General features: G+C 36.5%; 1 protein-coding gene across 1 annotated transcript; it reads left to right on the top strand.

Moving 5' to 3' along the window:
• The first annotated feature begins 30,491 nt into the window (after nucleotides 1-30,491).
• On the top strand, nucleotides 30,492-66,482 carry dusp10 (dual specificity phosphatase 10). Its single transcript, XM_056481591.1, has 4 exons — nucleotides 30,492-30,648; nucleotides 36,073-36,872; nucleotides 57,059-57,427; nucleotides 61,076-66,482. The coding sequence occupies exons 2-4, from the start codon at nucleotides 36,128-36,130 to the stop codon at nucleotides 61,339-61,341; spliced, it is 1,380 nt and encodes a 459-aa protein (XP_056337566.1). The 5' UTR covers nucleotides 30,492-30,648; nucleotides 36,073-36,127; the 3' UTR covers nucleotides 61,342-66,482.
• Nucleotides 66,483-72,089: the final 5,607 nt, after the last annotated feature.

Below are 72,089 nucleotides of genomic sequence, written 5' to 3'. Positions count from 1 at the left end.
TTGATTTGAATCAGTAAATCGTTTACTGGAGACTCACTCTGATAGTTAATTTGAATAACTAAATCATTTACTGTGGACTTACTCTAAACAGTTGATTTGAATCAGTGAATCATTTACTGTAGACTCACTCTAAACAGTTGATTTGAATCAGTGAATCGTTTACTGGAGACTCACTCTGAACAGATCATTTGAATCAGTAAATCATTTACTGTAGACTCACTCTAAACAGTTGATTTGAATCAGTGAATCGTTTACTGGAGACTCACTCTGATAGTTAATTTGAATAACCAAATCATTTACTGTAGACTCACTCTAAACAGTTGATTTGAATCAGTGAATCGTTTACTGGAGACTCACTCTGAACAGATTATTTGAATCAAGTTTTGGAATGTAGTGAAACAAAAGCTAAAGTTTCCTAACATAAAATACTTCAAATATATACTTAATAACATTAGGGACTTAAAAACCCTGTAGTTATTGTATAACCTTGTATTGTATAACCCTTAAATCACCACTGGATTTTACTCTGCAATTTTTTAATCACCAATAATACGTCAAAATTCCCATCAGTCAGTGGCTAAAACGCTCCCAAGTGCCCCTGCCTGGAGCTCAATAAATTCATAAACTCTTTATTCGCCAAGAATTCAGGCCCTTTGTTTGGCCGAAAATAATCATAAGCAGTTCACCGTTCCAGCAGTCCATCAAAAGCGCCGGAAGTGATTACTGTTTATTAAAAAACAGCCGAATGACGTGCGCTAGCGAGTCGCAGCAGAAATGACGCCCCAGAGAGGTAAACAAAGGCAGGAAGATCAAATAATGCATTCATCACATTCCCCAGGGCCGAGGGCCAAGTTCATGTCAAATCCATAATAAGGAAAGTATCCTCCGTTTCCCCGCACGCACGTCACTCTCTGCTGGAAATCTGCGCAGAGGATGTATTGATATTCCTGGTGCTTCCTTTCTCACAAGCTCAAATACGGGCTCGTCACATCGCATCCCTCCATTAAACACACAATTATAAACCATTAGGCTGCCAAAACAGGGTCTTTGTTTTGTGTTTGGCTTGTTTTTTTTTGTTGTTTTGTTCTTCTGGGAGTGCATAACAGGCCGGTAGTTTGTCTTGGCTGGAAAATAACAAGATTTAGGAGGTAATGAGAGTGTGGGACAACAGCACGCAGCTGCCAGCCGGCGGACTGCGGATTCAATCAGCGCTTTAAATCCTGATGGTCTATCATGTCTGCTGATGACGGACAAATAAATATAAACGCTGGATTTTCTCAGACTCTGCTCTGTTTTGGTGGAGGGGTGATTATCGGGAGGGTTATTATCATGTTTGGAAGTGTTATAAGAGTTTTGTGTGGCTCACTAAGGATTTTTTTATTGTAAGATATTAAAAATTGATGTTTTTTGTGAATATATTTACATATTTTTAAATGAATATATGTTAGAATTGGGGCATTGCAGTGGCGCAGTGGATAGCACAATCGCCTCACAGCAAGAAGGTCACTGGTTCGAGCCTCGGCTGGGTTAGTTGGCGTTTCTGTGTTGAGTTTGCATGTTCTCCCCATGTTGGCGTAGGTTTCCTCTGGGACTTTCCACAGTCCAAACACATGCGCTATAGGGGAATTGGGAAAGCTAAATTGTCCGTAGTGTATGTGTGTGAATGAGTGTGCATGGATGTTTCCCAGAGGTGGGTTGCAGCTGGAAAGGCATCTGCTCCATAAAACGTATGCTGGATAAGTTGGCGGTTCATTCCGCTGTGGTGACCACAGATTAATAAAGAGACAAAGCCGAAAAGAAAATGAATGATAATGATATAATGATATGTAAATGTAGGTTATATATGTAAAAGTGTGTGTAAGTGTGTGTATGAAATTGAGAAATTGTTCTAAAGTACATATAAAAATTGTGTAACTATATTTTTCAGACTGAATCTGAAATATTATTATACATATACACTACCTGACAAAAGTCTTGTCGTTGATCCCAGTTGTAAGAGCAACACATAATAACTCGACTTCTAGTTGATCATTTATAAAAGTGTCAGAAGGTGGATTTTCTGCTGAATCATCTGTTGATCTGCATCCCAATCATGATAAATACTGCAGAAGACCTACTGGAACCCACATGGAGCCAAGATTCTCAGAGAAAACAGTCAAGTTTTGTGAAGGAGAAATCATGGTTTGGGGTTACATTCAGTATGAGGATGTGCGAGAGATCAACATCAACAGCCTGAGGTATCAAGACATTTGTGTTGCCCGTTACATTTCAAAGCACAGGAGAGGGCAAATTCTTCAGCAGGACAGCGCTCCTTCTCATACTTCAGCCTCCATATCAAAGCTCCTGAAAGCAAAGAAAGTCAAGCTGCTCCAGGATTGGCCAGCCCAGTCACCAGACATGAACATTATTGAGTATGTCTGGGGTCAGAACTAATAGTTCATCCCCAATAGATAATGTTGCATGTGGAAAGTCACTAAAATGCTCACGTTTGTGCAACAATAGACCATTTTTTTTAAATAGTCTGTGGAGCACTTTAAGGGTGCAAAAGTGTGTAGAATTCGCGCCATTTATGGTAGCCTATTGCACGTTTTCTAACGCTTCAGTTCGAATGCACATCTGAATCATTTCTGTTCCTGTTAATAAGATTTAGTAGCTACAACAACCGCGACAAGCTCTTTATAAGAACCACTCACAAAGTGAAATTTTGAATGACTTTGGATTGTTACATGCAAGGGTGGAATTCTGGTCTGAGAGGTGGGGGGGACCAAATCTGAGTGATGGTGATACTGTACTGTGGAATGTTGGTGATAGTTGTAGAAATGTGCAGCAATGTTGAGTAATTGTGTGCAGAAAAGCCTACATTTCAATTTTATTTGACATTTTATCATAGCATATACAGTGTATTTTTAAAATGAGAACAAATGAAAGAATATAATTTTTGGGAAATAACGTGAAGAGTTTATTTAATTGTTTTTAAGAGTAAAAGAACACATTTGTATATTAGATATTGGAGTGTGCGGCTTTTTTCAAGAAAACAGCTGCTTTAGAACTTCAAATGTTCAACAACCCTAACAGTATTACATGTCTTAACAATTAAACTGAAGAAGTTATAAGATTTACTCTGGTGAGGTTCGAACACAGGTCGGCGGAGTCGTAATGCAACGTGCTGACCACTGGACCACATGTAGCGCTGTTACATAAGAACAAAAATCTTATGCTCAAATAAAGTTATGTCAGATTTATCGGTGCAGGGAATCATCTGATTTTCATTGAGCAGGTGTAATATTCATTAATATTAATTATTCAAATTCTTATTTTCACTAAGGTGCCGCTGTTTGGGGTCGAATTATGGTACATCATCATTAACCTGCAGGCTGCATTCTGCTCACAGGGCTGCGAGAAAATAAATAATAAGAGCGAATCTGCGGCAAAATAAAGAGTGAGGCTGTGGTCAAATAATAAATAAATGAAAAAAGTGCGACTGCTGAGAGTGCGAGCAGTTAGGGACACCGGCCCTCGCGGCCAAAAAAAACGGACCGGCCCACCGGGAATTCTCCCGGTCCTCCCGATTAGCCAATCCGGGCCTGTGCTAACTTTATATCTAAAAAAAATTGAGGGGGACATGTCCCCCCTGTCCCCCCCCCCGGGAATTGCGCCACTGGTTACATGATAAGACTGAAAGAAAAATAGATGAAAAACCCAAAATAGCAAAATAGGACACATTGAAGCTTTTTTTAACACTTCATATAGTCTAATTGCTTTGGAAAATTGCTCTTTTGTAACTAAAATAAAGATACAAGTTATACCAATGGAATTAATGTATTTTTGATGGTCAGTTATCTACAAAATGAACAAAAAGAACTAATAAATTTTAGGTGAAGTGATGTGCAAATAATACTTTTTGACCTTAAGAGAATTCTGAATTACATTCAAGTTGGCCTATTATAACATAAAATATAGTATTTCTGACAATTTTCTTTATAATTTGAGTTATGAATAACAGTATCGCAATACTACTTGGTATCGTGATACTTCAGCTAGTATACTATCGTAAGATTGATTAAGGGTATCGCAACAACCCTAGTGTGTGTCTATACTGTGTGTATAATAATAGGTCAAATTCAACCTACAAATAGCAAAAATCTGCAAAATATATTGTAACCATTATATTTATAATATTATTTTATAATTTAATATATTAATTCAATAATAATAATAATAATTATTATTATTATTATTATTATTATTATTATTATTAATATAATAAATAATCGATTGTAACCACTGTAACCATATATCTCTAAACGCATTTCCCCCCTAATAAAAATAACATTTCAATATAAATATACACGTGTGTGTGTGTATATATATATATATATATATATATATATATATATATATATATATATATATATATAATTACTATATAATCTTACCTGTATATTTGATAGGGCCTGATAAGGTCATACAGTATGTCTTCCCGCAGAAGGGAGGTTTCAGAGCAGTGTAATGGCTTTGCAGTAGAATCCTGTGCTGTCTGTTTGACTGGCTGTAAATGAACTACTGGTTCCCCTGTGGGCCTGTACGGTGATTTCTGTCAGAGGGTGAGAAAAGCTGCTCTTAGTGTTCAAGCAAACACACTACAGCTGTTAAATACACTAGAAGGGCTGCGGTCTAATAAACACAGAGTTCATCGTATTCTTTAATTATATTAACCCGCATCACTTGCTGAATTGACATGGTGAAACACTTTATGCAAGTATTTAAACATCATGAAGCTTAAATCTGAGTATTTTTAACATGTTCATTTCAGTTCGAAAATAATTCAACAATTAAAATTTAAATTGAAATAAAAAAAAATCTTAAAATTAAAATAAAATTTAAATACAAAATGTAGAAAAATGTATACAAGCATCTTTAAGATATAAGGCTTAATTAAATAGACACATATACGGATACGGATGGCACAGTGGCGCAGTAGGTAGTGTTGTCGACTCACAGCAAGAAGGTCGCTGGTTTGAGCCTCGGCTGGGTCAGTTGGCGTTTCTGTGTGGAGTTTGCATGTTCTCTCTGCGTTCGTGTGGGTTTCCTCCGGGTGCTTCGGTTTCCCCCACAGTCCAAACACATGCGGTACAGGTGAATTGGGTAGGCTAAATTGTCCTTAGTGAATGGATGTGTGTATGGAGGGCATCCGCTGCGTAAAACGTGCTGAAAAAGTTGGTGGTTCATTCCGCTGTGGAGACCCCGGATTAATAAAGGGACTAAGCCGAAAAGAAAATGAATGAATAAGCCTATAGGACACTATGTGGTTGTTCATACAGTTTTTTTTTTTTTTCATTTTAATTAAACTGCTGAATTAAAGTTATCCATGTTAAAACCATGTTACATTTGAAATAACATTATGTTACTTATTTATTGTGCATAAAATATGTGCTTTAAAAATATATTTACTGGTCGTTTATATAATCTGCAATTAAATACTTCATATTTATTACTTTCATTTGCCAAGACAATAAATTAAATGATAAATATATGTCTCTAAATAAGGGCTGCACATTATATTGTTTCAGCATTGATATCGCAATGCAATAGTCACACTGCAGGATATGCGATATTATAGTTTATTATAGTATCAGTACAACAACTGAGAATACATGAGATTGGTGGAGTCATTGCCAAGTACTGTATAGCCATAATAGAATAAAACTATATTATTTGCATGTGTTTTGAAGGCATTGCAAGAGAGTTTAAAGCATTCAGGCACAAAATTGTACATTTGTAACTTTAATGAAGAATTATTTTTCTGAATTATTAATACAACCAAGACTACACAGTGTTATTTTACATTTCATTATTTAATTTCTGTACCTGAATACTGTTTGAGTCTCCGTGAAACTATAAAGCGCTGTTTATATCATGCAGCCCTCCTATAAATAACTTAAAGTTTATGTAAAATTATTCCTTTCTTAATTTGTGTAGTTTTATAAGTTACACTGAACTTTTATTAACATTTACAGTTAGCCTTTAACAGTAAAAACATACAGTCATATTAAATATGCAAAGAGTGTCTCCCAGCACTAAAACAAAAGCATGTTTTCATTGTTATTTTCATACATGCACTGTAAAAAATATCTGTTGATAAAGTTTTGTGGTTATAAATTGCATTATGGGATGTTGATCTCTGCTCTGTTGACTTTTGATGTTGAAAATTCGACTCTACAGTTTAACAAAGTAACTTTCAGTGACATTTCAGTGTTTTTTTAAATAATATAATGTATAAGAAATAATATCTAGAGAAATAAGTGTGTAAAATAACAGAAAATGTACTGCAGTTTATTACAAGGTGTTTTTAGTGTAATATACAACACCAACCCAGACAATATAGCACTGCAAACTATTACAAATGACAATAAAAGTCGCTTTTAGCACCTTTTCAAAGTTAAAAGTTTGAAGAAAGCTTAAGATCCCATAATGCAATTCAAAAGCAGAAATAAATACAAAAATGACTCACAAAATAGAGAAAACGGCTAATTTACGGATCTTTTTAACAGTGTAGATTATTGTGCCGTGCTACAGAAGTGAATAAGAGTTTATGCACGCACCCAACGCTCTTGTTTTCATGAAACACATCGAGAGCAGAAATGATGAGGGTCACTTTTCCAGAAAGAAAAGGCATCAGGTTTCGGGTCCAGCGTGGAAATAGCGGTGTGCGGTGGCCAAAGTCTCCATGATGTTCACAGCACTCGCAGACAAGCAGGAGACGCTTCACCTTAATGACAATCACAGCTCAGCCCTGAAACGAACAGACAGCAGAGATTTACAGAGTGAGGAAAACTGCAAATATTCAAGCAACGGTTTCTCCTCAAGCCTCCTGATGCCTTTCAGCAGAGCGTTAAACTACTGACGCCCAGAGATTTAACTTTCTAGAAGAGAAATAACACACATTATCACAAACCTGTGAAGAACATACAAATTTTACATGCTAGAAAATATTATAGGTGGCACAGTGGCTCAGTGGTTGGCACTGTCGCCTCACAGCAAGGTCACTGGTTCAAGTCCCGGATGGGTCAGTTAGCATTTCTGTGTAGAGATGTTCTCCCCATGTTGGCGCAAGTTTCCTCCGGGTGCTCCGGTTTCCCCCACAGTCCAAACACATGCGCTATAGGGGAATTGGATGAATTAAATTGGCCGTAGTGTATCAGTGTGTGTGTATGGGTGTTTCCCAGTACTGGGTTGTGGCTGGAAGGGCATCCGCTGCTTAAAACATATACTGGAATAGTTCATTTTGCTGTGGTGACCCATGATAAATCAGACTAAGCCGAAGGAAAATGAATGAATAAATGGATGAATAATATAATATAATATAATATAATATAATATAATATAATATAATATAATATAATATAATATAATATAATATAATATAATATAATATAATATAATATAATATAATATATTCTGGAATAGTTGGTGGTTCATTCTGCTGTGGCAACCTCTGAAATACATACTAAGCTGAAGGAAAAATAAATGAATAAATGAAAAAAAATATCATAAATGCAGGCAAGGTTATTTAAATAGGAAAATATGCAATGAAATTGAATATGCTTTGCAAACATGATATTGATAACAGTCATATAATGTGCATGATAGATAAAAATAATTAAAGGAAACATCATTTGCAAGCAATAAAGGTGCAGAAGGTGACTGTCTTCAGAAACATGTTTTGTTGTGCTGATTAAAAGTCTCTTCACATTCCTATTAGCAATGATTAAAGTAAATGATCTGAATGTCTTTATAGACCATTTTGAGGGATGTAAACAAAAACAGGGGTCCCAACGTATTTCCTGTTTTACATTTGTCATTTCTTTAGCTTCAGAGAAAGCAAAAAGAGCCAAATATTGATAAATAATGTTATGATAGCTGTTTTAACAGTAAGTTATGATTAGGGCCAGACGGAATCTGTGGACATTTTTTGCGATTTCTGCTGAGAATTTTGCTAAAAATCAGTGGATTTCTGCTGAATTATTTTGGGAGTTTCATAACTAAAACCTTAATATCTGAAATTTAAAATAATATGTTTTTAACTTTTATTTAATGTTTAAAATGCAAATCCAATTAGATTCACTTTATTTGATAAACAAGGCAAGTCTCTCATATAATATCTCTACTAAAAGACAGAAAATATTACTGTACAAACTGCATTGTACATAAATCAGAGGAACATTTTCACATTAGTCAATAATATTACTGAAATTAATTTAAAAACTGAATAAATATAGATTTACACACATTTACTCAAGTAAATAAACAGAATTAATGAAGGGCTAAAAATCTGTGGAAAATCTGCATCCATCTGGGCCTAGTTAGGATGAATTGCCTCTTGATACAAGTATGTAATAGTTTAATAACAAACAGGAAATATTCATGGGCCAATAACATCACTACATTGATATGCTCTATAAATCCTGAATCAATATTGGAGTTAGTTTTGCACTTTGGAGGAGGGACGACACCATGGCTGAGGTATTTCTGTTAGACAGGTAATGTTCTGTTTTAAAACTCTTTTAGTCACACAGAGCTGATGTAGACTATGTTGTTATGAATGGGTTATATGCACAGAAGTGTTGTTCAGCCACTCAAATCTCCCGGTGAAAGATTGATGTGAATATTTTCAGTTTCATAAGAACCTTTTACAGCATCGATAATGTTGATTTTTATTTAGTTTAACAACAAAACATCAGATGTTTTGTTAAAACTACATGCTTTTATATTGACATTGGGTCATTTTTGACGCGGGCCCTATATTGTTCACTGCTACTCTGAATATCCGGTCTGAAATAGCATGTAAGTATGGTTTAGTAATGAGTGTATTTCCTGCACCACGCCGGCCAACCACTAACTACATTTCTAACTGGCGAATGACTTGAACTAGTGGGTTGTCTGCTGTCATGTCTCGGTGTGCGTTCGTGATTTCAGGAGACGTGGCTTTGGACGGCAGGGGTGGGACTGTGTTTCAAAAGATATTATGCTAACCGGTTGGCATTTTGGCAGATCACCTACTGCACTATTAACTTCATTAAGATATTTATTCACCGAGAATAAAACACTTTCTTCAAAAATGCTGCAATGCGAAAAATAAATAAATAGGAGGAATTAATATTTTGTTAAGAATTAACTACATTAAACTTTTTTATAAATAAATAAATAAAATAATAATAATAATTAACTATTATTTAATAATTAATTAAATAAATAAACATTTAAAGCACAATATAACTAGGACATTTGATGAAGATTAAGATTAAACAGGCCTTTTGTAATTGTAATTAAAATAATATGGAAAAACATTCATAATCATCATCATCATCGTCATCATTATTATTATTGACATATAAAGCATTATTATAATTATTCATAATAATTATTATTGATAATAATAATTTTTATCTTATGTGCACTACCTGACAAAAAAGTCTTGTCGCCTATCCAAGTTTTAGGAACAACAAATAATAACTGGTCTTCTAGTTGATCATTTGGTATCAGAAGTGGCTTATATGAAAGGTAAAGGCCTAGATGACGCTTATTTGACCCCAATAAAATATGATCATGCCTTAATATTTAATGATTTCATTAGGACAGTAAGGTCTGACTCTTCTTAGACAAAAGTCTGGTCACTGAACAGAAATAATGTCCAGTATAGAATATGTGGTCATGCTGCAGTGGAAACAGAATGAATATTGTGTCTGACTCCATCATGAGCTTGGAGGACTGCATCCATACATCTCTGCAATGACTCAAATCACTGATTAATAAAGTCATCTGGAATGGCAAAGAAAGCCTTCTTGCAGGACTCCCAGAGTTCATCAAGAGTCTTTGTGTTCGTCTTCAACGCCTCCTCCATCTTACCCCAGACATGCTCAATAATGTTCATATGTCTGGGGACTGGGCTGGCCAATCCTGGAGCACCTTCTGTGCTTTCAGGAGCTTTGATGTGGAGGCTGAAGAATGAGGAGCGCTATCCTGCTGAAGAAATCTGCCCTCTCCTGTGGTTTGTATTGTAATGGGCAGCACAAATGTCTTGATACCTCAGGCTGTTGATGCTGATCATCCACTCTGCAGATCTCTCACATGCCCCCATACTGAATGTAACCCCAAACCATGATTTCTCCTTCACCAAACTTGACTGATTTTATGTGAGAATCTTGGCTCCATGTGGGTTCCAGTAGGTCTTCTGCAGTAGAACCGAATCATCTGAATTATTTGATTCCTTCGGCCACTATTCAACTTTCAACTAGAACTCAAATTATTTGTTGCTCTTACAACTGAGATCAAAGACAAGGCTTTTGTCAGATAGTGTATGTCTTTGTGTATCTGTATGTGTGCATATGTGTATCTCTATAACTGTATCTGTCTATGCATGAGAGTCTATGTACATGTGTGTCTGTGTATGCGTCTATATGTCTGTATGTTTATGTATGTACATGTGCGCGTGTGTGTGTGTGTGTGTACTATATAAGCCAGTCTGCTCTCTGCTATTGGCAGTGTGGTAGTGAGTTATTCACAGTTTTAATGAGCTGTAATAAAAGGCCGGAGTGTGCAGAGTCCAGGGTGTCGTGTTTCAGACGCCCCTGATCCACCACAGTCACGCTGAGAGGGAAATTCCCCACAACACACACACACACACACACACACACACAGAGAGAGAGAGTTCTTTGATGACTTAATTCATTAACTGGTTGACCAGCACATTCAGGGTGAGCAATTAACAACGGCAGCACATCCAGGTCAGCAGATACCTCTTTCAAACCAGCAAAGCATTAACAGCCACAGCCAGGTTAAAACTAGAAAAGAATGCAAGAGAACAAACACTGGTATGGCCCTTTGACATCCGGAGTGTTGGGCAGTAGCGTCGCTACAAGTAGTGACGCTACTAGCTTAACTACATTTCTCAGTAGCATGGCAGTAGCATCGCTACTTTCTAAGTCAAACAGCTTTTCAGCAGCGAAGCTATTTTTTTAGTCAAGTAGCGCAGTAGAGTCCACACAAGCTACATTTACAGATCGCAGATCAATAAGTGACAGCACCGACATTCACGGAGCTGTGAGGCCGGTGTCTAGCTGATGAAAGTAAATCCACATGATGGCGAGAATGACAATTTTTCTTCTTCCTGTTTTACGGTGGTCGACAACAAAGTTTTTGGTGCGTTACTGCCACCTCTGGTTGGCGACGTCACCAACCGAAACTTGCTTGATGGAAAGATGACTGAGGGAGGAGTTAATATATATATATATATATATATATATATATATATATATATATATATATATATATATATATATATATGTGTGTGTGTGTGTGTGTGTGTGTGTGTGTGTGTGTGTGTGTGTGTATGTATATATTTATGTGTATATATATTTCCCAAATTATGTTAAAGAGATTCAGGAATTTTTCACAGTATTTCCAATAATATTTTTTCTTCTGAAGAGTCTTATTTGTTTTAGTTCAGCTAGAATAAAAGCAGTTTTTAATTGTTTTAAACCCATTTTTTTATGATTCAATTTTTTTTCTTCAATAATTTAACAGTACTATCAGTTTATAAATTTTCACCTACTTTTAACACCCCCTTTAACCTCCCCTCCCCAACAATGACTGTAATTAGACGTTGCTATCATAAATCCAGTAAATACTGATAAATAATATAAACTCAAATAAAAAAAGCAGACAGAACATAATAATAGTGAAGAAATAAAATAAAACTAATAAATAAAAAAAATACATAAATACAATACCAATACAATATTAATAATAATAATAATCATAATAATAATACATAAATAAATCAAATAAGATAATTACACTTTTACTGTGTGTCTCACAACAGTGACCTTATTCATTCTCCAAAATTGCCAAATAATCTCCCATCTTCTTTGATAAACATCAATTTATCTAGTAATCTATGTGTCATTTTTTCATATGCTGTCACCTTCCACAGTTCTGTGACCCACTCTTGAAATAATGGTGGACCTGCTGACCACCATCCCCCATAATGATTTGTCTTCCAATTATAATACCACTCAGACATCTTCACACCAGATCCCAACACGAACGGGTCTCCCAGTACATATATGTTAATGCATAAAGTATCCTCCTTCGCTTTCACATCTCCAGCATTCAGCAGAGTCTTGCAACCCAAGCATGAAAAGCCGACTTGGAGTCCAATAAAAACGATTCAAAATCTTAAATTGTATCAAGTGTAACGGAGGCCAGCTAGTAAGTGCTGTGCAGGTAAACCTCACTCCTCTGACCTCTAAAGGTGCTCTAGCGACAGACGCTAGAGGCCATGGTCTTTAGCCTCCTTGTTAGAGCAACCGACTCCCAAGCGGAAGGTCGCCAGTTTGATCCCAACCCAGGCGGGGTTACATAAGCATACTCCTAAATTCCTTGACATCGCTTTACAGTTTTGGCAATTTTTTTTCCAATGTTCATCGCTAAATGTACAATTTAGCTCTTTACTCCAAACTGTTTTAGGAGCAGAATAGAAACTACACCCCATCTTCTCCACTAAACATTTATAATACACTGAAACGTCGTGCCCTCTGCCATATGCTCTAAGAATTACTGATGAATTGCAATCCTCCTCTGGAGCTCTACCGGTCTTAAAAGTACTATTTAATAGATGCCTAATCTGTAAATATCTCCAAAATTGATTTTTGTTGAGGTCAGAATGTTGGGTTAACCGGTTAAAAGATTTTAAGTGAGGTTTATTAATAAACTAATTTCGAGAGGATCACGTGCTTATGATTTATCACAGCCGGTCTCGTATTAAGCTAATCAGTATCATCCAATCATATGAGCCATAAGCTACTATAAATAACCACAGTTTTCAGTCCACTTTATCTTCGTTTGGAAGAAACCCCCCTTCCTCCCCATTCTCCTCCTTCACTATAGATCGGGTGGCACGGAGGCCCAGTGGTTAGCACTGTTAGCTCCACAGCAAGAACACTGCCAACCCTGGTCCTGCCAGGTCGGTAGGTGTTTCTGTGAGGAGTTTGTATGTTCTCCCCGTGTCGGCGTGGGTTTTCCCCGGGTTCTCCGGTTTCCTCCCACCATTCAAAAAATATACATCATGCATAACAATGAAACATTTGTCTAGCCCCCTTTTTTCCTCACATGTTCCCTTAGCTACTGCAGACGGGGAGTTCTGAGATCCACCGAGCTCAGGCTCCCCTCTCGCTCTGCAAACGGGAGGAAGCCCCGGGCTCGAGGATCCCTTGAGCTCGGGGCTCTCTCCCGGGACAGCATGCCAAACAAGCTTTTGATGAATCATCAGCTAAGTGTGAACTCTTGAAATGGTCATTTTCAAAGAGATCTTTAACTTAAAAGCGTAAAAAATAACTTAATACTGAAATGAACTTAAAAATACCATTCTCCATCTATTCTGTCCAAAGAAAATTAGATTTTCCGATACACAGTTTGGGATTCAGCCAAATACTTGGGATTGTCCTCAGAAATGGGTTAAACTTTAATATTTTCGCTATTCTTTTCCATACTGATTGAAAATGTGATTTTAAAGCCATTTTAAGGTCAATATTATTAGCCCCCCCCCCCCAAGCACACCACTGTTTATACAATGACTTGCCTATTTACCCTGACTTTACCCTAATTAGCCCAGTTAAGCCTTTAAATGTCACTATAAGCTGAATACTGGTGTCTTGAAGAATATCTAGTCTAATATTATGTGCTGTCATCATGGCAAAGATAAAAGAAATCAGTTATAAGAAATAAATTATTAAAACTATTATGATTAGAAATGTTTATTATGTTTAAAAATCTGCTGTCTGCTAAACAAAAATTGGGGGGAAAATATATACGGGGGGCTAATAATTCTGACCTCAACTGTATATAATGGCTCCAGATTTCCATTAAGAACAAATGAATTAAACTAACTCATTATCTCCTTGTTCACTTCTATCCATTCACTTTACTCAGCATTAATGTTGGGTCTTTTTCCCCTAGACATCTTATTTCATCGTAACACAATCCATGAGCGAAGAATTGAATATAGTGGCGGTAACAAACCTCAGTCCTCAGGTTTCCTCAAATCTGCACCATTACACCGAACATGTTATTATTCAAAGCAGCTGGACGTGCATATTTCAGGTCTAAGACTCAAACGCCAGCATTTGAATGTGTTTGTGATTAATAGCTCGTGACAATTTAATGGAGAAACATATAGCCTGGCACCCAGCAGTCACTTTCATAAGTAAATAAGCCCCATTAACACCATATGGTAGCGATGCCACACAAGGCGATTGGCTCCACTTGAACTTAATCACGGCATTATAAGTCAAAGCGGGAAACATCCTCAAGGTAGCAATTTCAGAGTCACATGAACGCCGTATTTCACTATGGCTTTAAAAGAGAAACCACGCTCAGTTAAACTCCTGCCAGCTGCTCAAAGAGGCTTTTATACTGGAGAAGAAATGACGGGGAACACAGAAATAACTGTTCACTTGATTACCGAGTGACGTCTGTAGTTTCTTGTCATTGCATGTCAATCATGGATAATCACCATGTTTTTATGATCACGTTGACAGCATTAAACTGAAGGAATGATGTGAGAAATGTCAACAAAGTAGTTCTAAAATGTCTGTATTTAGTACATGAAAATCAAGAGTGATTGGCTTTATTACAACTACTTAACATATACATATAAATGTATATAAATAAATACTTTATTGCAAAAATGGTCTACGTATGTGTAAGTGTATTTTTTTTGTATATGTATACATTTTTTGCACATACACATTATCATATATATATATATATATATATATATATATATATATATATATATATATATATATATATATATATATATATATATATATATATATATATATAAATTATTACATTACATGTTGACAGTAAATAATATTAGACTAGATATTCTTCAAGACACTTCTATACAGCTTAGGCATGTGCCGGTATCACATTTTCATGCTGCGATTAATTGACTGAGCTTTTATCACGGTATACGGTATTATCACGATATTGTAATTTTACTAGAGAAACAGGTAAAAAAACACAAAAAACTTCAATAACAAAACTTTAATAACTTTTTAATTAACTAAAAGTACTTCAAACATTTAAATACAAATAAATATAAATAAAACAATACACAATATAAAAGTAAACTTGAGCAATTATATCAAAGTGAATGTGCAAAAGGGAAACCGTCTTCGTAATCCCTCTGCATTTTTTTTGGAACCCAAAATATTTCCAAACTTCTGACTTTAACCTTTTTGAAGGGGGATAAATTGTCGGCAGCGTTCCTCCTTACGCCATGCTTCTTCTTCGTGTGAGCAGGGCTGGACTGGGGCAAAAAAATCGGCCCTGGCATTTTGGGCCAGAGCGGCCCACTAAATTCAATCAAAATGCTATCTATCTATGCATGTCCAATATTTTTATCAACTCATATTCTATAAAACACAAAAGCCATATATATGAAATAAATAAATAAATACAAACTTTAATCTCAATTTAATTTCTGTATACTGTCCATAAAGATATTTGTTGAGTTCTAAAAAAATACACTATTCATTCATTTATTTTTCTTCGCATAAGTCCCTTATTTATCAGGGGTTGCCACAGTGGAATGAACTGCCAACTATTCCAGCATGTTTTATGCAGCAGATGCCTTTCCAGCCACAACCCAATATTGGAAACCACCCATACACACTCATTCACACACACTCATACACTACAGTCAATTTAGCTTATTCAATACACTATTCACTCAGCCTATATTCAATAAGAAACATAACAAAAACTGGCTGCTAATGCATGGGTAAATCTTCAAAGGGAACAGTGTTACATTTTAACCTTTCACCTCATCCTGCTTGCTGTTTCACTATCTAAACAATGAAAACATAATATAAGTCAAATTTGTTTCATTTTGATATTATGATTAACAGACACCAAACAGCCTCGTGTAGCTGCATATTTTTATGAGCATCATCTTCACACTGCATATTTATAACAAAACAAGGCTTAAATATAACTGTCTCCTTTCATTTCCATTGAAAAGAATGAACTTTACCCTGTCTCTTTTGCAGAATATCAGTTTTAATAACCAATAATGGCCATTATAACAGTATAACGTACATTAAATTTAAACGATAAAGGTTAGCAATCAGTCAATGTGCAGAATCAGTGTATGTGGTTACATAAATTAATATATTAGCTTTGCACTCAGCCAAAACAGTTAACTGAGAACAAGTGATTCAAAAGACATAAGAATTGTTAGATAGAGACAACAAGATGAATTCAATATCACGTTTAACTATAGTGAGATGAGATCATCCAGCAGATGAACTGTCTGACATGCACTATCCTCTCACCTGGGGTTTATGCTTACCCGCTGAACTAGTGGCTGCAGCTCTGGGCAGAGAGTGTGTGGTCACGTGATTTGCGTTTTTAGCCGTGTACTAGAATGAACAGAGAACTTTTCAGAATCGCTAAATGAAACGCCGGTGTATTTCCCGCGATTTCTCTGCGCCTCCCTTGCGTTTCTTCTCTCTGACTCTCGACTATTTTGACAAATACACACAGACGACGCACGCTCACGCGGAGTCCAAAATAGGAGTTTGTGATTGGGCCAGCCCAATGTCAATACCGAAAAGAGCCAATGGGCTGCAGGGTGTCACATGGGCCGGCCCGGTCTGTCTGTCCGGGAAAAAAAGCATCTACTTTCAGAGAGTCACAGATCACAGCAGCGTCGATCAATAAGGCAGAAAAAAACGATAGGCTGCTAAGCCTTTTATGGGCCGATCAGATCATAAGACGATGATCAGCCCGCCCCAAAAAGTACGTCGGCCCACCGGGAAAGTGCCCAGTCTGCCAGATGGCCTGCGTGTGAGGATTATAGTGCGGTGGCGCGCACACAGGGCTTCTACATGCGGGGATTGTTTACATCAGAGTGCGCATCAGTTCTGCGCAGCATATACGCAGTGTTTCTTCAAGCGGTTGATGGAAAATAAGCTAAGGCGCGTTCTAAGAATATAAATTCGCATCTATTATTTTTCACGGTATTTTGAAGTGCCCGCGATAACAATATCGTGCATATTCATTACCGTGATTTATCGCATTACCGAATACCGGCACAAGCCTAATACAGCTTAAAGTGACATTTTAAGGCTTAACTAGGTTAATTAGGTTAACTAGGCAGGTTAGGATAATTAGTAGGCCCACATGAAATCTGCGCGCGCAGAATTCCGCAGATTTTCGCAAATTTTCAGCCCATCGTTAATTTTGTTTATTTACTTGTGTAAATCTATATTTATTAATTTTTTTTAAATAATTACAGTAATATTATTGACTAATGTGAAAATGTTCATTTGATTTATGTACAATGCAGTTTGTACAGTAATATTTTCTGTCTTTTAGTAGAGATATTATATGAGAGACTTGCTTTGTTTACCAAATAAAGTGAATCTAATTGGATTTGCATTTTAAACATTAAACACAAGTTAAAAACATATTACTTTTTATTTCACATATTAAGGTTTTAGTTATCATATAAATCCACAGATTTTTACCAAAATTCTCTGCAGAAACAGCAAAAAACGTTCGCAGATTCCGTCTGGCCCTAGTAATTAGCCAAGTTTTTGTATAACGATGGTTTGTTCTGTAGACTATCGGGGAAAAAATGAAAAACTGCTTTTATTCTAGCCAAAATAAAACAGATAAGACTTTCTCCAGAAGAAAAAATATTATCAGACATAATGTAAAAATTTCCTTGCTTTGTTAAACATAATTTGGGAAATATTTAAAAAAGAAAAAAATAAATAAATAAATAAATAAATAAATAAATAAATCAAAGGGGGGCTAATAATTTTGACTTCAACTTTTTTTTACTTTTAGTTTTTCGGACAACAAAAGACATCCAAAAATGCCGTTTTAAATTGTAAAGAAATCTGGGTTTTTGAAACAAATAAAGACGGCAGAAGTCAATGATTTATTTGAATAATTTAGTCATGTTTACGGTTCCAAAATATTAGAAATGTTTCTCAAAATAAAATATATCGTGTTTAAAGGGAATTTTTTTTTTGTTTTTTTACCCAGACATTTAAAAAGAATGTATTTCAGAGCAGTGATCACAATACTGTCAAACCATAAAAAACGTGATATGTTTATTGAAGGATATCATACCGTTACAATCTTATACCGGCTCATGCCTAATATATACATATAACTTTTGTACCAGTGTGTATATGAATTTATTTTTGTTATATAATTATATTACACTTTTAAAGTTTTGTTATACAGCACACACTTGTACTCTCTCCATGTATTCTTGATTATATAAAATTGTTCATAATACTTAAAAAAAGAACAATTATAATAAAATATTTATTATTAGGATGATAATTATTATTATTATCATGATTATGATTATTATTATTTTTATTATTATATAAATTAGTATTTAACAACAGGGGTCCTACAGCGGAATGAACCGCCAACTCATCCACCATATGTTTTACAAAGCAGATGCCATATCAGCAGCAACCCAATACTGGGAAACACACATACACACTCATTTTCACACACACACACACACATTCATACACTATGGCCAGTTTAGTTCATCAGTTCCCCTATAGCGCATGTGTTTGGACCGTGGGGGAAACCGGAGCAACCGGAGGAAGCCCACGCCAACACGGGGAGAACATGTGAACTCCACACAGATATGCCAACTGACCCAGCTGGGATTAAAAACTCTGCATTTTCCATTGCAAAGAAAGATTGTGGCTAATATTAGTCCATAAAAGCATGCGCATATGCAAGCAGTATTCTAAAAAACATTATTATATGTACTGTACTGTTGTTGTTTTAAGCCTACACCCAAAATACAGCTGCAAAAATGAGCACTGCATGATGATCTTGCTTTAACACCCGAGTTTCTCCTGGATCTGATTTGTCAAATGTGAAATGTTAATGGTAAAATGCACTTTTTTTGGTTAGTTCAGAACCTCCCTGTGCTGCCAGCGATGAATCAAAATCCAGCTGCCGTGGAAAAAAAAAAAAAAAGTGGAAACTGAATCATCACTTTTAGCAGAGCGCGACAAAAAAAAAGTCACAGTCACGTAAAACTCATTGCACAGATTTGATATGCAGCAGTAAATTGGAGAAAATTATTCATTTGAGATGAGGGCCTGCTAAATCTATCAGAGTGTTATTGTAAGAGGCACTAAATAATGAAATAAATGTTCACGGCCTTCAGAAAGCAGTATCTGTTTTTTCACACTGAGAGATTTAACAGTGGTTTGCGTTAACGTCAGATCATATATCAGCACTTCTAGTTTACATTAAGGGTATTAACATCAGCGCAGATCATTTTACCTCGGCTCATTCTGGTGCTCATTTGTGCCAAAACGATCAAATCGGCTAATGAAAATATAGAATAGAAAGGACAGAATCAGTACACAACTATTAGCAACAGTGGTTCGTGTGTAGGCCTGTCAGGATAAATAATATATGTTGTGCAATATATTGTCAGAGAAATTATTGCAGTAGGTGATATTAGCAACACATGCTCATTTGAAATGCACGCTTCAGCCTACATTTTTGCAAAACGTAAAAAATACATTGCTTCGTGTACATTTTGTTGTACGTTTCAGATGAACAATCCATTAGAGGGCGCTGTCCACATTTTTTGTGCATCTAAAAAAATGCCTAGGGTTTGTTTTGTTGTACGTTTTAGATGACAAATCCACTAGAGAGCGCTGTCTACATTTTTACAAATCTGAAACAACATTACTCGGGATATGTTTTGTTGTATGTTTCAGATGCAAAATCCACTAGCAGGCACTGTATTAATTTTTTTGTGAATATTAGGATACATTTTATTGTATGCTGTATAGATTTTTTGAATCTGAAATACATTACTTGGGGTATGTTTAGTTTTAGATTTTAAAAAAATCCACTAGAGGGCACTGTCTACATTTATGTAAATCTGGAATGAATTCTTAGCGTACGTTTAATTGTACATTTCAGATGACAAATCCACTAGAGGGCACTGTCTACATTCATGTAAATCTGGAATGAATACTTAGCGTACGTTGCATTGTACGTTTCAGATGACAAATCCACTAGAGGGCGCTGTATACATTTTTAGAAATCTGAAATACGTTACATGGGGTATGTTATGTTGCATGTTTCAGATGGCAAATCCACTTGAGGGTGCTGTCAACATTTTTGTGCATCTGAAATAAATACTTAGGGTTTATTTTGCTGTACATTTCAGATGACAAATCCACTAGAGGGTGCTGTATAAATTTTTACAATCTAAAATACGTCTCTTAGGGTTTGTTTTGTCTGTACGTTTCAGATGACAAATCCACAAGAGGGCGCTGTTAACATTTTTACAAATCTAAAATAACATTACTTGGGAAATGTTTTGTTGTATGTTTCAGATGACAAATCCACTAGAGGGCACTGTCTATATTTTTGTAAATGTAAAATACGTTACTTAGGGCACGTTTTGTTGCACATTTCAGATGAGAAATCCACTAGAGGACGCTGTCTACATTTATGTGAATCTAAATATGTTTCCAAAGAAAAACTGACTGGAGGGTGCTGTCTACATTTTTGTGAATCTAAAATGCGTTACTTAGGGCAGTGTTTCTCAACCCCGTTCCTGAAGGCACACCAACAGTACACATCACACATCTCCCTAATCAAACACACCTAAATCAACTCATCAGAACATTAGAAGACACTCCAAAACCTGAAATCTTTATCCAAGCAAACACTTATTTTAGCCATGTATCAAACGAGGGGGTGATGAATGAAACTTTTCATCATTAATGCTATTCGGATTCTGTATTTTGAGGTTAAAAAAATAAATGTCCTAATAAAAACTTGCGAATGTTCTTTGGCTGAAATGGCTTTAGCGTTATGTGTGAACAGTGTTAGGTGTAATATAATACAAAGTAACTACTAGTTACTGTAATTAAATTACCTTCAACTAAAAAAGTAAGAGATTGCTTTTCATTTTTAGGTAAATTACAGTTACTTATTATGTACTTGCCTTAAATACTGTAAACAAATCCAACAGTTCTGTATAAATCAATTCAGAGAAGCAAAGGTATTACATTTTTATTAAACAAATTTTTGTTATTTTGCTATAAATAATTCTGTTTTTCAACAATGTTATTTTTATCAAGATGAGTGCAAATGCTTCAGAAAAAAAATGAATTGGGAAATTAGTTTATAACAATGCATATAAGTTCAAAGAAATTGTATATTGTTTGTTGTTCAGATATTTTGCATAACTTGATTTTACTTACCCTAAGGTTAGATTTGTCCAACGATGGCACATGCTTATAAAAACAATGAACCAAAAGAGAATTTTATGACAACATCTGTTGTGTATAAATATGGCATCCTTTGAACATTTAGTTTTTGCATTATGTATGGATAGGACTGGGCGATATTGCAAAAAAAAATCATCACGATATCATGTTTCATATCATTCGATATCGATAATTATTAAATATTTTTTTACCAATTCATTTAGAAATATTCGATTTTTTTTATTTAACCCCCTTCTTTTAATTTACCAACATTACGAAGGCAAATAGTTTTAATAATCAAAAACAAAAATATTTAAACAATATCTCATTATAATAAAATAAACATAAGTATTAAAGAGACTCAAACTTTTTTCCACTAAGCGTACCAGGAAAATGTGCGCACGTTAAGTGTGTGCCGCTTGCACACCACGTGCATGTTGCTCCCATGTGCGCGTTATGCATGCACCTCCATTGGAAATGACAAACTTAAAAATGACAAACTTGTTTTTTTTTTCGATATTGACAATTGTGTTCGGTCAATAAATACCGATATCCATTTTATCGCCCAGCCCTATGTATGGATGTACTTTCCATTATTAAAGCTTAAAGGTCCTGTTGACTCATATTTAACAAATTTAAAAAAGTTGATTAGTTCTACATATTGCAATTTATATGGGTGTTAAGTATTAATAATGAGTCAATTTTACAATTTTTGCCATGTAAATAGTAATTAATAACTTTTTCGAAGTCAACGTACCCCAATTATTTAAACTATTGAGGTGTGATAATCGATATGTTGAATTTTGTGACAGCTATTTTAATGTATATGATTGTTGTGCTAATTCCAGTCTCTCATACTCACAGATCTGTAATTCTCCACTATTCCAGCAGAGGGATCACTGTATTACACTCTTACAGCACCTACAGTAGAGACATTATATGGGTGTACACTATTATTTAATGTCATGTCAGCATCTCAGGCTATATTCACTGTAAACAAATGATTCAAATGGGCAGTTGTGGCTTAATAGCATGTTTAATTCCTGATCTAGGCAATATAGGAGTGAATAAATCACACTTTTCCCATCTTCAACACCCAGCTGAGGTTGTGAATTGCATTATGGGATGTTAAACTCTGCTCTGTCCACTTTTGTTATTGAAAATTCAACTCTACAGTTTAACAAAGAGATTTTAATTGACATTTTAGTTATTTAAAACAATATAATGTGTAAGAAATAATATATAAGTGTGTAAAATAACAGAAAATGTGCTGCAGTTTATTACAAGGTGTTTGTAGCGTAATATAAAACACCAAAACAGATAATATAGGACAGCAAACTATTACACATGCTCATAAAAAAGTCCCTTTTTACAACTTGTCAAGGTTTTCAAATGTATTGGAAGAAAGATTAAACTTTTTAAGCAGCAACAATGCAAATCCCCCAAAATTCAACGTCTCAATTTGTTTCTCCATTCGCAAAGCACCACAGACGGTTCACGTCCTACACAACATCTTGACATGCGATGAGTCTGCGCTTTACAATAACACTCGTTTTTCTGCCAGCCGAGAATGCGAGCGCTAATCCAGACGCGAGCTGAAATTTACGCTCGGTCTCCTATAAACTCAATGACACACAGAGTGTTTCTGTTTACTGGAGTCATTGAGCTGCTCTTCTATAATAGGCAATGGGGATTGTGTGTTTTATTTAGAGAAGGTGTAAATAATAATTGTTTTACGGCACAGGTTGTAGAGACGGTTAACATGATCTGTCAGGGACTGATGTGGCCCATATGTTCTCCAACAGGTGGCCTAATGGTTAACTGAGATGACCCGAGATGGTAACTGATAGGCCGTAGGTTCAATCCCCATGAGTGCTGATATATAAACTGTCAGCAGCACTGACAAAACCAGTAATCAATGCAGTTTAGCCAAAATCTAGACCTATGCACAACTAGCAATCTTTCTATCTGCTTATTTTATGCACATTTTGCATTATTGAATCAAAAAATGCCAATATGAAAACATGCATTTAAAAAAAAAAACGCATGTGCAAAACTGAGTACGCTCAACTTTTTATCCGATGAGAAAATTTGTGTATAAACTACAACGGAAACACATTTACTGCACTGTAAAATCGAGCAGTGCTAATAATTAAGTCAAATGACTTCATCTGACTTACATTTTTAAACTTAAGTGGATTGAACATAAAACAATTAAGTAGTCCCCAAAAAAACTCAAGAATTGTGTTGGTTCAGCTCATTTTAAATAAGTAGTTTGAACAAGCAGCAAAACTCTTGTTTTGAGTGCAATGCAACAATTAGTAATGTTTCTATCTGCTTCTTTTATGCACAGTTTGAAATATTGTATTAAAAATGCGTAATGGACATGCCAATATGCGCATAAATGTTGAAAACAAGCATTAAAAAACACTTGTGCAAAATTAAGTTCGCTTAACTTTTTACTGGATAAGAAAAGCTGTCCATAAACTACAACGGAAACACACTGTAAGAAGTGATTAGCTACTTAAAGCGAGTAAACCAATTGCCATGAAAGCAACAAGTTGACTTTACAAAAATAATGTGAGTAAACCTATTGTAACTTGAAACTGTTATTATTGATTCTACTTGTATATATATATATATATATATATATATATATATATATATATATGTGTGTGATGAATGAATGAGGTAAGTGGGCCTGTGAGTATGTCTGTGCATCAGCGCGTCTGTGTGTGTGTGTGTGTGTGTGTAAGTATGTGTGTGCGTGAGAATGTGTGCGTGTAACTGCCAGTGCTGTTTTTCCCAGCGGTGACAGTTAATGTGACTTTATCACATTACCTTATCCCTCTCCCAGCCGCGAACTGGCTGGGAACCTGGACAGGTAGTCAGCTACGACATTGAGTCTACCCGGCCGATGGCGTATTTTAAAGTGGTATGGCTGCAGGGCGAGGTACCATCGGGTGACTCTGGCATTGTGGTCTCTCATAGACTGGATCCAGGTAAAAGCCCGGTGGTCTGTTTCCAGATCAAACTCTCGGCCTAGGAGATATATATAAAGTTACCTAATCACTTTTTCCAATTCACCTTTATAGTATTTGTTTTTTCCAGCTTGTCTGTATCTAGCAAAACGACACACAGTAAAATAAATCTGTTCTTCCAGACTCCAGTGTGTCTTCTAAATTCAATACAGGCTATAATTGTAGATTTTATCAACTTAATGAAGCACCAAATATCTAATATTGTAATGATTGTTTGAAAACAGACGTGCTAAAATAGTCTGACACTGTAAAAAGGGATTAGTTGACTCTAAAAAAAAAAGTGAGTTCATTTTTATATTTATGCAAATTGAAATCCACTTAACAGTTCCAAGTTACAATGTGTTTACTTGCATTATCGTTGTGAAGTCAACTTGTAGCTTTTAAGGCAATTGGTCTACTGGCTTTAAGTAACTAATCACATTTTACAGTGCACATTTACTGCACTGTAAAATCTAATTAAACAAAATGAGTTCATTTGACTTACATTTTTAAATTTAACTAGTCCCCAAAAAAACCTCAAGAATTGTGTTGGTTCAGCTCATTTTAAATTAGTTTGAACAAGCAGCAAAATTAGCTACAATTCGATCCCCTTATTTTTAGTTCACATTTTGCATCATTGAATTAAAACATGCTTAAATGTAAACGCCAATATGTGCGTAAATGTTAAAAATATGCATAAAAAATGCATGTGGAAAAAGGAGTACGCTCAACTTTTCCATAAAGGGTTAGGGTTATCCGTTAAGAATAATTGTGCATAAACTACAATGGAAACACATTTACTGCACTGTAAAGTTCACTTGACTTAAATTTTTAAACTTAAGTGGATTGAACAAAACAATTAAGTAGTCCCACAAAACCCTTAAGAATTGTGTTGATTCAGCTCATTGTAAATTAGTTTGAACAAGCAGCAAAAATCATTTTCTGAGTGCAATGCCACAACTCGTTAGGTTTCAGTCTACTTATTTTTATGCACATTTTGAAATATTGGATTAAAAATGCTTAATGAAAATGCCAATATGCGCATAAATGTTGAAAACATGCATTTAAAAAAACACTTGTGCAAAACAGAGTACTTCAACTTTTTATCTGATAAGTAAAATTGTCCATAAACTACAACGGAAACACATTTACTGCACTGTAAAATCAAATTAATTAAATAAAATGAGTTCATTTGACTTACATTTTTAAATTTAAGTTGTCCCCCCCCAAAAAAAAACTCAAGAATTGTGTTGGTTCAGCTCATTTTAAATTAGTTTGAACGTGCAGCAAAAATCTTTTTTGAGTGCAATGCAACAACTAGCTACAATTCGGTCCCCTTATTTTTATGCACATTTTGCAATATTGGATTAAAACATGCTAAATGTAAACGCCAATATGCGCATAAATGTTAAAAACATGCATAAAAACGCATGTGGGAAACTGAGCACACTCAACTTTATCCAATATAAAAAATTGTGCATAAACTGCAATGGAAACACATTTACTGCACTGTAAAATCAAGTTAAATAAATAAAATGAGTTCACTTGACTTAAATTTTTTAACTTAAGTGGATTGAACATAAAACAATGAAGTAGTCACAAAAAAACCTCAAGAATTGTGATGGTTTAATTAATTTTTAAAAAAGTACTTTGAACAAGCAGCACAATTATTATTTTTTGAGCACAATACAACAACTAGCTATGTATTTTTGTCACATATTTTTATGCACATTTGAAAATAATATAATATATTTTAAAAACGGCTTATTGTAAAGGCTAATATATAAGCTTAAATGTAAAAATATGCATTAAAAATGCATGTGCATCATACGTTAAATTTTTTCGATAAGAAAAAAATGTGCATAAACTACAATGGAAACACATTTACTGCACTGCAAAATTGAGCAGTGTAATTAATTAAATGAAAGTATTGTGAGGTTTCTGTAAAAATAAATCTGTAAAACTCTGCTAACTTAGATTACAGATCCAGTTAGGTCAGCAAAACTTAAATGCTCTAATTAAATGTGACTATATGTGAAGTAAAAAAATGTATATAATAAATAAATACTTAGTACAATTGAGTTAAAACTAATTAACTGAATTAAGGCAATCGGTTTGTGCAATTTAACTTAGTAAACATTCATTCATTTTCTTTTGGGCTTAGTCCCTTTATTAATCCGGGGTTGCCATATAGCGGAATGAACCGCCAACTTATCCAGCATATGTTTTACACAGCAGATGCCCTTCCAGCTGCAACCCGACACTGGGAAACACCCATGCAGTCATTTACACACATACACTACAGACAATTTAGCCTTCCAAATTCACCTACAGCACATGTTTTTGGACTGTGGTGGAAACCTATACGCGAACACGGGGAGAACATGCAAACTCCACACAGAAATGCCATCTGACCCAGCCGAGGCTTGAACCAGCGACCTTCTTGCTGTGAGGCGATCGTGCTACCAACTGCACCACGTTGTGTTATTTTATTCTAAATTATTATTAATTGAACGTTTTTATGGCATAAAGTATTTTAAGGTCACTTTGACTATGAAAATCTATTTAATTAAGTCTTCCCCTAAGGTTTATAAAATAATATTTCAATAATTTATTAAATCAGTTATGAATCTTTGATGACAGTCAGTGATTAAATTACATTTTAGTGTTTTATTTCGGATTATTTATTATTATTTTACTGAAATTATAGCTTTTTCAACAACAACAAAAAAAGTATATCGTCGAAGCATAATTTGGAAACGTAAAAAAATCATCAAAAGGAAAGATCCCTCTTTTTTAATAAACAATTTTCTGTTATTGACACAAGATGGCAGTACAGTATCACAATGACTAGGCCTTCATTCACAATATTAACTCAGGCCTTTTTCTAATCATTTTTGTGCTGGCAAGTTTCACGTTTTTGTGAATAGTTTCCATTTCTCTCCTCTTTCATTAACATTTCAAACTCTATACAGTATTATCCCTAAATTATACAGGCTCCTCCACATTGTCATTCATAAAGGATTAAAGCTTAGACAGTATGTAAAAGGTGAAACGCGTTCAAACAGCAGTGGTGATGAGATTTCATCACATCTGCGGCTTTATTTTAAACACAAATGGCAAAACTCATTGTTCCACATATCTGGGCTGATGTGTGTTCAGTCAGATCTTCCTCAAAATGGCTTTACTTAAAGCTGCAGCGTGGTAAACAAACTATCAAGATAGCTAGGTTACCAAATAACCACAATAAGTGAGCTAATACATCCAAATGGATTAGGAACGACAAACATTTTAGTCCTGGTTACATAAAATGAACGAATATTTGTTACTTATTATTAATATTATGAAAATAAAATTAAAAAAATCAATTGAATAAGTTGTTTAATTATGAATTAAATATGTCATGTGGATAACAAACTGGTCACAATATAGTCCAAATTGATTACGTACCGCAAATATTTTAGTCCTGGTTACATAAATCCAATGTTTGCTAAACATTAATATTATGAAAACAAAACATATACTAAAATAAACAAGTTGTTTAAACATTACGTTTTAAATCTTTCATATGGACAACAAAGTCACAATATAGTCCAAATGTATTATGAACCACAATTTTTTTTAGTCCTGGTTACATAAATTAACGAATATTTGCTAAATATTATTAATAAATTAAAATGGTCAAGTTGTTTAAACGTTATTAATTACATCTGTCACAACAGCAATATAGTCCAAATGGACTATGAACCGCAAATGTTTTTGTCCTGGTTACATTTGCTAAATGATAATCTTATGGAAACCAAAAAAATCAACTAAAATAAACAAGTTGTTTAAACATTACGAATTAAATCTTTCATATATGGACAACAAACTGGTCAAAATATAGTCCAAATGTATTTTGAAGCACAAATATTTTAGTCCTGGTTACATAAATAAACGAATATTTGCTAAATATTATTAATATTCTGAATATAAATAATATCTATTAAAATGATTAAGTTGTTAAAACGTAATTTACATCTATCACAACAAACTGGTGACAATATAGTCCAAATGGATAATGAACCTCAAATATTTTAGTCTGATTATAACCTATAACTTAAATAATACATTTTTTCATCAGGTTAAAGACAAGCACTGACTCGGCTTCACGCGATATATACAGTATTTCGAGGCTTTAATAATAATTACACTAGCAAAACCTTACTCACTCTACCCGTATGCCTACTATAGTTGGCTAAGGTACGATATAAAATATATTTTTGACATAAATTATACAAATTTTGCTGCAAAATAAGCTTACCTCAGAAATGCGTCAGACCCGTGATGCGCGCGCAGCACGTCTGTTTAAGCGGGAAAATGTGCGCCTCGTGCACCCATCAAAATGCTTAAATAACATAAATAATCGTGACTGACTTACGTGTAATATTTGAAAGTTGTGGTATATTAAACATAGGGGAATAAATTTAGACTATTTCTTGGAGTTAAAAGGCTGATTATAGGCCTTGTGGATCATTGGATGTTGTTTTCGCTACAAATTTAAAGTCCTCCGAAAAATAAGCTTACAGATTGTTACCCTTTACAGCAGGGGTGTCCAAACTCGGTCCTGGAGGGCCGATGTCCTGCAAAGTTTAGCTCAAACCCCAATCAGACACACCTGGGCTAGCTAATCAAGCTCTTACTAGGCTTTCTAGAAACATCCGTGCAGGTGTGTTGAGGCAAGTTGGAGATAAAATTTGCAGGATTCAGGCCCTCCAGGACAGTTTAGACGCCCCTGCTTTACAACAACAGGTAAAACTCATTTTGAAAGTAAAAATAAAGACCAAAATAAAAAAGTTTTACATTACTGCACTAATATAATAATAAATAATAATAAAGATAAAATAAATCAGTTATTAGAGATGAGTTATTAAAACTATTATGATTAGAAAGGTGAAAAAAACTATCCGTTAAACAGAGATTGGAGAAAAAAAATAAATGGGGGCTAATAGTTCTGACTTTAACTGTATGTATATATATATATATATATATATATATATATATATATATATATATATATATATATATATATATATAGTAAAAAAAGTCAGACTTATTAGCCCCTTTTGAATTATTAGCCCCCATTTATTTTTTTCTCCAATTTCTGTTTAACGGATAGAAGATTTTTTGACATTTCTAAGCATAATAGTTTTAATAACTCATCTCTAATAACTGATTTATTTTATCTTTGTCATGATGACAGTAAATAATATTTGACTTGATATTTTTAAGACACTTCTATACAGCTTAAGTGACATTTAAAGGCTTAATTAGGTTAATTGGGTTATCTAGGCAAGTAATTGTATAACAATGTTTTTTTCTGTAAAAAATATAGCTTAAAGGGCTAATATTATTGACCTTAAAAAATTAAAACCTGCTTTTATTCTAGCCGAAATAAAACAAATAAGACTTTATACAGAAGAAAAAATATTATCAGACACACTGTGAAAATTTCTTTGCTCCATTAAGCATAATTTGGGAAACATTTAAAATGAAAAATAAATTCAAAGGGCGGGTAATGATTCTGACTTCAACTGTGTGTGTGTATGTGTGTGTGTGTATATTAGATAGCAGTGTATATATATATATATATATATATATATATATATATATATATATATATATATATATATATATATATATATACACACACAAATCATATTTATTTATTTTTGGTTTTAGACACCAATTTTTTTTTTTACCTTATTTACACTTGCGACTTGTCATTCGTCATTCAAAAGTTTTTTTTTTTTGTAATTTTGTCAATGTTAATTATGTTTTAATGTTAATTATGTATTAATTATGTTTTTATGTTTATTGTTTTTTATAAATATTTTATCTATTACTTTTATTCACTTTATATTCAATTTTTATACACGATCTGATCATTTTCAGCGCGTTCACATTCGTCCCCGTCTCTTTAATTCGGTTTCAGCGAACTGTGCTCTGATTGGTTCTCAATGACATCACCCTGCGCTTCCGCTCTCCGCCCATCTTGGCTCCGCCGCTGCTCTCCAGTGCGGGGCTCCATTGGCTCAAACTCCCGTCAGTCTGAAGTGTTACTAGTGCAGACCCGCTACAAACTCCAAATACAGCCCAGAACACACAGCAAAGCAGGACGGGAGGAAAATGTTGCGGTTCTCCAGCGCCGGGACCGGCTGAACGGCTCAGACTGATCAATAACTGAAACTGCGGAGGAAAACACGGCTGAAAAACACACATTAAACGTGAGTGTAACCCTCATATTAAACTAGCCAGAGTTGTTAAAATCACCAAGCAGATGACAGTGGTACACTCCCACCCAAAACAGACCTATAGGTTGTGTTATAGATGCTAGTTTGACCTGATGTGAAACTTAATTAGCATGCATTGCTGTTATCAGTCTGAAGTTGTGTGATAATATTCCTCCTGTGCTGTTCAATGAAGAGGATCTGTGTATTGCATGCATTGTCACTGCATGAAATAATGATGATGTCTAGCCTTAGATGCAGAATTCTTCCATATTTTATTCCCAGCACGTCCACATGCTGTGTTTGGGAATATGGGCTGTGTGCTCTTTTTGAATGTAATGGGGTCGTGGAAGTGTCTCGTGCAATCAGATGCATGCTTTAGAGAATGTATGTAGATGTGGAAATGAGATTTGTGTGCAAGCCGGATATCTCAAAGTTCTGCACGTCTCCTGTCACTTATGCGCTCGCTTGCTGATGGAGTGTGTTGAGTAAGGTGAGTGACAGTGTGGTTAACAGACATTCGGCATTTACATCCAAAATCATGCGCAAAAAAATTATATATATATATATATATATATATATAAGCAAAACTAGCCAACAAAAAGCCCTGTAGGTTGAGTCTGGGCCTGTGCATGAAGAGTACAGACTGTCCATATGCATGCAGAACATTTTAGATTTTTTTTAAAAAGCCCTTGAAAGTTCTGCATGTCCTTTATCAGTTATACATATGTCAGATGCATCATTTTAACACTATTCTTCAAGTTTACCCCAAAATCTGAATGTCAATTCCGAGCCTTAGCATTAACAGTACAGACTGTCCGTTTGCATTCAGAATGTATAGATGCAATCCATACAGCTGTTGTTCTGAGAGTTTAAAGCATCTCCTGGCACTTGCATGCTTGCTGATGGAACATTTAGGGTTGTTTGAGTTACAAGCCCTACAGTGTCAGTGCAGAAACACACAGAGGTTTAGTTCAGGCTGTTTGTTCCCATTTGGGACATGTACACTACCTGACAAAGGTCTTCTTGTCTATCCAAGTTTTATGAACAGCAAACTTGACTTCTAGTTGATCATTTGGTATCAGAAGTGGCTTATATGAAAGGCAAAGTCCTCTAGATGACGCTTATTATACTACAATAAAATATGATCATGTCTTGATTTTGAATGATTTCATTAGGACAGTAAGGTCTGACTCTGCTTGGACAAAATCTTGTCACTGAGCAGAAATAATGTTCAGTATAGAATATGTGCTCATGCTGCAGTGGAAACAGAATGAATATTGTGTCTGACTCCATCATGAGCTTGGAGGACTGCATCCATACATCTCTGCAATGACTCAATGACCCAGAGCTCATCAAGATTCTTTGGATTCATCTTCAATGTCTCCTCGATCTTACCCCACACATGCTCAATAATGTTGATGTCTGGTGACTGGGCTGGCCAATCACGAACCACCTTCATTGCTTTCAGGAGCTTTGATGTGGAGGCTGAAGTATGAGAAGGAGCGCTCTCCTGCTGGAGAATTTGCCCTCTCCTGTGGTTTATAATGTAATGGGCAGCACAAATGTCTTGATACCTCAGGCTGTTGATGTTGATCATCCACTCTGCAGATCTCTCGCACACCCCATACTGAATGTAACCCCAAACCATGATTTCTCCTTCACCAAACTTGACTGATTTCTCTGAGAATCTTGGTCCATGTGGGTTCCAGTAGGTCTTCTGCAGTATTTGTGATGATTGGGATGCAGATCAACAGATGATTCAGCTAAAAAATCCACCTTCTGACACTTTTCCAAATGATTAACTAGAAGTCAAGTTATTATTTGTTGCTCTTACAACTGGGATCCACCACAAGACTTTTGTCAGGTAGTGTAGATGCCGTCTTAAAGGGATAGTTCACTTAAATTATAATGTACAGTCAGGCCATGTCAACACTAATACGTTTTTGTTTAAAAACGCACATTTTTCTCTCTACACGTATTAAAAATTAAATGTATTTACATGTAGAGAACAAAAAAACATCCTTAGGACATATGATATAAATATATATAAATAAAAGGGACAATAAGATAATGTGGGAGCTCAGTGGTTCGCACTGTCATCTCACAGCAAGAAGATCACTTGTTCAAGTCCCGGCATCCCACACGTAACCCCTTGTGTGCTGTTGGGGATGTTTTGGTAAAATCTGGGGTGATTTTGAATCTTAATTTGAGCTGGCTAAAAAGCTGACGCATTGCCACCTGATCAGTCCGGTTCCCGTAATCATCGATTGCCGGCCATTTTTGTAGTCTAATAAGAGCCACATTAGGAGTGTGATGCGTATTAATGCTGACAAGATCAGCTGCCGACGCCTCTAGCAGGGTAAAATCTTGTGGATTTTGAGTCTTAAGGCCCCGTTTACACTAATAAGTTTTAGTTTTAAAACTCATACGGTTACGCTTTCCATCCACACTACCCGAAGTTTTCGAGCCCTGAAAACGAAGCGTTTTGGTAACACTGAAGAGGCGATTTTGGTTTTAAAACGCTGCTGCTACATATCAGTGTGGATGGGGAAAACGGAGACATCTGAAAACAGACAAATCTGACAAATTCCTCAATATTAGGTGCACAAAGTTCAGTCTTGCATCCTTTCAGACTTCGCAAGTTTGATATAGAAAACAAACTCCCGAGGACACATCAGGTAAATCTTTAAAAGGAACAGTGTAGGCTACTTTATAACGTTATTCACTTCACCCTGGCTATGTTATTTCATCTCAACAATAAAATGAAAAAATTATATAAGGAACTGCCTATTTTCATCTTGATATTATCAACTTAACAGACACTAAACATGTTGAGGCATCGTGTAGCTACATATTTATATGACCGTCATCTTCACTGTATGCATATTTATAACAAAACAGCCTATAACATAACTGCCTCCTTTCACTTTTATAGAAAAATAGGAAACACACTCTGTCTCTTTTGCTGAATATCAGTTTAAATAACCAATAATTGCTATTATAAAAGTATAATGTACAATAAGTTTATACGATATAGGAAATGGGGAGCGACGCAGTGGCGCATTAGGTAGTGCTGTCGCCTCACAGCAAGAACGTCGCTTGTTCAAGCCTTGGCTGGGTCAGTTGGCGTTTCTGTGTGGAGTTTGCATGTTCTCCCTGCATTTGCGTGGGTTTCCTCTGGGTGCTCCGGTTTCCCCCACAGTCCAAACACATGCGATACAGGTGAATTGGGAAGGCTAAATTGTCCGTAGTGTATGAGAGTGAGCGAGTGTGTTTGAATGTTTCCCAGAGATGAGTTGTGACTGGAAGGGCATCTGCAGTGTAAAACATGTGCTGGATAAGTTGGCAGTTCATTCCGCTGTGGCGACCCCGGATTAATAAAGGGACTAAGCCGAAAAGAAAATGAATGAATGAATGAAATAGGAAATAAAGGCAAGCATTCAGTGAAATATGCAGAATCGGTGTACATGCTTACATAAGTTTATATATTAACTTGTTTTAACCAGAGAAAGACAAATTCAAAAGACCAAAGGGTCGTTAGATAGAGACAAGATGAATTAAATATCAGGCTTAATAACTATAGTGAGATGAAATCCAGCGATAGATTCTTGATGAACTGTCCGACGTGCACTGCTCTCACCTGGGGAGGTGTGCTCAAAGCACCCGCAGACTGCCTGGAGCTCAGACCTCCACATACGCCGCAGCGATGTACGTTGGCAGCGGTGTGGTCTGAATTCTGAACAAGATCTGTTCAGTAATGCTAAATATAATGCCAGTGTGGACGTGGATAATTTTCTTTCTTCAATGCCGTTTTAAAACTGATACATAATAGGGTAAACAGGGCCTTAATTTGGCCACAGCATATGTTTCAGCATGATTTCAACAACACACTCTGGGTGAATTGACTCCCCTTTGGTTATGTTGGGGGTTGTTTTTGCCCCATTTCTACGCACACACTATAGTCAGCTGTATTACTCCACAGAACTCCATATAAAAGCCAGAAACTCTTTTGCACAGGCCTAATCTAAAGGGTTAATGCTGACAACTGATCAACAGTAAAAATGACATATTTGTCATATTACATTGTCATGTAATATATTCATATTACAATCGGCATATTTTGAGGATACCCAAGCTAATGCGCATGCGCACCTAAAAGGAACGAGATCACGTCACCAACCTCATTTATGGCCATTCTGCACATTATCATCCTCTGAATAACGATTGTCTGATCACACTGCTCTTCTGAAGTAATTCACAACTTAGTCTTGATGGCGAATCTTTGTTTACAAGTTTGTGGGCGTTTGAGTAGTTGCTGTCATGTGAGGATGGACTTTACCTCGCGTTCATTTCATACCGATTACTAGGGTTGGGTGATGTCGAACAATTTGGCATCGTACGATGTCTAATATCAAACTTAATGATGAACGATGGCATCGTCGTTGTATGCAACGGAGAATAATTATTTATGAATAATTAATTAATTCATAACGAATTAATTATTTGTAGCCTACCGTTTCAACTACCTGACCCGCATGGTCTTTGTTTTACCCATAACCAAATCATAAATAAATAAAGATAAGCTACATACAAATTACCACCTGTCAATCACTTCTTCTGCAGGGCATGAATAGGCAGAGAAATCTGTGTCGTTATAATGTGCATAATCAACAGGAACCAACCAACAGTCTCTCAGGTTTTCGATAAAATGACTAAGTACAAGCGTGAAAGCTAAAGACTGAAGCAGTGTACTGACGCTATGATGCATTACCTGATAGATTACGCTGACTGCCTAGGCTGGAGCTCAGACGAGCGAATGACAGTGTGTGTGTATGTGTGTGTGGTCACGTAATGTGCGTTTGGACGGAGGGCTGTTCAGAAATGCTAGATAAAACGCCAGTGTGGACGTGGATCGTTTTCGTTCTAAAATGCCATTTAAAATTAAGATGTATTAGTATAAACGGGGCCTAAATGTGTATTTTTTTGGGAGCGGGTTTGCGACGGGGGCGAAGCAGAGGATCCCGATGCTGGCTCAGCATCTATCAGCGTCTATCGGCCCAACCCTACCGATTACAAAACCAAAAAACTTTTGTTTTCAAGTGTACTTGGTTCATTTTTAAAGTGCAGATTTCAGGCTTCATGTGGATATGTTTCTTATGTCTGTGAAGCCAGTATTCGCTGAGATTCCATTGTGTTTGTTGACCACCAAACTGTCGTAAAAGCACTCATCTGTTCCTTGATTTGTCCCTGGCGAAATGTCAGTCTGAATAGATCGATGATTGGCTCCTGTACTAGTAAGCAGGGCTTCATTCGCTACACTTTTCCCCTTTCAAAACTACATGAGTGACACGTCTGGTGTATTCTGTAGTCTTTGGTGTGGCGTACTCGCTGTCCGACTGACTCTGTTGTGTTTTCCAGTGCTCATCAGGACGTCTGAGTTCTCCGTGCTGTGCCAGCCCGCTGTGGTCTCTCCATGCCTCCGTCTCCTCTAGACGACAGAATTGTGGTGGCGCTGCCAAGGCCTATCCGACCTCAGGAACTCCGACTCCGCCTGGACACCAGCTACCTGGAAACCACCGTCGGCAAAACCACGGTAATCAGCAGCACCACCGTGGTGAAAATCCAGGCCGCCACGCTTTCGTATATGCCCTCGTCTAGCGGCTCCACGCGCTCGCTGACGTGTGGATGCAGCAGTGCTAGCTGTTGCACCGTGACCACCTATGAAAAAGACGGCCAGGTCAGCGCCAGCAGCCCCAATTTACACTCTGGATCGGGATATGGCGTCCAGCAGGGGAGTGTGCACGGCAGTGCACCCAGCCTCACTTCCAGCCTGACCCGGGGCGGCATGCGGGTCATCCACCCTAATGAGCTGGCTAAAAAGCTGACGCATTGCCCATTAGGTCACCCGATCGGTCCGGTTCCTGTAATCATCGATTGTCGGCCATTTTTAGAGTTTAATAAGAGCCACATTAAGGGTGCGATGCATATTAACTGCTCCGACAAGATCAGCCGCCGGCGTCTCCAGCAGGGTAAAATCACAGTCCTGGACCTGATCTCCTGCCGGCAGAGCAAGGACTCGTTTAAAGGGATTTTTTCTAAAGAGCTGGTGGTGTATGATGAGAGCACGGTGGACCCGGGACGGTTGACGCCATCTCAGCCACTGCATGTAGTTTTGGAGTCACTGCGGAGGGAAGGAAAAGACCCCATCGTTCTGAAAGGTAGGCAGATGTGTTTTTTAAATGTTTATTAGGGCTGCACTTGGCTGCGCCTACCTCTACCTCTTGGTTTCTGAGTCTGAGGCCACGTTTACACTTACACATGTTAGTTTTAGAATGAAAACGATCCACTGGTGTGTCATCTAGTGTTTCTGAAAAGATCTCTGTCCACACTATATTGCGGAAAACGCATATCACGTGACCACACACACACACACACTGACATACGCTGCAGTGTATGCGAACGTCTGAGCTCCAGGCAGTCAGCGGGTGCTTTGAGCACACATATACCCAGGTGAGAACAGCGCACGTCAGATAGTTCATCAAGGATCTTCTGCTGGATCTCATCTCACTATAGTTGTTATACATGTTTAATATTTAATTCATCTTGTCTATACCTAATGACTCTATAGTCTTTTGAATCTATTACTTGTTCTCAGGTAATGTGTTTTGGCTGAGCACAAAGATAAGTTAATATATACATTTATGTAACCACTTACAATGATTCTGCACATTGACTGATTGCTTACCTTTATTTCCTTTATTGTATAAACTTATTGTCTGTTATACTTTTATAATGGCCATTATTGATTATTAAAACTGATATTGAGCAAAAGAGACGGGCTGTTTCATATGTTTCAATCAAAATTAAAGGAGGCAGTGATGTTATAGGCTCTGTTTTGTTATAAATATGTATACAGTGAAGATGACGGTCATATAAATATGTAGCTACACGCCTCAACATGTTTGCTGTCTGTTAAGTTGCTTATATCAAAATGAAAATAGGCAGTTCCTCATATCCTGTTTGCATTTTATTGTTAAGAAAGTGAAACCGTGTAGCCAGGGTGAAGTGAATGATGTTATAAAGTAGCCTACACTGTGTTCCCTTTAAAGATTAACCTGACGTGTCTTCAGGAGTTTATTTTCCATGTCAAACTTGCGAAGTCTGAACTTAGAAGGAAAGGATGGAAGACTGAACATTGTGCACTAGCCTAATATTGAGGAAAAAGCCTCAATAAAATAGGCGAATGTCTGCAGCCATGTCTCTGTTTTCAGATGCGTTTCAGTAGCGTTTCAAAACAAAAACGGCCTCTTCAGCTTTACTAAAACGCTCAGTTTTTGGGGTTCGAAAACTCCAACGTAGTGTGGATGGAAGGCGTAACCGTAGCAAAACTCACGCGTTTTAAAATGAAAATGTAATGGTGTAAACAGGGCCTGAGTGTGCCTCACACAGCTGAGTGGACATGACAAACCATCTGTAGAAACCTTCTTTCTGTATGCACTAGGCATGGGCCGGTATAAGATTCTGACTGTATGATAACCTTGGATAATGTAATGGCATTGTGATTACTGCTCTAAAATATGTTCTTTTTAAAAGTCTGGGTAAAAAAAAACACCCCCCCCCCCTCCATTGAACACAATGTAATTTATTTTAAGAAACATTTTAAATATTGTGGAGCAATATAATACAGCTTAATTAATTCAAATAAATCATTGACCTCTGCTGTTTTCATTAGTTTCAACAGCAAGAAGGTCGCTGGTTCGAGTCCTGTTCGAGTCCATTTCTATTAGGAGTTAGCATGTTCTCCCCGTGTTGGTGTGGGTTTCCTCCGGGTGCTCCGGTTTCACCCACGGTCCAAACACATGCGCTATATGGGAATTGATTAACTAAATTGGCCGTAGTGTACGAGTGTGTGTGTGAATGAGTGTGTGAGGGTGTTTCCCAGTACTGGGTTCTGCTGTGTAAAACATGCTGGAATAGTTGGCGGTTCATTCCGTTGTGGTGTCCCCTGATAAATAATGGACTAAGCCGAAGGAAAATGAATGAATGAGTGAACACTGTATTAGGGGTGGGCGGTACACTGGTGTCATAGTCATCACCGGTGTGACATTGCGCTACGACATGGATTTTCTAATACCGTCAATACCGTAATAAATCAATTATGCACCTTGAACGGCTGCATTTACATCAATAATAGCTAATTCTAAATAATAAGGCATTCAATTTTCTTCAAACGTTCAGTTGTGGTCTGAATACATGTCCTTATACTACAGGGCTCGAAATTGCAACCATTTTGGTCGCATGAGCGCCCGAAATTTAATGTATGCGCCCTCATAATATATTTGGGAGCATTTGTGTGTCTGAATATAATGGTTGTAGTGCAATCTGATTTGATTTTCTCTCAAAACTTGCTGAATCGCTCTACCCTGCTGCTGTATTGGTTCATATTAGCTGTCAGTCACTCAACGCTTCCCGCTGTCAGATAACAGGGAGCTTTTGTTACTGCAGGAAATGCAAACGGCTGAAGAGTGAAAATTGCACAGGTTTGCAAACCTCACCTAAAGTTATAATAATAATAATGGCGCAGATGACAGCGATCATAACATGAGGTAAATGTTGATCCGCCAGCTGAGATCAATCGAGTGTTTTCGGAGAAGGTGCCCGAATCTTGATGCGTTGCATTCACCGCGTGTTCAGCGCAAATGTCTGCTAAATATAAAATCTAACACTGTACACATCATCGCCAAAGAAACTCACCTTTACTAAGTTTACACTGAAACTGCGGCTCATAACAAAGAGCGGAATTGCGCCGGTGGTCATCATGAGAATCCTGCTCTGTCTGCTCATAAATTGGTGCGGCTGACTCGCCTGCTTTATTCCACCAACACAGAGAAATGAAGATCAGCTCATAACGAGACTGAGCATTTACAATGACCTAAACCGAAACTTTTAAAGAGTGATAGAAGTGAGACTTTCTTTTGTCCGTTCTTCCTTGAGATGTATATTATTTTGCTATTTAAAGTAATACCGTGATATTATACCGTCACCGTTCAAAAGATGAAAAATACCGCGATATTAATTTTAGGTCATATCGCCCACCCCTACACTGTATAGTCTTCTTTGTATTAATTCAGTAAAGTAATTCCTCATTAAAGTTACAAATGTACTTTTTTTGCACCTGGATGCTTTAAACACTGTTGAAATGCCTTTAAAACACATGCCAACGATAAACTTTCACTCTGTTATGGTTATACTTTACAATGACTCCTCAAATCTCATGTATTATCAACTGTTGTGCTGATCAACTCAACATTGCGATCCTGCGATGTGACTATTGTGGACACGCACACATTGCGATATCGATGCTGAAACCATATATTGTGCAGCCTTACTTTGAGTCTCAAACAGTCATTCGAGTCCTGCAAAAACAGAAGTAGCTGAATTTCTATAAGTGACTGCTTTTCTGACGCCTACTTTCTGTTTTACTGGCAGAAGAACTTGATCTGATTTGCTTCTCAGACATAGGGATTTGTATTGTTTAATTGGGTGTAATCCTGGTTTTTATGTTGCATGTTTAAGTCTAACACAGATTCATCATGCTTTAGTCATGACTGTTGGCTTTTTTTAGTGTTTTTTTTGGGGGGGGAAAGTAATGAATACTTTTATTCATCAGCAGTGGTGGAAAGAGCACAGAAAAATCATACTCAAGTAAAAGTACCAGTACTTGGCCTTAAAGGGCACATAGTTTACCTATTTTTTCTGATTTAATATTTATATTATGGTTCTTCTGAGTGTGCCAGTTTAGGTTCAGTTTAAAACACAATTCAGATTGTTTTATTATAATGTGTTAAAAAGTGTCATGTTGGGGGCGTGTCCACAGCTCGCTGATTTAGGGGTGTGTTGCTTCACATGTAAATTAGTTTCGGCTTCCCGCCAACGTAACAAGGGGGCGGGGCCATGAGCTCACCCGCTCTGTGTTTGTAATACAGACAGGAAGACTGAGAGAAGGAGCAGGAGTGAGAGGATCAGCATTCAGTCGTACATATACGACTCTGACACAGACCAAGCAGAGAGTACAAAATCATTTGTGTCTTTGTACAGTTTTACAGCCAACTGTGTGCTAGTTTCAAGTACCGAGCTTGTACACAGAAACTAATAAGCACGCACACGGAATTAACTTTGACTGAGGCACCGGATGCACCGCTCGAAGCCGCGACACGGCACACCAGACACTCTCTGTGGCGCGGCAGAAACATGAAGTGTCCCGAATCGTCGCGCCACGCATTTTTGAATTCTAAACATAGGTTTCTGCAGCGGTCCGCGGCGCCCAGCCGTCGACTTGAGTGTACCCTGATAGAAACCGATGTTGAGAATTCTAAAACGCATGCTAGTTAAGATCACAGGGAGCTTCTGGGATCACGAGAAATGCAAACGGCTGAAGTATAAGGTAGACTCAATGAGAAGTACACATGTTTGCAAACCTACCTAAAGATACAACCAATAATTCTGATTAGAGCGATAATGTGGAGAATATTGATCTTGTGTTGAGCCCAATGAGCCTTGCATCTAAAAATAGAGCTAGCGTGTTCCTTTAGTGATATCGCTTCCACTCACGCTGAAAATGGCGGACGTGAATCAACAAACTGAGGATATGATGACGCGCCTGTCAATCAATACTGGTGGGCGGGGGGACCGCACTCCTACGTAAAGTTGCGGTCGGTTTGAAAACCGCTCCAATTGGTCCACCGTTTTTTATGTTGTTAAATTGAAAAAAAAAAGCACTGGGTGTGCTTATATCACCCCAATATGACGGTCTATACACCATACATACACATATGTCTGTCCAAACAGCTTGAAAAGTAGATTTTTTACCATAGGTGCCCTTTAAAATGTAGTGCAAGTAGAGTAAACATCGGTTGTAAATATTACTGAAAGTGTGAGTAAAAAGTAGACCTTTTCAAAGTACAGTAGTCCCTCGCTATAACGCAGTCCATCTTTCGCAGCCTTGCAGTTTCACAAATTTTTTTGTGCAATTTAACATGCTTTATTTTTTCTTACAGCGCTATGTATTCTATGTCCTGATTGGCTGTCGACCATTGTCAATCAATCTCCTCCGTGTCTCCTGTACAGTACAGAATGCCTTTAGCTTGCCAAAATAACATAAATCTTCGATCGCTAGCAGTGTGAGTTCCAACAAGGATGCAAAAAGTGTTATAACTGTCTGCAGCAAGACCATCATAAAGGGGTTGCACACCAGATGCGCCGCGCCACACAGCACCATGCATTTTAGAATTGTAGACCCTTTTCTTGGAACGCAAAATTACCCATTATGCTTTGCGTGTATGCGCAAGGAGAATGCTAAGAACTTCCGCTCGGCAGCTAATGCGTGTAAACAGTCACATTTGGACAGCTTTGAAACGATAGTTTTAATCTATTTTAGATGCATTTATCTTCTTTAAACTGATACTGTTGTCGAACAGCGCCACCTCCTGGACTGATCATTTAAAAAAATGTGATTAATAGAAGTAAAGTAAAAGTAGCATTACTTGTCCAAAAATGTAGTGCAAGTAGAGTAAACATATCTGTTGTAAATATTACTCAAAGTGTGAGTAAAAAGTAGCCCTCTTTAAAAGTACAGTAGTACTTCGCTATAACGTGGTCCACCTTTCCGAGGCCTTGCAGTTTCGCAGACTTTTTTTAGTGCAATTTAACATGCATTGTGTTCTGTGATGTGGTTATTAGGATGGAAAACAACTGCTGTGAGGCATTTTCCCCTCGTTGTCAGACGGCATCTTCTGCTGTTTAAATGAAACCTCGTCATTACTAAAGTCACCTGTACTGTCCCACTAGCACACTGATTTAATAACTGGGACAAAGTAAAAATAAATTGACATTTTGAAATGACAGAAAAACAAACCATGGTGAATACAACACACTAAGTGAAGAATAAACGGCTCGCGATTAGAATGAAAATCAGCCAGCAGAGTATCAGTGACGGACTTTTATTGGTCATTTTTGTAAATTGCATGACTTATATACCTGTTAAGTTTCATGCCAGTAATCTGGTTTGCTCTATAATGCTGTGAAGTATTGCGTGTGTGCGTGTGTCGTGTGTGTATTTCAGAGACACTGAGCTAACAGCTGACAGGCCGGGGAAACACACACACACACACACACACACACACACACACACACACACACTGTATTTCTGACAGCAGACATGTGAACTAGGAGAACGTTTTTCTCTCACGCTTGAACCACATCTGACAGATTATAACGGCTTTAACACACACCTTTCAAAGTTGTGTGTCACAAAAACACTCCTTAATACACTTAAAACACTATTGAAACCCAGTTTCGGAGCGCAAATTACCGGTTGTAAACGATGTAAACGGAAGTTCTTAGCATTCTACCGGAAGACGCTGGTCGCCATGGCGCCCTCCATGCAGCAGCCAAGAAAAAGGTCTATAAACATAGATTTCTATCAGTGTACGCACACTGGAACTGCAAGTCAGCCGTAGTGATGTCCTGTTTTTCTTTGATATTAATTTGTCTGTTATGCTTCTGAAGTGGCAGACGCCATCATCCCACTCGTCTGTGCTTTCCTGCGTTTTTTTTTGTGGGCGTTCCGCAAAGTTCGGTTGCGCAATTCTGAATGGGCAGAACGAAGGTGTCCACACTCAATTGGCTAGTAAGACTTTCACACACAGACGCCATGAGTGCATTTGCATGAGGTTTTACAGCCTTAAAACATCTATAATTATTGTAAAAAAAAAAAAAGCTGCAGCACCAAAAAAGCCCAAATAAAAGTATTACTCCCCTCGAGATGAAACAAAGGCTCAAGTCGTTTTGATTTTAACAGACATTTATTCGGACGCGAGTCTGTTGTATGTCTTGTACATTCTAGCCTTGCATTCCTTTATGTCCCAATAATGCCGTCAGAACTACGAAAAGAAATACATAAACTTAAATTAAACCTTTAAAGGTGATGTTGCACATAATGAACAACATACATACAACCAAAAGATAAAGTGCACATTCAACATGTAAAGAAATACACTTAATTGGGTAATTATACATTAACATACGGACACATAATCATACATGTTTACATCCGTTAACCCTATACGACACATACCTCATTGGCCTCTCTATCTCAAGAGGAATAAATTTGAAGGGTTGCAGTTTCTCTTTAACAAACTTCTTTGTACTTCTTAATCCTTACAAACATGTTATTAGCACAGCACCTTGTGGCTGTTCTACTTGTAGTGCATCGGAAGAATATCTTGATTGCAACAATGAAATAATTCCCAAGCTAAACATAACAAGAAAAGGTCCCCCCCTCCCCTTTATAGTTTTAGTTAAATAACTTTAAATGAATTAACAACAAATATACATTACTTATTTATTCTAATGATTACTCTGAACATTTTAACTATTTATTGACCTTTTAACTGTAAAGTGTATGTTTATAGAGTGTAATATATAAGAATTGCTTCTGACGGCAGCTACAAAAAGTATTAAATACACTTCAGTAGTTCAGCTCTTTCTCCTTCTGTCATTTCATTGTTATTACACACAACTCCTTTACCAAAATCTGCTTCAATTCCATGTCAACAGCTCCTTTAGTGATATTATTCCCTGCACTTCGGTGCTCACGGCGACCCGAGTTCGATTCCCGCCTCGAGGTCCTATACCGATCCTTCCCCTCTCTCTGCTCCCCACGCTTTCCTGTCAATACTCTCTACTGTCCTGTCAATAAAGGTGAAAACTCCTAAAAATAATAATAAAAATGAAGATTATTCCCTGAAAAAAACTTGACAATGTGTTCAATACTTATTTCCCCCACTGTATGATGGAGGATGTAAACATGAGATGTGGTGCTGTAGTGGTAGAGAGCACTGGAGGTTGAGTTTCTCTTGTGTTTGAGTGTGTTTCTCGTGTGTATCCTGCAGGCCTGTCCAGCTGGCAGCTCTGTTCAGCCGAGTTCTCGCTGTGACGGCCATGTGCTCTGATGAACACCACAGCTATAGGCCTGTCACAAAATAAAGCGTTTTTGATGTGCAATAGATTGTCACAGAAATGATTGTGCTATTGTGATATTATTGTCATTTTAAAGGGCACCTATTATGCCCCTGTTTACAAGATGTATAATATGTCTTTGATGTCCGTGTGTGTGTGTGTGTGTGTGTATGTGTTTTTGTGACTTATCAGGACACAAATCTGTATAATGACACAGGTATTACAAAAAGGAGGTGAAATATGAGGACAATTGGGGACGTCCTCATTTCTTAAAAAGCTTATAAATTCCACAAGATGAGTTTAATCAGAGAGTAAAGCTGCTCACTATCTCCTGTGATGGTTGGGTTTAGGGGTAGGGTGGGCTGAGGTCAATACAATATACAGTTTGGACAGTATAAAATGAATGGAAACCTATGTAATGTACCAACCTTTACAACAACAAACGTGTGTGTGTGTGTGTGTGTGTGTGTGTGTACGTGTGTGTGTGTGTGTGTGTGTGTGTGTGTGTGTGTGTGTGTGTGTGTGTGTGCGTGCGTGCGTGTGTTTCAGCTCAAAATACCACACAAATAATGTTTATAACTCTTTGGAACTGACCCTCAAAACTCGCTCGAGAAGTCTCAGAAGTCATTGCGGCTGAATAAATGAGGCGGCTTGTTATACCTGTTTATTATTAATTTCAGAGATATCACTTATTTATCTCAGGAGTTTGCCTAAAGGATGATGGTGAGAGTAAACATTAACATGAAAGTCTTAATAAAGTCATAAACGCATTAAGTGTGTTTATTTGCTGAAATTTGTATTAAAATCAGTTTTATTTGTATTGTGCAAAGTATATTTGTAAGGTTTTTATGCGTAGCATAAGGGGGAAACAATAAATCATTGTATGAATGCTTTAAATAATTTACCATTAAAAATGCGTGAAGGTTCACCCTGTTCATTTGACATCAGTGTTGCCATATTGGGTGGTTTTTAATTTATTTTTGCGGGTAAAACAGGACATAGGCGGGTAGTGACCCCCACCCCACTTAGTGTGATTTCGTTGACCGTTACAACCCCCCTGCCCCACTGAGCGTGATTCCGGCGATCGTCACAACCCCCCTACCCCCCACCCCCCTTCCTTACCATGATTTCCAGATGACTGGGCGGGTCTTTTTGCATTTCGGCAGTTTTTGGGCTGGAATCAGTCAGCTACATCTGGCAACACTGGTTGACATCAGTTCGAATACACAGTAATTAATTGGAAAGAGGAAATATTGACTCCTTAATGTGAACTTTTCAATATGTATATACTTTTTTTAAACTCCTTTTATTGTAAAATTGCTCATTTTTTAAAATAATTTATTTTAATTTCTTTACATTTTTGTTTTATTTTTAATTTATTATTATATTTTTTCCTCTCAGAGGATATGTTTGCTTATAATTCATAAATGTTATTTATTTTATTATGATGGTATAGTGGGAAAATAAGAAAACTAAGACGGCAATAAAAAATGCGTGAAGGTCATGTGATCCTCAGGAAAAACGCAGCATCTCATTTCTCAGAGGATGCGTTCTCTTTCTCGCAGTCTCTCCAGTTCGTTCTTCCAAAGTAACCTGGCAATAACGCTCTCCACAAGTATTCAAGTCCGTTCTCAGCGTTTTTGGAATTGAGAAAAAGCCTGCCACTATGCTGACACGCAGGCATTTGTAGCTCCGCCCTCTTCAGAAAAGAGCACAATCTCATTTGAATTTAAAGCGACAGTCACCAAAACGGTACAATTTGGATGAAAGCCTCAAAGGGCCAAACTGAAAGCGTTCAGCAGGGTTCAGATGCTGAAGTTGTACACAAGGTCTTGATCTTTCAGTTGGGTTCAGAAATGATAAAAAGATCTAGTTTTACTGCCAATTTACTGTTTGTTATTCAGAATGGCAGACCTTCAGAACATCTGAGACACCACATGCTGTTTGTTCTGAATCCATGTGGACGTTTGGCAGAGCTAAAAGCACTACAACTACGTGTTTTAAAGCATTTGAACAAAACCATGTCAGTAAAATGGTAAGATTTGCAAGCCTCCCATGCTTTGCTGAAGTTTTGCTCTTGTTTTTGAAAGGTTTGAGTGATAATATGACAGCTTTCAGACCTGCACTGGAGATCAGTTTCTATATAAAATAGCATTATTGTGTTATAATGATAATTGTACAGTTAAAGGCAATCTTTAGCCCTGAAATGTTTATTTTTTGAATATTTCTGTAACAGAGCAAGGATTTTTTCACAGTATTTCCTATTATATTGTTCTTTCTATTGTTTAGTTTGGCTGGAAAAAAAAAAAGATTTAGAAAAAATTGTAAATAACTTGTTAGCCCCCACCAAGAAATTCGATAGGCTACAGAACAAACCACTGTTGTCCCATGACTTGCCTAATTAACATAATTAACCTAGTTAAACCTTTAAATGTCACTTTAAGCTGAATAAATGAAAATTGACTTGCAAAATGACTAGTAAAATATTATGTGCTGTCATCAGAGCAAAGATAAAATAAAGCAGCTATAAGAAATTACTTATAAAACTATTGTATAAAAATGTGTTGGAAAAAATTGTCACTTTGTTAAACAGCACTTAGGAAATACTTGAAAAAGGATCAAAATTTCACAAAGGACATATCATTTTGACTTTAAAGAGCCCATATTATGGGTTTTTGAAAATGCCCTTCCATGTAGTGTGTAACACAGCTCTAAGTGAAGTGAAATATCCAGCTAAGGCTTAAATCTGAAAGTGTACAGTGTTTAAAACTATTGATTCATCTATAAAAGAGTCGACTCATAGTGCTTCAAACGAGTCGTCTTGATAACGAGTCATTAGGTGTTTCGTGATGACGCAGCTACGAAAAACAAGTAGTTGCGCGCGCAAACCCGGGAGATTTGAAACCTGCGGCCCTGCCCACTAACAGAAAAAAAAGTCACACACACACACACACACACACAGACAAACACACAGACAGACACCGGTCGAATGAAGTCACGCTCTGCTGATGGATATTATTGACAGTCCACCCAAAGATGAAACATCAGCAATATAGCCCAGCCTTGAGCAGTTCTGAGTGCTTCTGAAAACTATATGCTTTCAAAGAAGACTTCATCAGTTTGTTAAAGGAAGGATCAGTATAGACTGTCAGAACATGGATCAGTGCATCATGGATCAGTTTCTACCCCCATTTCACCAGTGTAAGTACGTGCGATTAAAATTATTGCCTCGTTTACTCTAGCTTGCAAATTATGTATTTAGTTGTGTTTTGTTACTTGTAACCGCGTGTGCTGTATCAGGTTAACTCTTTATATTCTCATATCGCGTGTAAAGCCACGTGAAAACGCAACGTGTGCCGCTTTGTTTACGGATCGTCAGCTGTTTACACACATGCAACGGTCAAGTTTCAAAATATTTCAGCTCGGGCTCGAGATGAGGTGTCTAAATTGCACCCAGCAAGCTGAACTGGCGCTCTAGGCGTGTGTGTCGTGTCCTCGGGTAGGAGTAATGTGTGTGTGTGTGTGTGTGTGTGTGTGTGTGTCTCCTCGTGTGTGTAACGCACGGGTATTCGCGGATATAACTGAGCGCCGCGCCGCGCCCTCTCAATTCAGCCGCTTCTCTATGGACGCGCCGGCCCTGTGTGTGTGTGTGTGTGTGTGTGTGTGTGTATCTCCTCGTGTGTGTGTAACGCACAGGTAGACTGTGACAGGCTAGATCTCCTCGCCAGTTCTTGGACTTTTTGCTCAATAAAATAGTTAGTCGTCAGTATTTTCTAGTCCATCGTCAGTATTTACATTCACCCACTGGCAGCCAAAATCCACTATGAAGCATGTGTGCACTGTGACTACTTTTATATTGTTGATTAGCAGCTGGGCATTTCACTCTCGCGCTGAAGCCTGTCAGTGTCGACCAATCGCAGCAGGCTGTCATCGGTCCAATCAGCGCAGATTAGCTTCGCGCTGAGGAGGGGTTTGGGAACAAATGAATCACTGAACGATTCATATGGGAGTCGCTGGGATAATTAGGTAAAAATAAATGCAGATTATAAGAGCATGAAAGTGTTTCTTGACCTTGCATGCATATTAGACTGTTGTTGGAGACCCTTAAAACCTAAATATGACCCTATTTCATGTATAATATGGGCTCTTTAACTGGATTTGTTATTGTAGCCATTGCAAGTTAAAGGTGCAGTATGTAAGTTTGACACCCAGTGGTTGAACTAGGTATTGCACTCCTGGTTCAAAACAAACGCAACCACAGGTTGCCAGATTGATAACATCAACAGGAGCGAGCCTGCATGACTCTAGCCTAAAGGCTGATTTAAGTTGTGTTCTAAATAAAAGCAACGACATGCAACAGAAGGAATATTTTCTATAATATTGTCCTAGCCAACACCTGAAATATATATTTTAGAAATGTTTTCTATTTCTTGCAGCTGAACAACAGAAAACTGACAATGGCTACGTTAACATGGACATCAGTAATCGAATTATTTGCTTCAATCTAATTAAGAAAATAATACGACTAAGGTGTTTACATGAGTTGCTTTGAATGTTCCTGTCATGATCTCGTTTTACATGTTATAACACAATTCGATTAACGTCATTGGGTCAGCGCGCTATCCACATTTCCTCCAGAGTTTCATGCAATTTCGGGTGTTTCATTATTAATTTGTCGACTTTAACTGCAGTTTGACACTTCCACTTTCATTCGGGAACATTTCATGCATGCCCCCCTGACAGACGAGATATTGGATGCAACTATGAACTGCTGGAAGAGTGTAGTTTTAATGGAAGTTCATACCGCATGCTGAATGGAAGAAAAAAACCTCCGCATTTCACGATGCAGGTGTCTGTGGTCTGCACTGACTGGGTAGCTGCAAAGAGTGTCAAACAGCCGTGTGTGTGTGTGTGTGGACTATCCTGTCGCATAACGCGGCGAAAAGTCCTACATGACGGTAATAATTTGATTGTGTTTACATGCCTGTACTGCACTTCAATAATGCGACTAAAATCGGCATACTCCACACGTCCTAATTCTATTTCTCTTTAGTTTGATTATGACCTTAATCTGATGAAATTAATCAAAAATCTCTATTTACATGGTCAACTCTTAATCAGAGTATTGTCTTAATCGCATTCAAATTTAATTATTGGTGTCCATGCAAACATAGTCACTGATTACCTCAGGTACACCTCATGTGCTTTATTCAGTGTTAAATGCTAATAATGTGAGTCTGAAGGCCATTTTACATGACATTTATTGCCACACTACTGAAAACAGCAGCAGATAGTTCACCTCAGATCTGGAGAATAAAACAAACCGTCTGAGATTGAGTTTTAGATCTGTGACTCAACATATATCAAAACCAACATACATCAGTGGTTCAGCATCTAGATTTATGTATTAATTAATTATAACCTTTACCATTTCGCTGGAGTGCAGTGAGCGCACTATTCTGTGCTTCTTATTGGCTCACTGATGCAAACAACCCAATTGCTTATCACTGCAAATCTCGTCACGAAGCGTGTTGTTAGGACACGGGGTTACAATGTAACCTGCTCTCCTAATGTTTACGCTCCTAATATTTATATTATTTGCTAATTAATAACCTCATGTGGAACTCTGAATCTGCGTCTCATTTTGGAGTCTGCTATTGTCCACCGGAGGTCACGTTTCAGTCACGGACGCATGCTCTGAGAGCCTTCATGACTGAATGAATGAAATACGCTGTTTTCCAGCAAGGCAACCCAGGGTGCTGAACTGGCTAAACTGACATTGAAATGGCAGGAATGTTCACTCAGCATGTTTCTGAAATATCTACAAACATATTAAGGTATTTTTATGCTTTAGAAGAGTCAGAAACTGACATACAACACCTTTAACTTATAAGTAATTATTGAGATTAGATGTATGTATGTGTATATAGTATACCTATTAGTATAGTATACCTCCTACAGGGGTCACCAAACTTGTTCCTGGAGCTCCAGCGTCCTGCAGATTTTAGCTCCAACTCTAATCAAACACACCTGAACGAGCTAATCAAGGTCTAGGTATACTTAAACACCCAGGCAGGTGTGTTGAGGCAAGTTGGAGCTAATTCCTGCAGGGCACCGGACCTCCAGGAACAAGATTGGTGACCCCTGGTATATAACTCTGGGCATGCAGCAGTGTGGGTGGTACGCTTCTTTGGGGCTTCTCCACACCGTAACTCTCCTGGATGTGGGAAAGACAGTGAAGTTGGACTCAGCAGAGTTATATAAGAGATACATGTTTCACATTGTGCACAGCCCAAGATTTTGCCTGCTGGCACCGTTGAAACTGGTGTTTGGAATTAGCACGAGTGAGCACATGTTTGGCTATAGCAGCTGGCCATGTATATTGACCCTGTGGAGCTTCACACCAACAGTTTTGGTGGAGACAGGAGAGTTGAGCTGCACGTTTAATTCTGCAGCTGAGTTGGGCAGCTCTGGTTTTGTGTGTGTGTGTGTGTGTGTGTGTGTGTGTGTGTGTGTGTGTGTGTGTGTGCGTGTGTGTGTGTGTGTGTGTGTGTGTGTGTGTGTGTGTGAGAGTGCATTTGTGTGTGGGCGCATGTGTGTATGGGTTTTTGTGTGGGCATGTGTCTTGGCAATGTGTGTATGCGTACATGTGTGTTTGTGCACGTGTCTGCTTACATATGTGTATGCTTGTTTGTTGTCAATTGTCTGAGTACGTGCTTGTGTGTGTGTGTGTGTGTGTGTGTGTGTGTGTGTGTGTGTGTGTGTGTGTGTGTGTGTGTGTGTGTGTGTGAATGCATTAGTGTATGTATCTTGGCATGTGCATGTGTCTCTGGGTATGTGTGTGTGTGCTCTTGTTTGTGTGAGTATGTGTGCGATTTGCGTGGGTGTCTAGGTGCTTCTGTGTGCATGTCTGGTTCCTTGTGTGTATGCGTGTTTGTGTTGTCATTTGTCTGGGTTGTCTGCTTGTGTGGGAGCATGTGTGTTTGTGTGTCTGGGTATGTGTGCATGCGTGTGTGTGTGTGTGTGTGTGTGTGTGTCTGGGTATGTGTGCATGTGTGACTTTGTTTGTTTTTGTCTCGGTGCTTTTTGTGTGTGTGCGCGTGTGAGTGTGTGTGTGTGTGTGTGCGTGTGTGTGTGTGTGTGTGTGTCTGGGTATGTGTGCATGTGTGACTTTGTTTGTTTTTGTCTCGGTGCTTTTTGTGTGTGTGCGCGTGTGAGTGTGTGTGTGTGTGTGTGTGTGTGTGTGTTTGTGTGTGTGTGTGTGTGTGTGTGTGTGTGTGTGTGTGTGTGTGTGTGTGTGTACCTGGGTGCGTGTGTGTCTGGATATGTGTGCATGTGTGACTGTGTGTTTTTGTCTGGGTGCTTTTGTGTGTGTGCACGTGTGAGTGTGTGCGTGTGTGTGTGCGTGCATGTGTCTGGGTACATGTGAATATTTGTGTGCATGTCTGTGATGCATACGTGTTCTTCATTTAACTGTCATTAATGCTTGATCTGCAACTGAACATCAGAAGAGAGTAAAGCTGTTCAGTGATGTCCAGTTTGAGCAGTGTATCAGCAGGATGTTTGCTTTACAACATTTATTATGAGGGTGTTTGCTTGTTTGCTTATGTTTGATCTCTTGTCATCTCTGTGTGTGTGTGTGTGTGTGTGTGTGTGTGTGTGTGTGTGTGTGTGTGTGTGTGTGTGCTCAGGTCTTCCGGTGTTGTTTGAGATTTAACACACAATTTACTACACTGCAGGACAGCTGAGAACACAACACAACCAGGAGAGTTAAATTTTATTATATTATATTAAATTATTATATTAAACTATATTATAGTATTATTATATTAAATTATATTATAGTATATTATATTATATTATATTATATTATATTATATTAAATTATATTATATTATATTATATTATATTATATTATATTATATTATATTATATTAAATTATATTATATTATATTATATTAAACCATATTATATTATATTATATTATATTAAATTATATTATATTAAACTATATTATAGTTATATTATATTATATTATATTATATTAAATTATATTATATTAAACCATATTATATTATATTAAACTATATTATAGTATTATTATATTATATTATATTATATTATATTATATTATATTATATTATATTAAATTATATTATATTATATTATATTAAACCATATTATATTATATTATATTATATTAAATTATATTATATTAAACTATATTATAGTATTATTATATTATATTAAATTATATTATATTATATTATATTATATTATATTATATTATATTATATTATATTATATTATATTATATTATATTGAATTATATTATTTTATATTATATTATATTAAACCATATTATATTATATTATATTATATTAAATTATATTATATTAAACTATATTATAGTTATATTATATTATATTATATTATATTAAACTAAACTATATTATATTATTTTATATTATATTATATTATATTATATTATATTATTATATTATATTATGAACCACCAACTATTGCAGCATATGTTTTACGCAGTGGATGCCCTTCCAGCTGTAACCCAGTACTGGGAAACACCCAATACAGATTTATTCACACACTCATATACTGCAGCCAATTTAGTTCATCAGTTCCCCTATAGCGCATGTGTTTAGACTGTGGGGGAAACCGGAGCCCCCGGAGGAAACCCACGCCAACACGAAGAGATTAGGCAAACTCCACACAAAAATGCCATCTGACCCAGTCTGGACTCGAACCAGCAGCCTTCTTGCTGTGAGGTGACAGTGCTAACCACTGAGCCACCATGCAGCCTTATATTATATTATATTGTATTATATTATATCTAACTATAGTATATTATATTATGTTATTTGATATATTACATTATATTTTACTATATTATATTCAAATGTATGCCTTATGTAATAAAGTATATATTAATAATACATTATTTAATAATAGAGATTAGATTAGAAAAGAACTATACAAATTATAATATATAATCAGACATATATATATATATATAATTTAATGATGGAGATTATATAATGAAACTGAAATGGACATTGTATTAGAAAATAATAATAAATTAAAGAATAACAATGCATGTTTTTGTGAGTGTGTGTGTGTTTGTTGTGTGTCAACTATGATTGAATGAGGTTAAATGATATGTGTGTCTTTGATTTTATTGTCCCCATGTTTCTGACCTGCAGTGAATGTACAGTATGACCTGTTAAATGCGATGAGCGCTGACTTTTCTCAGGAGATTTTAATCATTCATGCAAATGCGACAGATCTGTTACTCGATCTGGACCTGAAATGCAAATAACATGCAAATCGTCACCTGACCTCAAAAAACAGCACATGTCTTACCATGATGAAAAATAAGAGCGTTAACTCTGACGGCTGCACATGAAACATTAAGTCATGTTGTTCATATTAAAGTTTGTGTGTGTGTGTGTGTGTGTGTGTGGTGTGTGTGTGTGTGTGTGTGGTGTGTGTGTGTGTGTGTGTGTGTGTGTGTGTGTGTGTGTTAGGCCTGTCACGATATCTGGTTTTTCTTGTACGATATATTGCACCAAAATATATTGCCATAAACAATATTATTGTCATTTTAGCACAATTGTACACCGCTCATTATATAATCCCAGAATGACAATATATGATCATCACAATGCAAGTTACACTCTTCCAAAGAACACATCATGTTTGATTCTTAAGACTATTTAACTTAATTACAGTCATTTTAACAGTTTAATAATATAGCATTGGAATCAAAATATGAAAACGCATATCCTAAATAAATAATAATAAATGTTTACAAGAAAGTGCAAGGTAAAGAGTAACAGAGGCTGCGATATCTGCGACCAGATCTGTTTTCAGCGATCCGACATCTAGGCTTGGGCCAGTATAAGATTCTGACGGTATGATAACTGCAAGTGCATGTGTTTGAACTGTGGGGGAAACCAGAGCACCCGGAGGAAACCCACGGCAACATGAGGAGAACATGCGAACTCCACACAGAAACACCTAGTGGCCCAGCTGGGACTCAAAACAGTGACTTTCTTGCTTTGAGGCAACAGTGCTAACCACTGAGCCACGTGCCGCCTGCTTTTTAAATTTGATATACTAATTTATTAGTGCTGAGAAAAGATTAATCTCGATTAATCGCATCCAAAATAATTTTGAAAAAAATAAATAAATTCACAGGAGGGCGAATAATTTTGACTACAACCATATGTGAGCCTGACCCAAGACACATTTCTATGGTTAATGGTAGAGCTGCATGTTTAATTGAAAAAAGATTGCGATCTCGATTCGACCCTACACACCGGCTGCGTCCGAAACCGCATACTTCCATACTATACCGTACGCTAAAATCAGTATGCGAGCCAAGTAGTACGTCCAAATTCATAGAATTTGAAAATCAGTATGCGAGAAGTACCTGGTTGACTTACTACGTCCGGCGATATTCTGAAGTGCGCATCCCATGCATGCTGCGCTGTCCCATGATGCCCTGCAAGAGAATTCATGAATGGCAGTAAAGCAACCCAACTGACGGTAGGTCACGTGACTATGACAAAGTGGCGGATGTAGTACGTCCGAATTCCATTCATAATTCTTACACTCATACTGTATAGAGCGCACTTTTCTAATGGCCAAGTAGTACGTTTAAATTCAAATGCAGTACCTACTGAGTAGTAGGCGGTTTCAGACGCAGCCATGATCTTAATTCTGCTTCAAGGTCCGGAGAGAAGCATAAAGTCGCACAAGTCTTTACATTGTTTTAAACACGTTGCTCAGCAACATGGGAACCCCCAAATGGTGTTAAAAGTGGTTTATACTGTATTTATAAGCTATAATTCACCTAAAAATGTCATTTTATTCTTAATGTAATGATGTATTCGTGACCTCGAAATAACGCATGAGCTCACGCACTGTCTGTTTACTACCAAGACGACACATGCGTGCCTGCCAATGATGTCAACTTTAGTGAACAGAACCCGCATAGGCTGTGGATAACAGGTAAAAGTTGTAAATAAAGAGCACGGGGAGATAGTTTGGGAGCTACGCGGGAAGTATGATTTGCATGAATCTTTTTTTTTTTTTTTTCAAAGTGATGAAAAAAAGCTTTGATTAAAGATTTTTTTTTTTTTAAAAGCGGCCATGACATGAGCACAGTTGGCAGTGAAAGTGAAACCGACGCGCACATCGTTTAAAGGATTACGACAAGCATTTTTTCCTTCATAGCTAACACAAAGGGTTGTGCATGAGAATAAATGTTTACTGGGTCTGTATAACTACTCTAGCCTATATAACATTGAATATAATGCAAGATTATGACTGATTTTACCAGTGAATAAATGGTCTAATAATGTTGACAATGACAGATTGCAAGCACATGTCTCAAACATAAAAATTCAACATCAGAATTATGAATAATATTGTGATGTCGTCACTTTACTGTGCATTCAAGAGTTCACACTTAGATAATCCTCGACTATGGTAGCAGGTTTGGCATGCTGTCCCGGGAGAGAACCCTGAGCTCGGGGATAGATGAGCCCAAGGCTCCCACCTGGTCATTGAGCATTAGGAGGGCTACGAGATCAGGTAGTTCTCAAGAACCCCCCCATTTTTTATTTACCTACATCTTGAAAAATCGTTCTATAGATATAAATAAATTTAGTATGTATGCGTTAAGTGCTTGTGACTGTTACTACGATTCACTTGAGTCACATGTTTTGGACTGTGGGAAGAAACCGGAGTACCCGGGGAAAACCCACACGAACATGGGGAGAACTCCGCACAGAGAGCGCCGGCTGGCTCGGTTAGGACTTGAACCAGTGGCCTTCTTGCTGTGAGGCAGCAGTGCTAGTCACTGAGCCGCCGTGTCACCCGATCCTAGGATTGAGGAGGAGGGAGAAGGAAAGGATGGGGGGGGTTTCCAAAACGAAGATAGGAACTGAAGTTAGGCTTGATATTTATGTTAAATTTGGGCTATTCCAATTGGCTGGCTAATGATTAGCGATAAAGAGCAGCAGCAGTCAATCACATCACGTGTTCTTCTCGAAGTTAGTTTGTGAAACTTCACTTAATGACCAGGACATATTTAAAGTCTGTTCACCATTCCAAGTCTATACAGCATTGAGCATTTTAACCAACAGTAGACCTACACATAGGCTTAATAGTATCACAGTTTTATGAAATAACAATAATAATAGCCCACTCATATTAACCTTTGTTACATCTACAGAATCCTGAGAAAAACAGGATCTTTATTTTAAGCTAAAAAATCGTGATTCTCCTTTTAGCCAGAATCGTGCAGCCCTAGTTAATGGACAATGAATTTGATGTTGTGTTGTGTGTTGTTTGTGTCAGGAGGTCTCTCTGGTTTCCGGCAGACCCATGCTGACCTGTGTGAGCACTCTCTGCATCTGGATGAGGGTCAGGATGGCAGCGGAGCCATGGGTCTGTCTGGCGCTCTACCTCATTCCCTGCCCTCCACGCCTGACATCGAGAACGCGGAGCTGACGGCCGTCCTGCCCTTCCTCTACTTGGGCAACGAGCGGGACGCGCAAGACCTGGAGCTTCTACAGCGTCTGGACATCGGCTTCATCCTCAACGTCACCACACACCTACCGCTCTACCACTACGACATCGCGCGGTTCTGCTATAAACGTCTGCCAGCCACCGACAGCAACAAACAGAACCTGCGGCAGTACTTCGAGGAGGCCTTCGAGTTCATAGGTGGCGCACACTACACTCGTACACACTGCAGGAACATCATGATTTTGACCCGATTCTTGCTTATTAATAATAGAATTAATTCACTTTAATTATTAGAGGCTGGTTATATTCACACACTGCTGCGTTTAAACCCCTTAAAGTGATTTTTGCATAGTAGCTACCATGCATAGTGTTGAGCTACCATGCTCAACAGAAATGACTCTGATTGGCTGTGAAGGTCATCAGTTCACCGAACTCACCGCTTTTTACTGAGTGTAAACACAGATACAGGGACACTGGAGCATTTTAAAGCCACGATTCATCAGCGGATCGCTCGTATGTCAGCTTATAGACAAACCAGCTAATCGACATGAATTTAAAACGCTCTAGTGTTCGGTGAACTGATGACCCTCACGGCCAATCACAGTCATTCCTGTTGAGCATGTGAACTCAATGGCAAATCAGCGCTGTTTAAGAACGCTTAACAGCACTCAAAAGTTAGTGGGAATTGGATGATTTTAAAATTTCAGTAGCGACTGGTACCGAATTTCAGTATCTTGACAACACTATTGTGAAGTAAATTCAAAGTCAAATGTAGTACCTACTCGAGTAGTAGGCGATTTTGGACACAACCTCAGACTTTGATTAAAGATTACAGAAACAAACTGTTGTTTTTAGTGGATTAACGTGTAAGGACAAATTTTTTCACCTTAAGAATAACAATAACAATGCGCGCTACCAAAATAAACATTTTAAAATCTCTGTGAAATTAAACTTTTTACAGAGTATGGTACTTCCTAGGGATTCACGACATTGAAAATGTTCTCCGATATACAGTACATTGCAATATGAACGATTTTTCAAGACTGCTTGAACAGCTCTAAGAGTCTAGCAAAACTGAATGCTTTATTATCCTCTTGATTCTAAAAAGCAGTACGAGTGAGTGTGGATGAGTGCACTACCTATGCACTTCTTAAATGTAACTGCTAAATACATCTACTGTAAAATAATACAACCAACTTAAAAAAGAATCAATGTTGGTCATCAAAGCGCTCAAATGTTTGCTGGAAATGGATGTTTTAAAAATGTCAGTATCGATTGGTACCAAATTCCAGTATCGTGACAACACTACTACACAACCGTTAGAAGAGTACGTTATATAATGTGAACGAAATTCGGGCGTACAATATCGACTATTTGTCATGAACTTGTCCTACCCACGTCAGTTGCATTGCTTCACTCCCATTTATGAAGTCTCTTGCAGTGCATCCTGGGTAGTGCCAGAAGGAATCTGCGGATTTTTTTTTTGCTATTTCTGCGAAGAATTTTGTTAAAAATTTGCAGATTTATGTGGAATGATTTTGGGAGTATCATAACTAAAAAATTGATATATGAAGTAAAAAACAATACCATTTTAAACTTTAATGTTAACAATGCAAATCCAATTAGATACACTTTATTTGGTAAACAAAGCAAGTCTCTTATAATATCTCTACTAAAAGACAGAAAATATTACTTTACAAACTGGATCGTTAATGAATCATATGAATATTTTCATGTTAGTCAATATATAAAATGAAATTAATTTAAAAACAGAATATTAATGTACACACATTTACACAAGTAAATAAACAAAATCAATCATGTGCTAAAAATATCTGTGGAATTCTGCGCACGCAGATTTCGTGTGGGCCTAATCATGGGTAGGGCCAGATGGAATCTGTGGACATTTTTTTTGCTATTTCTGCGGAGAATTTTGGTAAAAATCTGAGGATTTCTGCGGAATTATTTTGGGAGTATCATAACTAAAACCTTAATATGTGAAATAAAAAATAATATCTTCTTTAGCTTGTATTTAATATGTTTAAAATGCAAATCCAATTAGATTCACTTTATTTGGTAAACAAAGCAAGTCTCTCATACAATATCTCTACTAAAAGACAGAGAATATTACTGTACACACTGTATTGTACATAAATCAGATTAATATTTCCATATTAGTCAATAATATTACTGTAATTAATTAAAAACTAAATAAATATAGATTTACACACATTTACTCAAGTAAATAAACAGAATCAACCATGGGCTAAAAATCTGCGGAATTCTGCGCACGCAGATTTCGTGTGGGCCTAATCATGGGTAGGGCCAGATGGAATCTGCGGACATTTTTTGCTATTTCTGCAGAGAATTTTGGTAAATCTGCGGATTTCTGCAGAATTATTTTGGGAGTATCATAACTAAAAAATTAATATGTGAAATAAAAAATTATATCTTTTAACTTTTATTTAATGTTTAAAATGCAAATCCAATTAGATTCACTTTATTAGATTAGATTCAAGTCTCTCATATAATATCTCTATTAAAAGACAGAGAATATTACTGTACACACTGTACTGTAAATAAATCAGATGAACATTTTCATATTAGCCAATAATATTACTGTAATTAATTTAAAAACTGAATAAATATAAATTTACACACATTTACTCAAGTAAATATACAAAATTAATGATCGGCTAAAAGTCCGGAATTCTGTGGAAAATCTGTGGAAAATCTGCAGAATTCTGTGGAAAATCTGCAGAATTCTGTGGAAAATCTGTGGAATTCTGTGGAAAATCTGTGGAAAATCTGCGGAATTCTGTGGAAATTCTGTGGAATTCTGTGGAAAATCTGTGGAATTCTGTGGAAAATCTGTGGAATTTTGTGGAAAATCTGTGGAATTCTGCGCGTGCAGATTTCGTGTGGCCCTAATCATGTGATCTAGCATAGCATCCAATGGATGCGCACTTCAGAACCTCACCAGGAGTAGTAGGTCATCCGCCTACTTCTCGCATACTGCTTTTCCAATACTATGAATTCAGACATATCATTCGCATACTGTTTTTATTAATACTGAAGTATGCCATTTTGGACACAGCCTGAGCATCTGCTTCTGTAAATGTTAACCTGAGTGTTTGCAAAGCAACTGTATTTCATTATTCTTAACCATGCCCCTTTTACTGTTAGTTTGCTTTGAGAGAATGATGTGTAAAAGAAAGCCTCGCTCCCTACTCAATAATCTGTTTCAGTAGGGTGTACATCAACATACTGAAATAAATGTCTCAGCAGCTTCCTGTTCATGTGGCCTTTAAAGTGGAGCTATTATGAAAAAATCCCTTTTATAAGGGGTTGTGTGTCAGCGGTGTGTGAATATATCCAGCCCCTAATGGTAAATATTAATTAATTCTATTGTTTAAAAAACACTTTGATTGACATTCTCCCTTCGTACGTGTCATCAGAGGGGGAAGCCCCGCCCACTAGTGATCATCTCTTCCTCATTAGCGTAAACAGCTCTGAGTGAGAAGCAGCCATCCGCCATTAGAGTTTTGAATCTGCTGCGTAGCTCCGCCCAATCTCAAGAGCACAGTCTTATTTGAATTTAAAGCGACAGTCACCAAAACACCACATTTTGGGTCAAAGCCTAAAAGGGTCAGTTTCAGAGAGTTAAAAAACATTATCCGAGTGGTATTTTGAGCTGAAACTTCACACACACACACACTCTAGATTCATCAGAGACTTACTTTACATCTTGTAAAAAGGCACATGATAGGTCCCCTTTAAATCTTCATCTGTTGAGTGTTTTCTTCATCTTAAGTGTTTATTGTGTGTGTGTGTGTGTGTGTGTAGAAGAGGCTCATCAGGCAGGTCGAGGGCTACTAATCCACTGTCAGGCCGGTGTGTCTCGATCCGCCACCATCGTCATCGCCTACCTGATGAAACACACCTGGATGACCATGACGGACGCCTACAAGTTCGTGAAGTCGCGGAGGCCCATCATTTCACCGAACCTCAACTTCATGGGGCAACTTTTAGAGTTTGAGGAAGACCTGAACAACGGCATCACTCCTCGAATACTGACGCCCAGACTCACAGGCCTCGAGACCCTCGTATAGCGGATTAAAGAGCCAGTTTGAGGATTTCTAGCCGTGCATGAGGAGAAGAGGAAGACACTAGCTATGTTTCCATCCAAACATGCCAATAAGATCCATGCGCAAAGGTGAAATATTGCAGAAAACATTTGAGAGTGTTTTTATTCAGTCAAAGAGGATAAAATCTGATATATCTGCAAATATCAGTCAGAGAAGTGTAGTTTGATGCGGTGTTTTTTTCTTCTCTAATAAATCAGAAGATGAAGACGAAATGTAATGAACGCGGTGGCTTTTAGAGGCGTAAGACGCTCAAGACAGTTCTGGAGGGAATAATAATAATAATAGAAGAAGAATAATACTGAAGCACTGTGATGACGGACTGACGGAGGGCTGAGGCCTTTTACAATCAGCAGAACAACCTTTCAGATCTGCAACAATGTGCTGGTTTGTCCATTTAATGCATCCCATCACATGCATTTTCATCACATCATCGATTTACTGATGCGCATGCTGGTGTTTATTCAGTAAATTTGTCTCCATCGTAGTTTATGCACATTTTTTCTTATCGAATTATCCAGCATTTTCATAATATATGTGCATCCATTAAGTGTTTGTTTATGTGATGTACTAAAATGCGTATAAAAGTAGGTGGATGGAAACATAGCTATAGATCTGCAAACACTGTGCTGTGGTCATCACTGCTGCTGCCCGAAGACCCACAGAGAGTCTGAGCTGCTGTTTACACGACGCTTTCAGCCAAAAATGGGAAACTTTTTGTGTTTTTTTTTTTGTCAGTTCATTTATGCCAGTGTTTCTCAACCATGTTCCTTGAGGACCACCTGCACTGCATGTTTTGGATGTCTCCTTTGTCAGTCACACCCATTACAGGTCTTTCAGTCTCTGCTAATGAGTTGATGATCTGAATCAGGAGTGTTGGGTTAAGGAGACTTGGAAAACGTGCTGAGCTGGTGGGCCTCCAGGAAGGTGGTCGAGAAACACTGATTTTTACAACATTTTGGTGGCTTAATTTTGGTGACATCATACTAGTGTGTAGTACATGCTATTAGGGCTGTGACGGTAACGGATTTTCTGTTACCGTGGTGATGAAGCAAGAAATCATGCGGTATGACGATTAACCGCGCATATATATATAAATTCTAAACACACACCAACGTTGAGTGAATGCACGTCATCAATTTCCTACAGCTATGGTTTACTAACAGTAATCTAGCGCCAACTACTGGCCTGGCATATGTAATACAGTATTTTTAAGAGTTTGCGTAAACTCAAATTATTTTAAAAGCATTGTCATTGTACACACTGAAAAAAAAAGTTGACGCAACTTAAAATTGTAAAGTAACTCTGCACAGCTTTTTTTTTTTTGAGTTGACTCAACTTTTAACCCAAATACTGGACTTGACTTAATTTAAGTTGCGTCAACTTAAAAAGCTCTGCAGCAAGCTGTCTTAGAATTTTAAGTTAAGTCAACTTGTTTGTTTTACAGTGTTGTTGACAATCCCCTGTGAAATCTTAGTTTCGTTTAACAAAGCAAGAACATTTTCACAGTTTTACCTATTATATATTATATCTTTTTCATCAATTATAATGTCAATATTATTAGACCACTTACCAGAATTATTATTATTATTTAATTAATATATTTTTATTTATTTATTTTTAAAAATGCAATACCTGTATCCTATGAAAATAACTAGTAAAACTATAACTAGTAAAATATTATATACTGGGCACCGCAGAGGCTCAGTGGAGGATGAATCATTTTGCCTTCAACTGTATACGTGATAATTGCATTATAAACGCAAGGGAAATTAATTAAATTATAATTTAATTACAGAATAAACACTAGGGAAACATTTCCATTTTTGACTGCATGGTTGTTGTGTAAACGTAGCCTAAAATAAACCCGGCTTGTGTGTTTTCATGCCATACTTCTGTGTTTTTGTTGTTTACAGATGCATTCAGGTGCTTATTTGTGGCTTGGATCTTGTTTTTGATGGTTAACAGTTTTGGTATCGCTTTACATTGAGGGTCCGTTTGTTTATGACGTCAGGGATCTTAGCAAAGACTGAAAAAACAAACAAACTATAAAACGGTTTTACTTTAAATTGAATAGGATTGACTGCAAAACAATTCACAATTTAAATGCAAAAAATACAATTTAATAAACTTAAAATTAATTATATTTAGCATCAAATTATCATAAAAATTACAAAAAATAAAAATAACGTTTTTACTTTAAATGAAAGGAACTAAAAAAGATGTTTTGTTTTAGCTTAGCTTTGGCTTGGCTTAGTTTTTTTTGTTTGTGTTTTGGCTCAGTTTAGTTTTTGCTTTGCTTTGTTTTAGTTTAGTTTTAGTCTAGCTTGTTTTGTTTTAGTTTTGACTTGGCTTTTAGTTTTAGCTTCACTTTGTTTTATTTTTAGCTTAATTTATTCTTAGATTAGCTTTGGTTTGTTTTAGTTTTACTTTAGTTTAGTTTTAGCGTAGCAGGGTGCACTCACACTATGGTATATGAACTGTGCCCGCGCACAGTTTCCCAGTTCGTTCGAGAAGTGTGAGTGCTCTGAATCGCGGTTTGGTTAGGCTATGGTGCGGTAAAGTGGCTGATCTGTTCTACGAAATATCTGACTGCGTGTCACTGCATATCAAACGACTAAAAGGATGTAACTGCAGGCCGTCGGTAAAGAGGGGAGGGGGGACAAATGCAATTCAGCACGGTTAAAACAACCATGCCTAGTGTGAGTACACCCTTACTTTTAGCTTTGATTTTATTTAATTTTTAGCTTGGTTTAGTCTTAGCTTTGTTTTGTTTTAGCTTAACTTAGCCTAGCTTTGTTTTGTTTAACACTAATGCAGTTAATTTCATTTAGTTGAAGTTGATTTGCTAAAAACCTCTATGAAGAAAAGCTAAGAGACAACTTGGAACCGTTTCTCAGGATTTGGGGTACATAGCTATTATTTTGCTTTTAGCTTTGGTTTGTTTTAGTTTTACTTTAGTTTAGTTTTAGCGTAGCAGGGTGCACTCACACTATGGTATATGAACTGAGCCCGGGCACATTTTCCCAGTTCGTTTGAGAAGTGTGAGTGCTCTGAATCGGGCTCAGGCACAGTTGGAGGAGGTGTGCCAGAGCGCTGTTTGGTTAGGCTATGGTGCGGTAAAGTGGCTGATCTGTTCGGTGAAACATTTGACTGCGTCACTGCATATCAAACGACTAAAAGGATGTAACTGCAGGCCGTCTGTAAAGAGGGGAGGGGGGACAAATGCCTAGTGTGAGTACACCCCTACTTTTAGCTTTGATTTAATTAAATTTTTAGCTTAGTTTAGTCTCAGCTTTGTTTTGTTTTAGCTTAACTTAGCCTAGCTTTGTTTTGTTTAACACTAATGCAGTTAATTTCATTTAGTTGAAGTTGATTTGCTAAAAACCTCAATGAAGAAAAGCTAAGAGACAACCGTTTCTCAGGATTTGGGGTACATAGCTGTTATTTTGCTTTTATTCAGTAAACTACATTTCTGTAAACATTCAGTCCAAATTTCAAACAAATATGTTGTCATTTAAAGCATTTTAATCTTGTATAAAATTACAAAAAACTGATTTTCAAACATGTTTATGATAATATTAAATGATGTAAATCAATATAAATGATGCAATGCCAAAGTTTTAACCTCTGAAGAGTTAACAAATGTATATTTGGTGAAATAACCCTGACTTTCAGTTGTTCAATAGATATTGATACAAATAAAGACAATTTTTTAGTTTAAAATTTGACAAAAAAGAAGAAATTATTAATTACTTAAATTAAATAATGCTACAAATAATGATCCAAAATACATTGAATATTCTAAAGTACTGAATAATAAAAATAAAGCACTAAAAGTGAACAGCAGTACTTAAAATCATAAACAAATGGACCTGAATATAAAGTCTTACCAAATTAGGTTTAAAAAACAGCTTTATAAGTGTCAGAATGCCTGTTTGTGTGAGTATTTATGTCTTTATTATCACTGACAATCACATTTGGTTTAAATATAAACGACTGCATGATTATTACAGGCAACAGCTGAAGTATATCTCTATTATATCACCATCAAATATAGCTCCGACATCTGCTTGCAGACTACTTTGGTTTGCAATGACACGAGGATATATTTATTTTTGTTTATAATGCCATTATTGCACATTGTGTGTGTGAATGATTGAGCAGTATCTAATGTAAATCTGCCTTTGCACTGTAAAAATGATTACTTAAAGTGAGTAAATCCATTGCCTTAAAAGTGACTTAAACTTAAAATACAAGTAATTCTGTTGTAACTTCGGCTTAGTCTCTATTTCACAGCAGAATGAACCGCCAACTATTGCAGCATATGTTTTACAAAGTGGATGGCCTTGCAACTGCAACCCAGTACTGGGAAACACCCATAAACTCTCATTCACTACAGCTAATTTAGTTAATCAATTCCCCTATAGCGCATGTGTTTGGACTGTGAGGGAAACCGGAGCACCCAGAGGAAACCCACACCAACACAGGGAGAACATGCAAACTCCACACAGAAATGCCAATTGACCCAGCCTGCACTCGAACCAGCTACGTTCCTGCTGTGAGGCGACAGTGCTAACCACTGAGCCACCACGTCAACCCTCACTTAACTTATTTTTATTAGAATTATGGGTAGTTTATTTACTTAAGTTTAAGGCAATGGGTTTACCCGTCAGACTTTGTACAGTGTGTGTCGGACAGATTTCAGTGACTGCTTCACAACTGTGGAAAGATGTATTTTTGCGTATGAACCGTGCCTCAATCGGTGCCTTAACTCCTGTTGTTTCCTGACTTTTCTGAGTCAAGGCTTTAAAACCGGAGCTCTGTGTAGCGCGAGGGTTTCTGTCTGTTTTTAATACGCTAGAAAAGTCCATTTCTATTGCGATTGGACAGAAATGCTGTGAAATAATTTAACTGAGTGTAAAGTAAACCGTTTATTACTCCTCACCCGTCAACATGAAGGGTTTTTCTAAGAAAATGCAGTTTTATTTTTCAGCTTTACACAAACCTCCTGCACTTTGGCCGTATTTTTGTGCATTTGTTTAATAAAGAAAATAAAATACTCTTAGAAGAAACAACAATCAGTAGTGAAAAAAAGAACCTTGAGTTTTGTTGAAATTATTATTATTAATATTATTATTATGATGATGATGATTGTTATTATTATTTCTATATATATATATATATACATATATAATTGTAAAGATGATGATGATTATTATTATTATATATGATGATTATGTATGTTATTATTATGATTAATTATTAATTCTTCTTATTATTATTATTAATATTATTAAATGATGAAGATGATTATTGTTATTATATATGATGATGTTATTATTATTATTATTATATATATTATTCTTATTATATATGATGATGATGATGATGATGATGATGATGATGATGATGATGATGTTGTTATTATTAATTATTATTATTAAAATTATATGATGAAGATGATGATTGTTATTATTTTTATTATCACATATGATGATGATTGTTATTATTATTATTATTATTATTATTATTATTATATGATGATGATGTTGTTTGTTATAATCATTGTTATTTATTATGATGTAGATTATTGTTATTCTTATTATTATTTTATTTCTACTAATAAAATAATAAATTAATGCATAATAATAGATAATTATTGCTATTATTGTTTATTCTTTTTTTAATTCTAACAATATTATACTATTAATATTGATAATGGTAAACAATATTAATAATAAAAATGATCATATTTGATAACAATAGTAAATGAATAGGCAAATAAATTCCAGTGTGTTAGTAAAAGCAGTCAACATCATTTTCACAATCTAATTTATTATTTTAATAATAATAATAATAATAATAATAATAATACATAATAACACTCATTTTTGTTAATATTATGTTACTATTAATAATATTAATATTATTGATTTCATGTTTATAATAATTATAATCATATATCATCATCATTATTATTATTAATATATAGTACTAGTGATTCATCATATTAATGATGATAATAAATATTGTTATTACTAATGTTAATAATATAATGTTTATTATTTTTATATAGTACTAGTGATTATTAATAATAATTATAATTATAATTAGGGATGCTCTGATCAGGATTTTACAGCCGATACTGAGTACCGATTCCTTGTCATGGTGAGGGGCCGATACAGATTACAGATTCTGATGCTTTCATCTTTTTATATAATTTTGCCATTGCATAAAGCACATTTTCCCTCCAAGTACGAGATCTCGCCTTAACTAAGCGACTAAATTAAGGATGTTGCATACATGTAATGCTCAAAAGCAGCTTAAATAATAAAATAGTAGATACAACTGATGGTAAGAAATATTACTTACAATGCTAATTGGAAACGTTGCTCATGTGTTGTAACGCTGCTGATGGATATCCCGGATGCGCACGTGCATCTTCGTCTGCTTGTAAAGTCGTAAACAAACACTAGTGATCGGTTCATGAGATCGGCCAGATCAGTGAGTACCGATCGAGTCGTGAAATGTGATTATCAGCCGATACCGATCTCCGGCCGATCGATCGGAGCAACCCTAATAATAATAATAATAATAATAATACAACCAACAAACTTCAAAACAGATCCTCTTTTGATCAGGAAGAATTAGAAATCAAGAGTTTCCTTCAATCCAATAGATCAGACACTGTGCGAACATTAGAAATGATCCTACTTTCCTTTTTCTCGGTTCTTCCTGCAGCTTCAACCTCTAATGTAAGCCGACAGCATATAAACAACATGTTGGACGATGAAAAAACTGAATGCAAAGCACATTATGTCTAATATCTGAAGCTTTTTCCTGTATAATTCCTGCAGACTGTGTTATGTTCATGCTGAGCCGATGTTTTTCATCACTGTGTTTATGTGAGCGCGACCTGGAAAACAAACAACCAATCCGGATCCAGGATTTCAAGGGCAAAAACTCTGGGTTCGCTCATGGGATTTTACAGCAGCAGCAAAACCATAGACGTATTTTGCAAAGGGATTTCTATGCATTGTTTATATTTTTGCACTGACTGAATATAAGAAAAAAAGACTTAAAGCTTTTATTTTATTGAGGATTTTCCCACAAAGGTGCTACGACGCTGGAGGCCTTCCACACTGTTTTCTGCATGACCTGCTTTGGTAAAAGTGTCTTCCTGTAAGCCAAGAGCTCTCTGTACATGTCAGAGTTCAAACACTGTTATTTTGTAATGTGGGGTTTGGAAATAAAGAACAAAAAACTATCAAATCTGAATTATTTTATATTTATGGAGCTGTTGAATGTGTATGATCGTCACTGTCCAGATAGCAACATGATACAAAACACTCGAACCAGACACAGTCTGCATAGCAACACATTAAAGTCTATACTCAGGGCCAGTGTTGTTAACGCAAAAGGTTATGAACATTAAACAGAAATAAAACAACACTCTGGCAACCAGCCACAATCTGCATATCAACCAGTGCTGGGTTATTTTTAAAAGGTAACAAATTAAAAATTACTGACTATAACTATGGCTGCTCGATTATGGGAAAAATCATAAATCACGATTATTTTGGTCATAATTGTAATCACGATTATTCAAAACGATTATCAGAGTAAGTCAAAATTATTCGCCATCCTGTGACTCTTTATTTATTTATATATATATATATATATATATATATATATATATATATATATATATATATATATATATATATATATATATATATATATATCCTAAATTATGTTTAACAGAGCAATTTTTTACAGTATTTCCCATAATATTTTTTCTTCTGGAGAAAGTCTTATTTGTTTTATTTTGGCAAGAATAAAAGCAGGTTTAAATATTTTGAAACCTATTTTAATAGCTCAATATTATTAGCCCCCTTAAGCTATATATATTTTTGATTGTCTGCAGAAGAAACTACTGTTATACAATGACTTGCCTAATTACCCTAGTTAAGCCTTTGAATCGCACTTTAAGCTGAATACTAGTGTCTTGAAGAATATCTAGTCTAATATTATTTACTGTCATCATAGCAAAGAGAAAAGAAATCAGTTATTAGAAATGATTATTGAAACTATTATGTTTAGAAATGGGTTGAAAATAAATCTTCTTTCCATTAAACAGAAATTGGGGGAAAAGGCTCGTTAATAATTCAGGAGGGCTAATAATTCTGTATATATAAAACTGTATATACACAGCTGTTTTCCTCCCTGTAAATAAGGAAAGGAAAATAAATCCAATAGAATAAAAATATGAAGCAAACTGTGCTTTAAGCATCTTTAGTGTAAGAAAAAAACTTTAATTATAGCTACAAATTATAGCTCCTTCAGTCAAGAGCAGTGAGTGATTTTCTCCTTTTGTTGTTTGATTAATGATGAAACAGTCTGCAGCAGGAATATTGCGCGCTGTCACTTTAAGAGCAGTACGGTTCTGATTTATGGTTTCACTTTCACATGTCTTTTGATTCTCAACTCGTTTGTTTATTGCTCGTCTCCGAGGCTAAGCACGCACACACACTCAACAGCATGCGCTCTCTTTTGCGCTTTTAAAACATGAATGATACGCATCCCGTGCTGCAAAAGTTCCGTTACAGTACATGCTTTTAGTCATGTTCACGTGAAACTGAGCTTTGCAGAGCAACAATTGTGTACAACTGGAAAAGGGGCGGTGTATAATGCAATAATCGTTTATCTCGATTTATGTTTTTTCATAATCGTTAGAAGCCAAAATAGAAATCGAAACCAAATTTTCGATTAATTGCACAGCCCTAACTACTACTGGAAAATTGTAATCTGATTACATTACTACTGGTAATTACTTCATGTGAAAAGTAATCAGATTACCAATTACTTTACGTTAAAGTTACTTTTAAAACATATAAAATATACCTATAAAACTACTAAATAAACTGCAGCTCTTCCAGTAATTTAATATTCACTAAAAAAACATTACAATGGGTTAATCACAGCAGCTTGACATATTCAAAAGACTTAAAAGAGTTCATTGACTTGTTCCAATCCTGTTTGTCTTTTTTTTTTTGTACTCATAAGACATGAAAACCGGATACCTGAAACCATTGACATCTATAGTATGAAAGAGCACTGCAGTCTATGGGTGTTCTGTGTTTGTCTGAGGTCATTAGTCTAAAGAAATGGGAATATTCCATACAAAGCAGGGCTGGCCGTTACAACTCTGTTACAATTAATTAATGAAGGATGATTATTGTTTTATTTTTTCACCCTCATAGTTCACTGATAAGTTTTGTACAGTAAATATGCTCACATATTACTGTGAGAAATTTCTGAATGAAGGGTGCATTACTTGATTTTAAAATAACTGATGGAAACACACACCATCTATGATTATTTAGTAAACATCAACATTGAACAACTGAAATTAAAAGCACATTGTCTAAAACCCACGTCAACACCAGGAGAACATGCAAACTCCACACAGAAACTCCAACTGAAACAGCCGGGACTCAAACCAGTAACCTCGCTGTGAGGCCACAATGCTAACCACTGAGCTACTGTCACCTACTTTTTTACTATATATATATATGAACATTTTTGTCCTATATGAATGTGCTACACAATATAATACTAATATGCATGAACTATTTTAGCGCTCACACTGTTAAAAGTGATGAGTTATGAGTTACTTAAACTAAAGTGAGTAAACCAACTGCCTTAAATGCAGCAAGTTGACAATTTCGAGTCTTTTACTCAACTTCAGGGAAAATTTGACTTACCCAATTCTCATTTATTTAGATACTTTCAGTTATGGAACTTTATCTATTAGCAGTTTTCTAATTTTCCCATTGTGCCAAATAAAAGTATACTTGATGATATGCTTGACCTTCATACCTCTTCAAAAGGGGTTATTTCCAAAACAGTCCCCCTCAACACATGTACTGAGGGCTTTTTGGAAGGAGGAACTGAATTTACCGATTGAAGATATCTGTCATTCAAAAGATTTGTTCAAGATCGACCCATCACTGACGCGACATGGAGGAACATGCAATGCCGGTGTTATATTGAAATCTGACTCCCCGGACAAATCTGACTCCCCTCGCGTGCACACGAGTCACACAGCGCCTGCAGCTGTCACAGAGGTTTATCAGAAACCTTTTATCCATCATTTCTTCCGCAATTGACAGCAGGAACGAACACAGAAGCCTTGTCAAATTGACAAGCAGCACCTGAATGTGTTCAAAAGAATTCAAAACACCAAAATGGGGTGAATTTATACCGCATTTTGAAAGTGAAACCACCTCATATTCACTGATTATGAGTTCAGTATTTATCACACGACAGTCTCTTCTTTACATTTACAACACATTTAGCTCTGCCTTCTGTTATAATGACTGTTTACATTTACATGCTTAACCAGCATTTCATCACAGTACTCTGAAACTATTTCATTACTTCTCTTATCTAAAGTCTATTCGTTTTTAACTCCTTATTTAATATTTAGTAAAACAAGTTTAGTCAAAACAAAAAAGTGTAGGATTTTTTACATGAGTGGAAGACTTCTCTTTAGATATCTTCCAAATGTGCACTGTTTATTAATTAATTAAATAAATTAATAATACAGACGTGTAAATGTGTAACTGATTTAATTGTTGTTTATAAATCACACAACTGTGGTATTCAGGATTACTTATAACAACACTGTAATTGGGATATAAATACTG

This window comes from Danio aesculapii, chromosome 20, assembly GCF_903798145.1.
Source record: "Danio aesculapii chromosome 20, fDanAes4.1, whole genome shotgun sequence".
In the NCBI taxonomy this organism is placed as follows: Eukaryota; Metazoa; Chordata; class Actinopteri; order Cypriniformes; family Danionidae; genus Danio; species Danio aesculapii.
The sequence above is the reverse complement of the archived record's forward strand: the minus strand, read 5'-3'. Positions and strand labels throughout refer to the sequence as shown.

What these genes read in the sequence shown, in the direction of transcription:
- dusp10 (XM_056481591.1), top strand. Translation starts at nt 36,128, where the DNA reads ATGCCTCCGTCTCCTCTAGACGACAGAATTGTGGTGGCGCTGCCAAGG. An exon ending in AGACCCCATCGTTCTGAAAG is followed by an intron (nt 36,873 to 57,058) that starts GTAGGCAGATGT and finishes TGTTTGTGTCAG; the next exon opens with GAGGTCTCTCTGGTTTCCGG. An exon ending in GGAGGCCTTCGAGTTCATAG is followed by an intron (nt 57,428 to 61,075) that starts GTGGCGCACACT and finishes GTGTGTGTGTAG; the next exon opens with AAGAGGCTCATCAGGCAGGT.